Here is a 72,089-nt window from a genome sequence, read left to right on the forward strand (position 1 = left end):
AGAACGACCATCAGCCAGATACTGGGTCCAAGGGGAAGGTGATCACTGCTTTCCACACTCTTTCTAATCATCTCTCACAAGCCACAGAGAGAGACAGGAGGCACAGAGTGACTATTTTTACGTAAGGGACAAGCTGTGGAAAGGATTAGCTAGACAGTCATAAAAGTCCTGATCTCAAATACACAGCAGCCAACAGCAGGAATCCCATTAGAGCCAGTGGCTTTGGCCCAGACCTATTTCTTCCTCTCCATCCTACATTGCCAGCTCCTGTCTGAAGTCACAGGAGAAGCAGAAGTCTTGTGCATCCATAAGTTTCCCAAAAGACTTTGAGAGGCTTGTGGACCCTTCACAGGTCATTTGTGCTGGCATGAACTTCCCCTAACAGGACAAGTTTGCTTTTCAGAGGTGCTCAGCAGGCATGGGGAGTAATGTCAAGGGGTGTGATTTTCAGAAGACAGGCTGCCAAAACAGCTTTCTTCCATGCACTTTCATAGCGTTATACTTTTTCAGCAGCTGTGAAGAGAGGATAAGTTAAAGCAGGCTTCAATATTCAAAGTTTAACAGTGTGGGGCAGATAATATTCTCTGTTTGATCATTTTTCAGTTGGCTTTCAGACATTCTTCAGTTTTGGCCTTTGTGTTCACTTCATCTATGTTGTTTCCTTTGCAGGTGTATCAGACAGACATTATGCATATTTGATTCAAACAGGCTGAGGAAGAGAACCTTGTAAGCTTTTGCTTCTGTACTTATGCATAGTGTAATAAATACCCAGAGCTCCTATGCTTTTAAACATTTTTTTTTTAAAAGGCTACCCATTGCTTACAACTCTAAACTTTTATCAGCAAACTTGAAAGCTGCAAACTTCCTTCCATAGCCAAACCCAAGATCCCTGGAGTTTGCTAAAGATAGAAGTGCTATAACTTTAACATAAGCATCAACTGTTCATAATTAAAAAAAAAAAAAAAGAAAAATCAAGGTTTTCCTCTACACACGGTGTAAATGGCTCTGTTTCTCAACCCATCAGAGCATTAACCTCTTTTTATGGGACAGAGGACAGAGTGCTGCTGATCATTGTGCAGCTATGCCTTGGAACAAGACAGTGTTCTGTGTTGTTACCTATACAACAAAATTAAACTCTCTTACAAATGGGCACGCAAGGATTGATAGCCACTTTTTGAAAGAAATAGAAGACTGCACAGGTGATTTCGCAAAATACCTTGAAATACCCAATTCTTTTCCTTCTTGGATGGCCAAAAACTGGATTATACTAGTTTTTAAATTAGGCTACCATATGCTGAGGCTTCATATTCTGACATTTGCGTAGGGAAAGCTTTCTTCTGCTTGAACTTTCATTCAAGATTTTGGGCTTTAATAGGCAGAACAGAAGAAAGGCTGTTCAGCCCACATTCTCTGAACATTACATCTCTTCCAGCCATGCTCAGAGAAAACTGGAAAGCATATGACTATAGAAACAAAAAGGTTTGCAGTCAGCAGATGCAGAGCTGAGCCTTAGAGCCACAGCACCAGCAGTTCATTCTACTCTTTCCTTCACAGACATATCCATATCTGCTTGAGCGCAGCTCAATCATGATTCAGATGTTTTTATCTTTCCATCATTCACTTACATGCAGCCATCCTGCTCTGCATGCCTCTCTCCTCCTGTGCTCCTCTGGTCACCCCCTCTGTAAGCTGTGGCATCCTCTTTCTTTTTGATTATCGAGTATATGGTAACTCTGGTAGAAATCACATTTATGATACCTTTCCTTAAAAGAAAAAAAAAAAAAAAAGAAAAAAATGGAAGAGAAAGAAAAAAATGAAGATAAAGAAAGTAAGTCTTTTTGTCAGGGTTGTATGTGATTTTTCCATTTATGCTCTACTGAAACTTCAAAAAAATGTTTTATGAGAAATTTCCCACAAAATCAATGCACAAAGTTTTTCATAAGCTTGTTCATTAATCTCTTTACTGAGATTAAGGAGAACTCTTTGGTTTTCTTTTGTTTATTTACATCAGAATAATTATGTAACTGCTCCTTCCATAGATAAAATGCCCCCCCAAATTTATTTCATCTCTGTCATGCAGGGAAGGATTCCAATGGTGTGGATTTTTCCCCAGCCCCACAATTATTTCTCATTCCCCTTGCACCTCAGTGTTATTAATGGCAAAAATAGACTGTATGGATTAGTTTTCTGAGGCTAGAGCTGTTTTCACATTGCAAAGCAAGTTCAGAAAGATTTGAAAGCATCACTGGTTCCCTCAACACAGTCACAGAAAAAAGAAAATTAAGAAACTCTTCTTGTTCCTCTATTTTCACTCTGTAATTCCATTGCTTTAAATATAGTTAAGATAGGTGGAAACAAACCTACTGATTTCTAAATAGATTTTACAACAAAATGTATAGTAATTCAGGAAATGTAAAATGCAGGACAATAATTTTCTATTTTCTTCAGAATACACTAGAGACACAACTGAATAAATAGGTCAAAACTATATATTTCTTGTAAATAAAATTTTATTCTCACATAGCTGTTTATATATATATATACGTTCTATGAGTGATAAGCTGTGAGAGCTGCCTCCTACAAAGATCCTGCTTACATGCATGTAGTATTATGGTGTTAAAAAAAAAAAAAAAAAAAAGTCAGGGGAAGGGAAATAAGCAATATGTGCAAGAAAAGCTTCAGGACTGAAATTGCAAAATTCTTGATGCAGCAGGTTATTTTGAATCAAACTGATTGGCCTCCAGCTGTGGATTCAAACAGCCTGCCTGCATGAGGCAGAGTGTGAAAAAGGGGTTTTGAAATAGAAGCACAGAATCACAGAATGATAGGGATTGGAAGTGACCTCTGAATACCACCTAGTCCAACCTCACTGCTTAAGCAGAATCACCTAAAGCAGGTGGCATAAGATAACACCCAGGTTTTGAATATCTCCAGTAAAAGCAACTCTAAAATACCTCTGGGCAGCCTGTTCTAGTGCTTTGTAGCCCTAAAAGTAAATAAGTTTTTACTGTGTGTTCAGATACAAAGTACTACCTACTCTGGAAAATCAAAGAATTACGGAAAGACTAGGGTTGGAAGGGACCTTAAAGATCATCTAGTTCCAACCCTCCTGCTACAAGCAGGGACACCTCCCACCAGACCAGGTTGCTCAAAGCCCCATCCAACCTGGCCTTGAACACTTCCAGGGAAGAGCCATCCGCAACTTCCCTGGACAATCTGTTCCAGTGTATTATCACTCTTATGGTAAAGACTTTCCTCCTTACAGCTAATCTAAACCTCCCATTCTTCAAGTTTTAAACCACTGTCCCTTGTCCTCTTGCTACACATCCAAATAGGCCTACTCAGCTTTCTTGTAGGCTTTCTTCAAATATTGGAAAGCTGCTATATGGTCACCTTGGAGCTTCCTCTTCTCCAGGATGAACAGCCCCAACTTCATAGGGGAGGTGCTCCAGACCTCTGATCATTTATGTGGCTCTCCGCTGGACATAGTCAAGAAGCTCCATGGCCTTCTTATGCTGGAGACTCCAGAATTGGACACAGGAGCCAGGTGGAACCTCACAAGACCAGAGCAGAGGGGGAGAATCACCTCTCTGTTGCATTAAACAGAAATAAAGAAATCTGGCAGAAAATAACCCCACTTGCAATCCAGATGACTATCAGACATAAGAGGAGCTGGGAGCAGCTGGACTTACATTCTGAGTAACAACCAATTCACCTTGGCAAGAAAAAAAGGGTCCAGATGCACTACTAACACCACACAAGTTATCAGACACATGGCAGAATTCAGTTGTGTTAAATGCGGTTTCTTACCACCAGATTAATGAATGGTGTGAATTATAAAAGCAACAATATACAACAGTATTCTTTTGGATTGCTGGTGATAAGTTTACTGCCTGCAAAGGAATCACGTGCAAAATACCCTCTACAGAGATTTCCCAGGGGGGCCAATGTGGACAAAAACTGTGGGTGTAGAGATTTATACTATTAAAAGAGACTGTATGGAATTAAAGGGAAGAGAAAAGGAAGGGAGCACTAGAGTGTTAGAATCTTACCCAAAGGCATCCAAACAGGGGGGAAGAGAGGCATAGTTCATCAACTGGTTTAGGGGTCAGGGCTGTCCCTACAATGGCATCTTCCCTGACTTTTTTTCCCCCCATTGGCTGTTTTTATACTGCTTTACCTGGAGCTTGAGTGACTCTAGTAAAGTATATATTTATTGTGATTGGTGCAAAGTTCTCTCATTTCGTGTTCAAAGGTACTATAGGAAATTCAGAGTGCAGGCCTAGTGCGGGGTGGTCACACCTAGGAGGTGGGTAACTTTAGGGATGGAGGTGTGTTTTTTATATTACAATGAGCAAAGTTCACATCAAGGACAGCATTTGTGAAAGGGTGGCAGGTTGTTGGCCCAATATATCAAAAGTGCAGTTAGCTGGTATTTTTGCCATGGAGACTGGCCACAGTGTCCAGTACACTCCACACTACATGCAATTTCTCTTGGAGTTAGCACACTGAGTACCTCTGATAATGCCAACATCTAGTGTAGTCATGGTACACTAGCCACATTCCACACACTCCAAATGCTTAAAAAAAGCTAAATGTAGTCTGGATAATTTCTAGCATTTACTGAAATTATTTCACACTACCTTGAACTGCTGGCCATGCTTCTTTTGATGCATTCTTTCCAGCACACAGTTGGCTTTCTGGGCTTCAAGTGCACATCAATGGCTCTTGTTAAGCTTCTGGTCCACCACCACCCCCAAGACCTTCTCCTCAGGCTACCTTTCATCCTTTCTCCTCCCAACCTGTATTCATGCATGGGCTTGCCTTGACCCAGGTGCAGCACCTTGCACTTGGCCTTGTTGTTTGCATGAGAACACTTCTCGAGCTGTAAAGATCCCTCTGGATGGCACACCTTCTCTCAAACTTGCTGATGTTGCAGTCAATTCCATTGTCCACTTCATCAACAAAAATGTTAAATAACACTAGTCTATGTACTGAACCTTGAGGAACACCATTTGTCATGTGTCTCCATTTGGACATTGAGCCATTGATCAAAACTTTTTGGCTGCGATCATCAAGCCAGTTCCTTATCCAATGAGTGGTCCACCCATAGAATCTGTATCACTCCAGAATAGAGACCAGAATGTCATGAAGGACTGTGTTGAATTCTTTGCTCAATTCCAGGTAGAAGATGTTGATTCCTTTGCCTTTGTCCACTGAGGCTGTGACCCCATGATAAAAGGTACCAAATAATTCAGGCAGGACTTGTACTTTGTGAAGCCATGTTGTTTATCAACAGTCACATTTCTGTTATTCACATGCCTTAGCAGAGACTTCAGGAGGATCTTCTCCATGATCTTGCTAGGCACAGTGGCGTGATTGATTGTCCTCTTGTTCCCCAGGTCTTCCTTTTTTCCTTTTTTGAAAATGTAAATTTAAATTTTTCAGATACAATGGACAGTGGCTTTGCAACTTCATCTTCCCATTCTTTCATGAGCCATGGGTGAATCTTATCAGATCCCACAGACTTGTTCCCCTTCAGGTCTTTAGATGGCCCCAAACCTGCCTTTCATCTACAGTGGGTTGATCTTTCTTTTCCCAGTCCCTGCCTTTGGCTTCTGTGACAAGGGCACTGTGACCAGAGTCCTTGCTTGGTGAAGACTGAGGCAAAATAGTCATTGAGCACCTTGGCCATCTCTACATCTTGGATGACCAGTTCTCCTATTTCCTTCTGGAATGGGCCCACATTTTTCCTAGTCTTCCTCTTATCATTGGCATACCTATAGAAACTTTTCTTGTTGCTCTTAACCTCTCTCACAAGGCCCAATTCTCTCTGTGCTTTTGCTTTCCTAACCTGATTTGCTTCTCTGTACTTCTGATACTTTTCTGTACTTCTCCCAGGCTTTCATCCTGTGTAAATTTTATTCTTTCAAAATTTAAGTGTGTCAAGTTCCTTGCTCATGCATGCAGGCCTCCCGGCACTCCTTCCTGCCTTCCTCTTCACTGGGATACATTGGTCCTGGGCATGTAGAAGGTGATCCTTCAATATGGACCAGCTTTTCTGGGGTCCACTTTCATCCAGGGTTTTGTCCCATCCTGCCCTCCTAAGCAGATCCTTGAAGAGACTGAAGTCTGTCCTCTTAAAATCAAGTGTGATCACCTTACTTTGCTCTTTTCTTGCTGCCCTAAGGATCTTGAATTCTACAGTGTCGTGGTCACTGCGTCTGAGACTGCCATTGAGTTTTACATAACTCACCATCCCATCTGTATGTTTATGTGTATATGTATGTATAGCAACTGTACTATTTCAATCCAGTCAAACTTGATTGTAGCAGTAAACTCCTGTAGTTTTCTCATAATAGCAGTGTATTGCATCTTGTTCATTTGTACTAGCTCTGTATTTTTTTAACACAATTTTTTTTCTTATGCAGAATATTTAACATTTCCTATTTTAAAAACCAACTGCCATATAATCTTCCTTCCTTTTTTTCACTTGAGGTTTCAAATTTGCTACTCAGAGCCTCTCCAATCTATAATAGAATTTTATGTCATGGTTTCCTTTTATGTGAAAGAAATGTGCAAAAACCATTAACTTTTTTACACGGTACAAGAAAATTCATTCCATCTTTGCTGTAGAGATACATCATTCTGGTTTTATTCAAGACTTCAAAACACAAAAATGTAAGGGCAGAATTTATGAACTGTCAGTTACTCTTCAGTTTTCAAAGCATATAGTAGGCTTGATTTGAGAGCTATCTTTCTCTCATTAACCATCACTGAGACAGACTTGAGTTTTTCCAATATTATGTCCATTTTCTTTAATTCACACTGTGTATATTTAGTACTCTCAGGCACCAGCCAAAGGGCAGATATGGGACTTACTGTCCCATTATAACATATAGCTCAGTGTAATTTATCTAAGAATAAAACTAAACCCTCTGATTTCTATGTTCTCATACATCTATTGCCTCTAACTAAACCTAGTAGACAAATTTATGAAAATAAGCCCTTCTCAATTCTCTACTCATCATTTGCACTTAAAAAAAAAAAAAAAAAAAAAGGAAATCTTGATTATTTTTGTAAGGTTTTTAGTAAAGAAAAGGAGACAAGTAATCTTTAGTGTTGCATCATTCCAGATTGAGTGATCCTTCCCTTCAAAATTTTTTTAAAACTCCTCACAGCAATTACCTATAGGTAAAACAAAACAGACATGACATTTTGTGCTTAATAATATGAGCCAAAAACATCCTATAGCCAAGAACTGCACCCACATAGTGTAAGTATCATTCATATCTGTTTTTCATAAAGATGTTTTTTTTCAAGGAGGCTGTGGAAGCCCACTTGGAAAAGGGACTTTTGTGGTGGTTGGAACAATCCTCCCTTTGCTCTGCCATGTCTGTAGTCACTAAGGATACAGATATATATAAAAAAATAGAAAGGACAAAAAAAAGAAAGGTGCATTAAACTGCTCCCCCAGCACCCTGGGAAATATTAAGTAATATGAATACTGAAATACTGCATCAATTGTATTTCTTCTTATGTATCTACCATTCAACAAAACCGAAGATTAAAAAAGAAAGGAGACCTGCCCTAAGGATGAAGGTCCTATATAACCTGTGAGAATTATGTCTACCTCCCATGAGGACTGAATTTCAGTGTTTGAAACCCTGAGTTGAGAACATGCAAAAATTATCTGTCATTACTGACACCAAATGGCCTTATCTTTGAGTTCTTGTAATTCCTTTTCGTGCTATTGCAGAGGAAAAAAAGACTTTATCTTTCCTTCAGGCAATAGCTGTCATAAGGAAATCCTCAGAGGATGTATGGTTGCCTTACCCAGTCACACAAAGGACAGACAGGCCAATAGGATTTAGCTGTAAGTACCTGACATAAAGTCCTCCTTTCCCAATCACTACCACCATCTTATCATTCTCCCTCTGCCACTTGGAGCCAGCTGGGTGGGGAAGGAGAATCTAAAAGGTTCTATTTAAAGTGGCTAACGTTACATCTTTCTGAATTATTATTGCAGATAAAGTTTGGTCTGATTTGCACCACTGTATGAAATTTTACAGAATGATGTTGTTTCTAACCTGTTTTCTTGTCTACTGTTTTGCAGCTACAATAGTAAACTTTCCTCCACCTATTCTGTTTAGAAGATTCCATTCACCTCTTCTCCATCGTTTCTTGTCTCTGATGACTATCTAATCTGTCTGCTCACTTACTTCAAACACTTAGAAAATAATAAATTTCCATGTAATTTGCTGACCTGTAAAAGGTGAAAACCCGGCATTATTTAAGGAAAGCTATAAGCACTTTAACACTGTATAGCTTCATTGCATTTTGGCATCAAAACACCATTGAAAGACTGTTTTGATAGTGTTTTGAACACTTCTTGGAAACAATTTACCAAGGGCTTAAAATAAAAAATGGGTGAACTTGTTCTGGTAGAGCAAGAAAGCTCAACTAGAACTTAAACTTTCATAAAACTAGAAGCAAATAAATTTGTTATGGAATTCAATTTTCCCAGGTCTCTTTTGGCATATACAAAAATGAAATAATAAAGCAAGCTGTTGAGTAAAAAGAAAACCATTTGTACATAGACACAAAATTAGAAATAGTCGTGAAATCTATAGTAGAATTGGATGAGTTTGATACTGTTTTTTCAAGTTAATCATAGGGATTAAAGGAATAACTGGCAAAATGACAACTTCTTCTTGTATTGGAAGTGGAGCTTTTCTTTTCTTGAGGAGAATGGACCTATTTTGTGTTTTCCTGGAAGACAGAAACTTTTTAATCTGACAGAGAGAGCCTATGTATGGCCAGGAAACTGGATATTGTTGTAATAAGCACATGGCTTCATTTAGAGAGACTAGCAGACTACCTCAGTTAAGGTACTAGATAAAATTTAGGAGGATTTCCTTGTTAACTACTTTAAAAAAAATTATGTATATGGATGCATATCTCTATATACAAATACATGCTTACAGCTAAATATATCTCTTTATAGCTATTTATGGCTCATTTTTGCTAAAATTGTTGTTAAATGCATGAATTGTGACTCTATAAGATTTGTTTGGAACATATTTTTAGAGCATTTTGAAGCATGTTTACAAAACAACAGGTGCATTTGCACATTTAAATGAAACATTTAATTTTCTGAAATCTGTGCCCACAGTTTTTTCCAGATGCCAGAAAGGAACTAATATACAGTGGTAAGTCTCCCTATAATAATGGTGATGAATTGTGTTGCATCCTCTCAATTCAAAACCAGAGGTTACAGTAGTGTTCAGATCTGTCAACTTCTGTAAGGTCTGGCTTCTCTAGAAAATGATTCATAAAATGAAAAAAGTGTTCTTAATAGTCACTATTCTCAGGACCCCTTCTGAGTTGTATTTCATTGTGTCTGTAGTGTTTCAACTGGATGACTTCAGTCAACTCAACTTCTCAAGAGGTCCTTATTTTAAGCTCAGGCTTTATGACTGCTGTGATTATAAGATCTTGGCTTATATGTTGTGCAGGGTCAGTGTGGTGGTCCTGCTTGAAGCACAAAAGCCAGACCCAAGGCCAAGCCCATCAGCAACAGTGATAATGCTTCTGCACTTCAACATATTTAGGAAGGGGAAAAGGAAATTGGTAAAAGACCTGCAAGGGAAAGCAAGCAGAGATGAGAGCAATATCTGAGCAGAAGTACTGAGATAATGGAGAAGGCAAGGAGGAGGAATGCTGGGGAAGAGACTCCCTGCAATTGTGGTCAGACAGCAGCTGTATCCCCACAGCCCACAGTGGAACAGAAGTGGAGCTGCAGTTGTGGAGAACCCCACACCAGGGGAGGTTCACAAAGCAAGCCATGACTCCATGGAAAGCCTGAGCTGAAGCAGTATTCTCCCGAGGGACTGTACCTCGTGGGAGGTGCTCATGTCAAAGGGGTTCATAAAAGACTCTCTCCCATGGGAAGGACCCTTCCTTAGAGGGGGAGAACAATGTAAGGATTCCTCCCCCTAAAGAGGAAAGAGTAGCAGAAAAAAGATCTATGATGTACTTATCACAATCCCCACTCATCCTCACCCTGCCTTACTGAGGGTGAAGAGGTGAAATCATGAGAAAAAGTAATTCGGATTGGAAAGAAGTGAAGGAATAGAGAAAGATGCTTTGTGATCTGTTTTTTTTTTGTCCTGCTATGATTTGATAGGGGATAATTTAAATTGATTTTTTCCCCCAAGTCAATTCTATTTTGCCCATGACCATAACTGGTGAGCAAAGGGCTCTGTAATGTGTGGATGCCCATGAAAGCTAGGCAGCTTTCAAACACTACTTGCTCCAAGCTAAAGATTGGTGCATCCCAGTGAGGAAGAAACCAAGGAGGAGGTAGGAGACCTGCATGGGTGAGTAAGGGTCTTCAGAGACAAAAAATGACAGAGAGGACAGAAATTTACAGAATGTAGAAAACAGGTCTGGCCACTTGAGAGGAGTATGAGATTGTAGCCAGAGAAGAGAGCTCACCTGGAACTAAACCTGGTGAGGGGTATCAAGGAAAACAATAAGGGTTTCTTCTGGAACGTCGATAAAAAAAGGAAGAATATGGGAAATGTAAGCCTGATGATGAATGAGTTGGGTGTCTTAATGGACAAAGACACAGGACAGAAGGAGTTATTTCATGCCTTCTTTGCTTCAGTCTTCTCTGCAAAATCCTACCCTCTTGAATTCTGGATTCTGGAGGTAACAGGTGAGGTCTGGAGAGAGGAAGATTTTCACTTGGTAGAGGGGGACCAGGCTAGAGGCCACTTAGACAAACTGTATGTCCATAAATCCATGGGCCTAATAGGAGGCACCCATGAGTTCTAGGAGTTGGCAGATGTTATTGCTAGGCCACTCTCCATCATCTTTGAGAGGTCATGAGAACAGGAGAGGTGCCTGAGGACTGGAGGAGGGCTAATGTCACTCCAGTCTTCAAAAAGGGCAAGAAGGAGGAGCCAGGGAACTACAAGCCAGTTAGCCTCACCTCTGTCCCTGATAATGTTTTGGAACAAAATAATTCTGGATGTCAACACAAAACATTTGAAAGCAAAGAATATCATAGGGAGAAGTCAGCATAGATCCACCCAAGGGAAATCATGTAGGATCCTGTACCTGGGGAGGCAGAACCTCGAGCACCAGTATAGCTTAGGAGTGGACCTGCTGGAATGCATTGCTGAGGAGAAAGATCTGGAAGTCCTGATAAATATTATGTTTTCCATAAGCCATCAGTGTGCCCTTATAGGCAAGAAGGCAAATGGGATCCTGGGCTGCATAAAGAAGAGTGTGGCCAGTAGGTCAAAAGAGGTAATTCTCCCCCTCTACTCTGCCCAGGTGATGCCACAGAAGGAATACTGCATCTAGTTCTGGGCTTCCAAGTTCAAGAGAAACAGAGAACTACTGGAGAGACTCTAGTGGTTGGCAAAAAAAAAAAAAAATAAAAATTATTCTGGGATTGGAACATATGTCTTATGAGGAAAGGCTGAGAGACCAGTGACTCTAGCCTGAAGAAAAAAAGGCTGAGTGGAGACCTAATCAATGCCTATAAGTATCTAAAGGGTGGGTGCAAGGAAGATGGAGCCAGACTTTTCTCAGTAGTTCCCAGTGACAGGATGAGGAGCAGCTGGCAGAAGTTGGAACATAAGCAGTTCCATCTAAACATAATTAAAAAAAACCCAACTTTTTTACTATGAGGGTGACAAGGCACTGGAACAGGCTGCCCAAGGAGGTTGTGGAGTCCCCTTCTCTGGAGATATTAATAACCGACCTGGATGCAGTCTTATGTAATTTGCTCTATGAGATTCTGCTTTAGTGGGACAGTTGGACTAGATGATCTCTAGAGATCCCTTTCAACTCTGGTAATTCTCTTGTTCAGGGATATTAAGATAAGTGGACTAGTGATACCTGAAAATAATTTCTACCAAATTGGAGGATGCACCTACAAGATATTGTCTAAAATAGGCGAACACAAATTTTAGCCTCAGCTATCTCCATTTCTCTCACCTAGCACTGCATAGGAAGCCTATAATTAAGGATAAAAGCACACTCATTTATTTTGTATTAAAGTTTTGAGAGTGACCACTTTCAAACAATGTACAGGTTAATTGTCAATGGATGCAAATCAGCTGTTCATTCCTATCAGCTGAGGGTCATTGCAAATCTTCTTATGCTGATTTAAAAAAAAAAAAAGTAAGCTTCATCTTATGATGTTCCTCTATCATTGACACATATCTGGTGTTATATGTGTGAGGCCATTGTTTGTGAAATCTTAATGCAGTGACCTGTGCTGCTGGTGTTCTACAGACTTTCAGAATCCCAAGCCTCCCAGCCACAGCCATCAGATAGTACGTAATAAAAAACCCCTCTAAAATTAGGTGTCATCAGAAAGATAGGTCACATATGAAGCATCTGTTTCCATAAGTATATGTACTTTAAGCTCATTATATCCTGATACAGTGATAGAAAAGGTGCTTGATTGTTGTAATTTCTGGCCAGGTGATATCTTAAGCATATCAGTCCTGGGAAGAAACACTCAGACATTTTCTAAGGATTAAAAAAATTGAAAGACCCTGTAAAGGCCAAAGAAGTGCAGGAAAAATGCAATGAGAGATGATTCACTGAACACAATTTCAGGACTTGACAACAATCCAATTGTTGTGTTATTGATATGAAAAGAACAGTATGTATGCAGTCAGTTCAATGACCATTAATCATAAGAGGAAAGAATTTAAAGTTGGAATAGTCCTGTTAGATCAGTCAGCCTATCCTCTGCCCACACAAGCTCTCTCTGAAAAATATACTCCAATTAATTTCATAGCATATAGAATAGAGCTCTATTGACATGAACTCTATTGCTTCAGCTTTTACAGTACAAAATGGAATTACTTCTGTTGTTAGAAGCTCTATAGCTTTTCTGTAAAATCCATCCTCATCTATCTTCTGCCTGTATCTTTTGTGACCTCCTATTAATCCATTATATCTCAATGACATGATAAAAACAGATGTAGTAAACATTTTTAATTGGCTTTGAATAAATTTGTTTTCAATTATATGATCAATGAAAAAAAAACCCAAACCAAAACATACCAGAATTTCACTTGTTGTTTATTTTGTCAGTACTCTTTCAAAAATAGTGTTTTGTTGATTTCAGTGACACCTATATCTACTTTAATTTCTGCCCAAGGTTATTACTTATCAGTATGAATTGGAAAAATATATGTTAAGTATTGCGGGGAGACAAACGCTAACAACAAACTGTGATCTGTCACATTGTGATGTATTCTTTCACAGTTCATTTCCATCTCACAGATTTCAGGACAGGGTATGCTGTGAATCAAGTATTATTTCCTGAGATCATCAGTAAAAATAAAACAAGAGCTCACTGTCCTTTTAATAGAGTAGTCTAATTCATGAATTTTCTAACTCTCTACTTCATTGACTTATGAACTCACTGTCTCACAAATTTACTAACTCGTGTGATTATGAGCAAGATAGTTACCTAGCCAAGGGTGACAGTGCTCACCCCACCTTTCCTCCTCTATCATGGAGGGGCAGTTAGAAGATGGAGAAGATGGTCTCCCAGGGGAAGTGGTGGATTCCCCCACTTTGGAAAGTTTTAAATCTCAGCTCAAGGGGTGCTGTGACAGATCATATAACCAATAATATTAGATGGGTTGGACCAAATCATCCCTGAAGTCCCTTCCAACCTGACATTCTATAGTTCTATGATAAATCTCCTTAAGATATTTTGGTAGACGGAACTTGTAGATATTCTGCCATTCTGCCAGCAAGATTACCTTTATCTGCATCTTTACTCATGCCTTCAAAGAGCCCCAAAATATCAAAGAGATGAATTTTTATTTTTTTTTTAACATTCTGTTGTCTTTTGCAATCTATCTTGCAAATGAATGTCTACCAATGACATTTATTATTTCATTATTTGATTAATTTGTGATATATATTTGAGAAGCTCACTGTGCAGTAACATTCTGCAATTCTCCTTAATCCTTTCTTTAGAACACCTATGATATTTCTCATGTTTCAGACCTGAGAACCAAGGCTGTTTTAAATATGAAATCTCATAGTACAATTAGTGGGAAGAGAAAGGGTAACTTCTGTCATGAACTCCCTAAACAACTGCTACATGATGCTGTCATAAATTGGTGGTGATATTCATCAGCCCAGTAGAAAAGTAGTTAAATCTTTCTATTACTGGCACAAAAACCAGCTTTTGTGATCATTTTTTTTCTCCTTTGTTGTGTTGCAGTTCATGTCACTTTCTTGGTCTGAATGCTCTTGATATAAAACTAATCATAAAATCTTAGAATGCCTAGGGTTGGAAGGGATCTTAAAGATCATCTCGTTCCAAACCCTCTGCATGGGCAGGGACACCTCCCACCAGACCAGGTTGCTCAAGGTCCCATCCAACCTGGCCTTGAACACTTCCAGGTAGGGGGCAGCCACAACTTCCCTGAGCAACCTGTTCCAGCATCACTCCATCCACACAGGAAAGAACTTTTCTCCTAATGCCTATCTTAATACTGTATCATTTTTCCTTTGGATATCTTTTATAATGTTACTTTGCTAAACTGATTAATTTCTAATGTCCATCAGCAGCATAATCTACTCTATTTTTCCTACATACTCCTCACCATCATCTTTAACTTATGTTAACTTGCTCTAACAAGTTCCCAATGTATCCCAATATCATCCCACAATATTAATCCATGACAGTCATGTTATTTTAAACGATAGACCTTTTGCAGTGCAGTATGACTAATTATAAAATCAAAGTCTGGTTCTGGTTTTTAAATGTCTTGCCATTTTCATTCAAGTCACATTATGACAAGGTTTGCCACCTCCTCATTGCTTTCTAAAGTATGTTACTATTCCTTCGTGCCTAAGACATCTGTAGATTTCATCATATTAGAGCAGATGACAAGAATTTGCTTTTGCACATCTAAACACTGCCCTCTGTAGACATCCTCTGTAGACATATTCTGAAAGCCCTTTTAATGAAGTTTGATGGCACTGAGAATGTGACAAGCCAGAAACGTCACCTTAGGAAGGCTACCACATTTTCTAGCATCTAAGGCAAAAATCTTCATCTTAGCCCTACATATTGCATATATTAAGCCAGTACTGAACATAGTATTTGAACAACACGTGCATGTGAAATAATATGGTTAAATTTCAAAATGTTCTTCTGCATTATTTTATGCATACATTTTCACAGTATGTAATGATGCTTGTACACACTAATTATTTTATTAACCAGGACAGAGAATCCAATTATAAATCTTACCTTCACTCTGAGTGTATAACTATTTTTTTAGGACATGGAATTAGATTTACACATTTGACCCCAGGTTGAATGTCCTAAACTAATTATTTTTTCTTACTAATTAGTCAATGTGAGCTGAATTTGACCTTCATTAATGGCTTAAAATCTTATATCAGCTAGTTTCTTTACTGACTGAGGGAAAATAGGGTTAATATATAGACTATGTTGTCTCTGCCTCTGTTGTCTCAGAATTATTTTGGTTGGACTTCTTCTTGAGAGTTGCCTCTACTCCAATAGCAACTGACAGGCAAAAACCTTTGGCTTAACTGCAGTGATTCTTTTCAAGAAGGTTAATTAAATCACGAGAGATACAAGCTCAAGTGCAAGCAAGGCTTTTGTTGCTCTTCTAATCCACCCACTTCCAAAAAGGATGAACAATAAAATACTTAAGTTACCAAGTGCTTTAACATCTTTGCATTATTGTCAGTCATGCCTTAAGGACAAAATTCACTTAATGTGAATCAGATTTCTCTTATGTGATGGAATGTGATGGTGTGGCTACTAATTCATTTAACCTGGAGCTGATTTATCTACATAGTAGATGTAGATAGTACTGGGTAACGGCAATAGATAAGTTTTGAAAGGTTTACAACCTAGTTTATTACTGCTTCTAAAGTTAACACTTCAGTAACATGACTTTCAGACTGTAGTATGTTAGGCCTGGTAGGCCATTAAGCCTTAAGGCAGTTGCTCGCTCATTACCCTCCATTGTAAATGAGGGAGATAATCTGAAGGGCAAAAAGTCGAGTCCAAATAAAGGAACCTTAAGAGATGAAGGCAAAACAAGAAAAACACAACTGATGCAAAAATCACTACCAGGAGACAGATGCCCCACCAGCAATGTCTACTTTGGAAAAATTCCCTCCCTATTTTTATCATCAAGTGTCATGTTTTACCATAGAGAATATACCTTTAGTCATTTTGAGTCAGCTGTCCAGCTAGGCCTCTCCTAGTCTCTTTACCACCCCCATGCTACTTGCTGGGGAGACAGTGTTGCAATACACCCTGTGGTTGATATAACATTATTAGGATCCTCTGACACAAAAGTCTAACCACAAAGGGTCAGGTGCAAACAGAGAGTTTTATTTGATAGACAACAAATAACACAAGCAAAATGAAATGAACCAGTAAAAATATGACAAGTATGTTGAGAGAGAGAGAGAGAAAGGTATCACCACCCACAGATCTTGCAAAGTCCCAAAGATCTTTCTTCCTGGGGTGTTGGTCCGATCCTAGGCAGCAACAAGCAATCTCATCAGTGTTTCTCACATAGTTCAAAGATTCCAGCCACTCTCGTGGCTGATTCAAACTTTGGGAATGTTGCTTATCTCACCCCCCATTGTAAGGGGGAGTCAGTCACTGTGCTTATCAGGAAACTATGCCTCGCATTGCATTTGCCAATTGTCATTTGAGGTAAAGATAATTGAATGGAACCTCACAGAGAGGAAGAAACAGATGGCCCTGATGCTGTGTGAACCCTGTTCAGTAATAGCCGAAAACTGGTGTGTTCTCAACAGTCTCTCAGTTGATAGAGAATAAAACCACAGCACAATATGAGATTCTATGAAGAAAAATAACTCCATCCCAGACAGATGCAATACACAGTACCAGATCAATTTCAAAAAATCTGTTTGGCATAATAGTGAAGTGTATAAATATGTAGAAAACAGGTCTCATTATCACTTTGGAGAAAAGTGCCTAGGCTATAGAATCAGAATCATAGAAATACTGACTTTTGGGGCTGCAAGAGCATATTGCTGGTTCACATTGAGATTATCATCAACCAACAGCCCTAAGTCTTTGTCCTTAGGGCTGCTCTCAGTGCTTCAAGTCCTCAAAAATCTCAGCAATAAACTCAAACATGCATCTCACTAGCAAAGTACTATACATATGTTTTACGTGGGATAGAAAGAAGTTAAACCTTTTGTTCTACTACTAGAATTAAGTTCTATGAAATGACATCTTTGCTGAGGATAGCGTTTTTAATATGTCTTACTACCTTTATGTACACAAAATAGACAAGTTATTGGAAATTCTGATAAATTTGGACTTTTTAATTCTGCATATGGTGAAAAAAAGCAACAACTATTTTTATCCAAAGCTGAAAACTACCTTTAGATTCAAGTAACTATCTATTTTGATATCAAATTACTACTTTTCAAATGTAATAGATTGGGAAGGTGACCACCGAAAGATACCATTTGCTGTATCCAAATTATAGAAATTTTTAAAAAATGTTCCAAAAAGTTACCATAAATATGCTTGATATTGCTAATGTTAATTCCTAATGGTATTAATATTCTAATTTATATTTATAACTTTAAAAAACGTACCATCTGTCTCACTGACTGTAGGCTACGAGATTACAGTAGCCATAATATGAGTGATTTATAATAAAAATCACTTCTAGTTATTATAATGTGAAGTGTCTGCTGCAAATGAAGCAATTATTTCACTGGTACTTACACTGCTGGCAAGCCTGACTGTTTCAGATGTTCTTATTTTTTTTGGTAACTGAGCTACACAGTCAAAAGTAGCTCTTCTCATTGAAACATAGAACACATTGAAAAAGAAACACATATTTCCTCACTGCTTCTCTAAAGGTAAGTTCCTTTCATGAGGACAGGCTAAGAAAACTGGGTTTGTTCAACGTTGAGAAAAGAGAGCTTAGAGGAGACCTTATTACCATGTTCCAGTTCTGAAAGGGCAGCTACAAAGAAGATGGAGACTCCCTATTTATAAGGATTCACATAGACGAGACAAGGAGCAATGGGCACAAGTTGGTCTTGGGGAGATTCCAATTGAACACAAGAGGGAACACAAGGGGAGTGGATTGCCCCACTTGGAAAGTTTTAAGTCTCAACTCGATGGGGTGCTGAGACAGCATATGAACAATAATATTAGAAGGATTGGACCTTCTGATACTCTAATGATCCTCGGGGTCCCTTCCTACCTGACATTCTATGATTGTATGATTCTATGTCAATTACCCAAAGATAGTTGAGATAATCTACTTCATTAAAGAAAAAATATTTACAGATAACTTCCAAATGTAGCTGTTCATTGTAGCCTCTCCTCCTTTACACTAATTCTCAATAATAGATTTTAACATAGTTGCCCTACCAACATGATAAATCCCTTGTTCTTATAATGCTATTTGTCCCTAGTTCCTCTTTGCCAGTGCTGTTTTTCCCACTTCTCAGATTTATGATGGATGAAAACTCAAGTTATGTACCTGGCCTGTGCTACAGTCACAAGTCTAAAATGTCTGCATTTAACTTCCTTGAAGGCACGACACAAGACATAACTTCAAACCAACTGACTTGAGTAGGTTCAGAAGATAACATTGTCCTTAATTCAATTTTAACCTGGCTCAGGGCAGCATAATATATAGAAATCTGGGACAAACAGATTAAAATGAAATATGAATTTAACTTTCCTGTTTTAAACTGATTCAATATAGCTAGTTATCACATCTCTAGTCTGTCTGCAAGATTCAGTTTAATAAAGGAAAAGAGAATAAAAAGATTTAAAAAAAAACAAAACAAAACAAGGAGGATATTTATTTGCCTCTTTATATGTTTTTGTAGTTGGAAAGAAAAGAGCCATGGAAGTGAAAACAGAATGAAAAATAAAGGAAGAGTGAAAGGAAATGGAGAGAAAATTGTTCCTGTGAAGGCCTTACTGGAAAAAATTGAAGATAAGGGCAGTTATGAAGACAACAAATGAGTATTTCATGTTGTGCATGAGACCACTAGTAACAAGGATCAGGAAAGTTAACCTGGCAGCCCAAGAGAGAACACAGATTATATTCTTTGTGCTCATTAATTTCAGGTCCAGTGCATGACCGTAGCAACTTTTTATTTGATTTTTTTTTTTTTTTTTGTAGCTAACATTTTATAGAAAAACAGCATAAATCCTCTTCTATATATAAGGAATATCCACAGCTCCTAAATTTATCTGTTTTAGCACCAATAAGAGATTTTGCCACACATGGGAACACAACATCACAAATCTGTCTGGGGTTTCTAGAGCTTCATTGCTAGTTAGTAGTGTTTAATACATCTGGTTAAAAGATAAAATTCTTTTTTTATTCTTATTTGCATGAAAACTTATTCATATCTGTCTTTCAGCTTACATATTGATTGATTATCTCTTGCTGTTAATTAACATTTTATTTTTGTTGCACTTCATGATTTTTCCTCACTTTTCTCATAGAGTACCAACCAAGGACCTGAATATGTTTTCCCATCCTAACTTCACAGCATTTTATTTTACTTCTTGTAAGATTCAGAGTATATCAGTGTGTCTTTATAATGCATGATTACATGAAAACATAATCTGCATTCAGCTTATGTAATTACTTTTTTTAAAGAGATTATAAATAACTGAGAAATAAATTTCATTTAAAAATTCATGTTAATGGTAGAGCATGACTCATTAATACTTGAGAAAATTAATTTATTAATAAAAGCAGCCATAAATAGACCCTTGCAATATCTGTGTAGTGGTGAGATGATGGGTAATATTTTCTAGCAGAAAGAGAGTAGATTTGGATCAGACATTAGCAAAAAAATCTTTAGTGTGAGGCTGGGGAGACACTGGAACAGTTTTTTCAGGGAGGTTGCAGGGGGTGACCCCTGCCTGGAAGTGTTCAGGGCATGTTTGGAAGGGGCTTTGAGCAACCCGGTCCAGTGGGAGGTGTCCCTGCCCATTCTGACAGGGTTGGAACTGAATTATCTTTAAGGTCCCTTCCAACTCTAACCATTCCATGATTCTATGATTCTATGATCTGTAGTTTCCTTATTTTTAATGCATCTCTTCATTTAGATATACTGTAATATTTGTCACTGTTTCTAGCTGCTTTTTTTCTTGTTGAAGAAAACCTGTTATTAAGTTCCATTCAGCAGATTGTCTTTGCTTCAGATGACAATTTGCAAGAGTAATGTTGGACAATTGACTCCTGATAAGCACAGTGACTGAACAGTCAGGTGAGGGGTCTCTCCCAGATTAAAGGCAGCGGTGAGGGGATGCCCCCGGCTACCTGGCCAAGGGCCGATAATGACCGCAGGGATGGGTAAGGGCCAGTCCAGACAATAGCTCCAGTGTGCAGTAGGGAGAGAAAACATTCCCAAAGTTTGAACCTGCACATGGATGTGGAGGGAAACTCTGTGGGTGTGTAAGGAATGCTGATGCATTCATTTGTGGCCTCCTAGAACTGGCCTGCTGGCCTGCTTAGGACCAGACTGCCACCCCAGGAAGAAAGATGGTTGGAACATCACAGGATCTGCAGGTGGTGATACCCTTCTCTTTCTCTCTCTCTCTCTCTTTCTCCCTCTCTCTTTCTCTCAACATACTTGCTGTATCTTCACAGAGTCACTTCATATTGCTTTTGCTATTTCCTGTCCTCCAAAAGAAGCTTTCTATTTGCACCTGACCCTTTATTTTCAGTCAGCTTCTTTTGAAGCTAAGAGCATTATGAAAGATTTCTTATTAATCCTATATTTAAAAACAATATTTTACTGTTTTTAATAGCTTGTCGTATGGATGAGCAATGCAGGAGACTAAATAAATAAATAAAAGCAAATAAATAAAAAAAAAGACAGTTCATTGTGGCTCAGCTTTTATGTGGGAGAACAACCTAACTTCTCCCTTAAGGCAGTTTTCACTGGTACATGACACCTTTTTTTCTAGGATATTATTTTCATACTATTGGCAAGCCCTAAATAGATCTAAATGAGAAAAATACATAATGCAGAAGTTTTTATACAATTTGTTATGTATGCTACATATACATACATTTATATGTATATATAAAACCAAATCACACAAGCATCATTGCAAATTATTTCCCAAAGTACCATGCAAGAAACTCAAGGGCTTTCTGTGAAATAACAGATGATAATGCAAAAGCCTCACACACTCTAACGTATCTGGATCTTGAATATTTTCAGAGCATTGTAGCATTATTCAGCTATGAAATGACTAGCAGCAGAAACCACCCATCTCCATCAAAAGCGGTTCTTGCCTGAGTGTTAAGAGAAGCAAAAGAATTTTTTTTTCAAATAAGTCTGTAGTCCTCTCCCCAAACAAGGAAATGACAGTTCTTTAATCACCCTCATTAAAAACCTGAAAGTGCAGGAAGCTCCTTCTTAAAATATCCAGATGAAAGGAAGTTGAAAAGATTTTGTTGTTTTACTTTCTTCAGTGATTGAACTAGTTCTCCCATTGTAATTAAGTCATGGCATTTCTGGACAAGATAGACTCTGTAGTACTTAATTTGTTCCCTACTGACAACCCAATTCAGGAAAATATTATTTCTGTGGAACCATATTCACTGAATACTATTGTGCTTTGCTGGATAAAAACTACTAAATCTTCTTGTTAAAATTTATTGCATCAATTTGTACTCTGAAAAGTCTTTCTTTCCAAAACATTCTACATCATATCAGGGTCTTTTTTTTTTAATTTTCCATTCACTAGGCTGGTGTTAATCTTTCTTCTTACATGTTCATCAGTTTCCTGACCTTCACTTCTTCATTTAACATCAGGCATTGTAGTGTTTAGTAGATGAAGTGAAAGCTAGACTTTTAAATGTTTATTTACAAGTGAGTTAAAGGAAGAACTTTGTGAGGACATAACTTATTTTCCTCTTATCATCTTGCTGTCCTTTGCTCATTTTTTAAAAAAGTTTTTTGTATTTGTGACTTGTTTTGGTTTTTTTTCCCTCCTGAAGGAGGGGTCTTATTAACCAGAATGCTTTGAAAGTTTTAAGAAATTCGTGTGATCACTGAATTAGTCATTAGTATGTCATCAGAGTATTATTGCTGTGGGACTACATTTCACATCAAAGCATTATTATTTCAATGATGTGTTTGTTTACCACAGTAAAACTACTGATCCTCATGTATTTTCTTATCTCTTTCCTGTTTTCATAGAATCAGAAAAGTCTCTAAATTCTGAGAAAGTCTAAAATTCTCATCTTCTGCACCTAAACATCTATAGTGGTAATAGTTACCGTCCAAACACAAATAATTGATCACAGCACTTAGCTCAGTTTGTCATGCCAAAGAAATCATCATCGTAAGGCAGACAATAACATTTTCATCCTAAAACTGCATGGTCATGCTCTCATAGACTCTTTACAGCAACTATGGATAGGAAGTTAAGCTCGTTTGTGGTTGTTGTTCAGAGACCTGGGACTTTGTGCAAGCAAACAGAAAAAAGATTATAGTCTAGGCTTGATGTATTTTCCAGTTGCATGGCTTCTGTTAGCAGACACTGCTAAAATGGGATGTGCATGCATACGTATATGTAAGAATAACTTAGTTGCTGACCTAAATTAGAGAGAAAAATGAAGTTATCCTCAATGAAACAGTGAACACAGAATTAATGACAACAGAAGGCAGCCCTGCAGCCCTAATGGCATAATTTCTTTCAAAAAATAACTAAAAAAAAACCCCAAAACAACCCAAGCTTTGAATTCATTTGTTCACCTTGGAAGTAATCTGGAAACCAGCAGGGATGTTAAAATTCTATTGCATTTACTCTTAGAAAGCCTGTAATCATAAAAAGCTAGCTTAGAGACAAAGAACTAAACTTAAAGAAATTATCCTGATGTCTTCTAACCAGGGGCACAAAAAAGCTAGAGATACTACTAGAAGTCCACAGAGACAAGTGAGAGAAAAATGAAAAATGTAAAAAGTAGATGTCTAAGTATTACTTGCAATTTTGTTAATATAATAATATAGGGTTAATATTCTAGAAATTTTTATTTTAATTTGAAACCTGTGAAACCTTCTGCCCTTTTAGTTACTGAAAAAAGGTATGGAAATACTTTAGATAGTTGAGGAATGAGGCAAATACATTTGGCAGAATAGGTAAGATATTCAACAAACGAAGAATTTCTAGATAGGATGGCTGAAAGAACTGTTTTTCTAATTTTCTCTGGTCAAGAAAATGTATGGGATTTTACAAGCTCAAAGGGTGTTAAGCAGACAAATGAATATGTCAGTGTCTTGTTTGGAAGAAGTTGGATTTAGATTTAGTGTAAGTGAACGTGTCGAATCATATAAAGTACTGGCAAAATCTTCAACAGCCATGTCAATTTTCCAAGAATTTGTTAATGTTACACAAAAGTAAAAGGCTACCCCTTATGTTGTCCTTGTGCCTGCAATGAAATATTTGATTGATGTATTTTCAGTTTAGTCTTGTTTTATTTTTTTTGATCTTTGTTCCACAAAAGATGGAACAAAATGTTGGCAAACACTTGCACTCTGAACATACATGACATTAGTTTAATAATTATCAGATTACAGAATGATCACTGAAATCTTTATTTTCATTTCAGATTTCTAAAATAGAAGTTGCTAACCTGTACAGCAGTAGAATTAAAAAAAATGCAGAATCTCCTATTAGCTAATCCTACACAAATTAGGACCATCATCTGTGCAGTGCAAGGCTTTCACCCTACAAATCCTTAAAGTCTTGGCTGTGCTACAGCTTGTAGATCATGTCAAATGAGTGTAACATGGATTTCACAGCTGTTAGACTAACTGCATCTTCAGCTGTTTCCTGGCAAACTATCAAGAAAATGATTCCATTTAATAATGGGTTTATCACCTTATAGATTTGGTGATTTTGTATGAGATTTCAAACCTCTTTAGATCCCCTGAGAAAAATACTCTGTTTTCAGTATTAAGTGATCATGATTATGACACCAGAAATTTTGCCAAACCCAGCCTTTGTTACTTCCATGTAAAGGTACAGTAATTTGGTCAAATTGAATGTATTTACTTTAGATTTACTCTTACAGAACATAAACTGCACTTCGAAAAATGAAAACATATTTCTTCTTTGGCCTGACAGGAAGAGTTGAGCCAGAAGAACAACACTTTGCCAAGTCCAAGAGACAATTCCACTCGCTAGTGTACATAATACAGCTGATGGGTAGCTGTAATGTTTCCCATGCATAAATTTAACCTTTGGAATTTTGGCTTCCATCAGTTTACTGAAACGAGTGAAACTGATTGCTATATACAATTCCGAACAATCCTTAGCAGACACTCTGTACAGTGAACCTTTACTGAATTCTGAGCTCTGTTTTAAACTAACCCAAAAAATAGCTATAAGTAACCTGATTTTGTGAAACTGCATTTGACTGATAACAACAGCAATAAAACTTTCCACTCATCCACAGATAAAAGATATTTTTCAACTATCCAGTTGGCATCCATAAACAAATTACTTGATTATGATACAGGTTCCACTTATAAGTATGGACTATTTAAACCAAAAGAGTAAAATTTGAAGAAGAAACAAAAAAAGCACATTGTTTTGATATCTTCTCAAATCTTAATCTTTTCTTCATCTAACATTTTAACACAATTTTCATCACTTGTTAACATGATTGCCCTCTCACAAAGGTCTTGCTGTGTTTTAAAAGTAGCAATGTTTTACCTCATTCTATCTTTAGTTGTGCTAGGAAGAGTGTAGCTCTTGTAGGACTACAATTAGCATCAATATAAAACCTCATTATCATGTCACATAAACTGAAGCAAGGCTCTAGACAGGCAACATTCAGAGGGTGGTAGTGAATTTTCAAACTGACAACCAGTCACAAGTCGAATCCTCCAGGTATCAATACGGAGCAAAACTTTGCTTAATATCTTCATATATTAGGTGGTTGTTCGGTGAAAGTTCAACCTGAAGACCTTTGCAAATGACATCAAACTGAATGAGGAATTAGACACTTGGTGGATTCCCCAGTAGTGGACATTTTCAAGAGTCAGCTTGACAGGGCTCTGGGCCTTGTCATCTAAACCATGTTGCTACTTAGAAAGGTTGGACCAGATAATCCTGGACATCCCTTCCAACCTGGCACTCTGTGTGTCTATTAAGGTTTCTACACAAAAGTGTGTAGGGATGATTTCATCGGTCAAAAAGCATATTTTAAATTGACATTAGCAGTGCTTATTAAAATTCAAGGTGCTGTGCATATCAAAAAATCAGAAGGATTTTAGTGTATTATTAACAGAATAATACTTATTTTTAAATGCCAGGAAATCCAGCTAATATATTTAAATACACAATTTTAAAGGTACACTTTGAACAGCACCATAAGGTGTGGTTAGCTTGCATGGTTTATTCCCGATATAAAAAAATATCTCTATTTCTTGCTTGTTGTATTCAGAGGCAGTTTTCCTTATAATAAATTGCATTTATTTATGCAATTGTGGAATATTGGTCTGACTTCGATAAAACTAGAAAAAGCGTTTATACTGATCTGGGTCAAATTTAGCCAAATCTCAGAAGTGTGATTACAGGCTCCTGCCCAGATTAATTTATACATAAATTACTGAGCTATTACTGAAATTTAGTATTATATTGGTAATTTGTTATTATTGTTGCCATTATTATAACATATTAAATATATCAAATATTATATTATTGTATATTATCATTATTATTTAAGAAACAGTTTTCACAAAGTCTTCACAAATGTATGTGTAATAGCTAGTAATTTTTTTGTCATTGTTATAGTGTAATTTGCAAACTGCTATTTCCCTTCTGCATTTTTTCTTTGATAGTATCACTAAATATTTTGATAGATACCCATTTAGCTATCAGCCTTGGCAATACTTGTAAGCACTGGAAAAAAATAATTAAAAAGACAGTCCATACAGTTGGCCAATACCGGTACTGATTTATTGGAAACTTGGTCAAGAAGGGAGTAAGATCATTTTAGCTCTCATCTTGCAGTCCTTTGCTGTGACACTGGCAACATACAGCATTCCTCTCCAATGTGCCAAATCTTAGTTGTGGTCAGAAGATCTAATGCCCTGAGTTCCTTGTGCCATGTCTAATTAGAAGAAAGAGGAAGAAAACGCAAGAAATATTCTGAGCTTTATAGTTCAGGTGAAATAGGGGCTAGAGCCACTTTAATCTCCCAATCTCATTTGAAGCATCCAAAAAACCCAATATAGAAATCGTCGTGAAGCCAAAAACAAATAAGATATCTCCTCTGATTTTCATTTAAGTTCATTCGTTCCTCTCTTCTTAGTTATGAAATGAATCAGGATCAAAATTTCAGTGATCAATACTACTTAAGATGCATGTATAACTATTCTGACATATTACCAACAATTCCATATATCTATATCTGATGTTATTTTATTTTTCAAAGATACATGATTAGTCTTATATTCTGTCCTTTATTCTTCTTTTACAGTAGGTTTTTAAATTCTCTGTTATATCAGTTGCTAATATAAAAGGCATTCCACACCTGTGATAGAGTTGGCATAACAATTTAATAATCTTTGTGAGATGCGGAAAGTTCATCCCATACTTCCTTGGAATTTTGACAGTAATCAGATTGCTCCCATATGACCAAAAACATCAATAAATGAAAATGACCTTTTCAGCTCAGCTAAGATGTAATGAAAGAAAAATATTCAGTCTACAAACAATCAGAAAAAAATCCTATGATCCACAGTATGCCTTATGCTTGTAATTTTCATGACAGAATTGATTTGTTATCAGACTTCTTATATCTGTAAAGAGGAAACTGTTTCTCAGAAGTCATCTATTCCTCTGTCTCTTTTTTGATAATATGCTAAGCTCCCAGTAAATCAGACAGTCTGATTTCATGGGTTAGTCAGGGTGGAAATGACAATTTTGACACTTTATTGTAAATAATGATGAGATATTTTATTATAAAAAACTGAATATGTTCTAAAAGCTCCTCAACATCTACTGGAAGTAAATTTATAAAGATTAGTAGTGAAATTATGCCTAAGAAAAATATTGACATTTCTGCTTTAAAAAGTAATTCAAGATAACCTTAAAAAAATCTTTTATAAGCAAGAAATACATGCATGAAGGTCTGCTTATGTAGTGGATGCAAGAGTATTACCATATTAAACCAGATAGTATTGCCTCAGGAAAAAGCACATTAGTAATATCTATGACTTTTAAAATTATGTGACAAGCTGTTTTACATGGTATACAGCTTTATAGTAATTCCAGTGTAGTTAGGACCTTATCCCAGTTCCATTAAAGGCAGCTTAATCTCTATGGGAAGCTTAGAGGGATCTGGACAAAATTAAAAGTAGTAGGATAAAGCCACAAGGTCAAAAAAATTTGTTTATTCAGATCAAATCTGAAACACATGCTTATCTCTCTGATTAAGTCTCAGCACATACTTGAATAGAGGGTGTATTCATTTGTAATAAGGAATTATTATGACATTTATATATGTCCTCAAAGGATTAAGTGGGGAAAAAATAAGAATAAAACAAACAAACAAACAAACAAACAAACAAACTACAAATAAAAACCAAACAACTCCCCCCCCAAAAAACCCCATAAAGCAATCCAAAAACAAAGAAAAAAGCCTCAAACCAAAATGTATGAAGGAAATCTGTAACAAGTAAAAATAAGATACTATAAAGAAATTAAGACAAAAGAAATTATGAGAAACTGAATTTCCTCAGTTTAGGAACTGAGTAGCCAATGACCAAGTTACCTGTTTTTTTAAATATTTTTCTTACCAGGTCTTGCATTACATAGCCCCATTCTGACTTCCTTCAGTGCATCATGACCCTCAACTATTCAAAGGTTACTCTGGAGGAAACACTAAAGAGCAATAATCTCTCCAACTCAGAAGTGCTAAATCTGACCTTCTTGTTCTTGCTATGATGAAAAGCATCCTAGCTACATCATTTTAGTTCCTCAAAATGGTTGAACTAGAAGTATAGAACTTCAAATTGGTAATTAACAATGGCCTGTCAAATATGAAAATACAATACTTTAAGAAAATATTAATTATTCCAGGGTAGAAAAGCATGTTCTTTCTACGAAGAAGTAGAAGAAATAAACATGGAAAAAAACTTTTTTAATGTTATAGTACACAACTTATATTTTCCTATTTGTATGTTATCTAGCAGATATCTAAAATACAGTATTTTTCATATACATTTTGTGTCGCAGTGCGAGACGGGGACCCAGTTTGATGCAAACAAATGTCCAACTTTATTGAATCAGAAGGCGATATTTATACACTAATCTAAGAGCTAATGCCACGTATACATATTGCTGATTGGTGATTTCTACATCTCGTTACACACGTTTTAACTTGATTGGCTACAAAACCTTTAGCAACAATTAAATAACAAAGCTTATCTTTCACACATTCGAGCTTCTTCGTGGATGTTGCTATCGTGCCGAGTCCCTTAATCTAATCGTCTTGCTTACTCCTTAACCTTCGAGTGTTCTAACGTACTGTTCCTTGTGGTTACAAAACATGCTTTAAGCAGCACTGTCCTTGCACATAGCCCAAAGCTTATGTTGAAATTATCAGCAATTGTTCGGTGCTGACAGTCTGAGGCTGTACTGCCTCAATTTTGCATCTTTAAAAACCGAGAAATTTTCTATGACTAGCTTCATTTTCTTACCCATAAGTATTCTTTAGTTTGTTTTCTTTTTTTCTGTTTTTTAAATTAACTGTCTCTGTCAAGATTGTCAGGGAGAATAGTGAGACATTGTCAGAAGGCTCAGTGCAAATATTTTTTTTTCAGAAAATTTTCTTTTACATTCAGTGTATCTTAAATTGAGATTTGTTTGTTTGTTTGTTTCCTCTTTTCTCCCCATGAACCATTTCAAGTAAGCAATGGAAAACTCAGGTGACGCATCTGGAATTTGTTGGACAGGCAAACTTAAAAAAAGTTTAAAGACTACTACATGAAATTACAATTAGAGAATTGTTTAGGTTGGGAAAAGAACTTGAGACCACCAACTCCAAATGGAGACCTAGTACTGCCAAATCCACCACTGAACTATGTCCCTAAGCACCACATCTGCATATTCTTTAATACCTTCATGGTATGGTCCCGAGTGGTGACTCAACTACTTCTCTGGCCATCATCTTCCAATGTTTATCAATCCTATGATAAAGAAATTTTTCTTAAAATCCAATCTAAACCTCCCCTTCCACAAGCTGATTCTATTTCCTCCTTCCTTTCTATCACTTGCTACCTGGGAGAAGACATCAGCACTCACCTTACTACAGCTTCCTTTTAGGTAGCTGCAGAGAGCAATAAGGTCTCCCCGTAGTAGCCTCCTTTTCTCCAGACTGAACAACTCCAGTTGTCAGCCACTCCTCATATCACTTGTGCTCCAGGCCCTTCATCAGCTTTGATGACCTTCTTTAGGTATGCTCCAGCACTTTAATGTCCTTCCTGTAGTGAGAGGCCAAGACTGAACACAAAATTCAAATTGTAGCATCACCAGTGCCCAAGGAGACAATTGCTTCCCTAGTATTGCTGGCCATACTGCTCTGGCTGCAAGTCTGAACTATGCAGGTTTGAGTTCTGCAGATTGAGATGAATCTTAAAACAGCAATACCGTGGGTTCTTTGGGAAAGGAAAAGGCTGAACTTTTACTGGGCATTTTTATTTAGTCCTCCAGCCTCATGGAGAGAGGTATACTTTGAGGTTAATATTTTCAGAAAGATAGTGGTTATCCTTTCCTGGTTTACATATAAATAGTGTTACCTAAAATAAGAAATGTGATGTGCCATGGTCTGCCTTTAGCAGAATACAAAATACTGGTAGTAACTAGTCAGCTTCTAGGGTTGCTCATGTAAATTCCTACTAAAGTAAGGGTTAGTTTCAGAAGAGATAGATTCTCTAAGATCCAGCCAGGCAATCATGACTTCAGAGCAGATATCAGAGTACCCGAGACTGTGTACCTGTGCATGTCCCTGAGTCAGTACCCCTTTATTGTCTCCTCAGGGTCCCTCTTTACATTCATTACAAGCGAAGGCCAGATTTCCATCACACCTGACTCTTTTTCTTGGAAAAAAAATGTTGACCCTCAGATTTCATCTTATCCTTGAGGTGACATTGTTACTAGTCCAGGAGGCTAGTCTGGATATAGGTGATTTCTCAAAGAGAAACTAATTATCTGTCTTTTGAAGGTGACAGAATAGGACTTCAACCCTTCTGAAGGAGAATGAAAACCTCTTACTTCCCTCCCTGTTCTTGGTGGTGAAGGTTACAGAAGTATCACCACACTCTAAACTTTTGCTTTTTCAGTTCTCCACTGAGGTAAAAATTTTGCAAAAGAAAATTAAAAAAGATTTTTGTTAACTCTATTGTTTCTGAAAATGTTATAGCACTACATGTCATAATGTTGTAAAGATAAAAAAAAAATTGTGAAAGCTAGCTTAGACTCTGAACCAGGTGGTTTAAAAATATTGTTGAAGGGAATAGTAAAGGGTAAGATTTAAAATGTTAAATTGGTCATCATAGTCAGCAGATACAGCTCTAGATCTATTAGCATCAGATTCTGAATGAATTTCAAAGCAAATGGAAATCCTCCCCGTGGCAATGATGAGAATTGTAAGATGATGTGTTTTGTCTGCCTGAAGGTTTGAAATTCACTTCAACACTTAAAAGCCCTCCCACATCACTTATGCTTTTGAAGCCTATTTATGTTCTGAAACAGTAACTAACACACAAAAATATTCAATAAAAGCATTCAAGGAAGGAGTCAAGGGACCACCATATTGTTTCACTAAAGAGTACACAGAATGAACAATTCTGAAAAACAGAATGGGCAAAATGATTGTACTGGGTTTTCTAACACTGAATCTTCAATCACAACTGTTTGCTGTACTCCTTCTTTACATAGGCAAAACTCAACTTTACATAGGTAAAAAGAATTAACCCTTTCCATATGTGGGTAATTAATTCATATATTTTATTGTTCTCTAAAGCCTGGAAGTATTTATTTTTTTTCCCCATGTCCTGGTTTGGGCCAGGATAAAGGTGGTTTTTCTGTTTCTGTACTTTTGCTTTTAGCTAAGTCCCTTGTAAGTAGTTGCATTTGCTGTTAATTAACAGCAAGTTTCTCATGCAGTGTGTGTGCTTTTAGGACTGATAACACTTGATGTTTATAGTTACTGCTAGAGACTGGTATGCAGAGCCAAGGACTCTTATCAGCTCTAAGGAAAACATTTTACCCTCCAGAAGGAGTAAAGAGGTCCCACCTGAACCCTCCTTCTGGGAGGAACGGACAAGATAGATGCCAACTCCAACTTAATTACATTTTCTATGTAATATCAATGAATTTAATAACCCTTGGTGGATCTCTCTAACATAAAGTTGTCCAGGATTCCTTAGAACTCAGCATAAACTAAAATTTTAACATTCACAAGCATCAACAGATTTCAGCATCAAGTATCACCAGACTACTATTTATTACTGGAAAAAAACACATTCCTTTTATTTGCTTTATATCTATCCTACAAGCTTTTTGATGTCCTCCAATATTTAAATACAAAAAAATTGTACCAAAAGCCTATATGCTGTCCATACCACTCATGGTACAGACTGGTATCGTAACTCCCTCAAGCAGTTTTTTTTTACTTCTTTCAGTATAGCAGGTGTCCTCAGGAGAGGAGTTATTACACACACACACACAAAATTAAAATTATTAACTTGATAATCCTTACTCTCTGCACTCAAACTTTTTACAGTTTTACTATACATTTGTGACAGAAGGGGATGAGAAGTAAGAGGGCAAAAATCTAGAATTGTAGACTGTAATCAATATATGGGTAGGAAATAGATATCAGCAGTAGCAGAGAGTCTGCTTCAATTTATATTATTTTCTCTATGATTTCTAATATTTTTTTTCCATGATTGCTCAGTGGTATCAGACTTTCCTATAAAATTGTCACTCTAAGGTCTCAATGGAAATAATCTCAGTACCTACCATTTTCTATGCAAGTTGAGATTCTTTTTTTTCTCATATGAATTCACTTATTATGAATTTCATTGGCCATTTTATTGTCCTGTCACTCTGACTCAGAGAAGTTCTGCTGGTTTTTACAAATGACCTTACCTCTACTGCTAAAAATAGATTTGCTTTAGACACGTTTTTGTAAATTCATGTGAAAACTTTACCTGTTAGACTTGCTGCTCACTTTTGTTACATGCTTCTGTGACCAGCTTTACTGAAAATCTTTAAGAAGTTCAATTAATAAGATTGTTCTTTTACTTGTTCTTTCATTTCCTCAGAAAACTGAAAGTTTTGTGAAGTTGGTTTTTTGCCTTTTTAAAAAAGAGGTCAGTCATTCATGCTTCCCTGAGTGCCATTAATTCTTCTATTTACTTTAATTTTACTTATTTGCCTAGTATAGATGTACGGTGTTTCCCATGTTTTTCCTAAATATTTTCTAAAAAAGTGACATCATATTTGCCACTATTGACTTGTGTTAAGGAATTTTTGAAAAGATGACACATAACTCCTGTGATTCAGCTTGGAAGATTTGAATAAATACCATCTGATCCATATGTCTGCAAGTATTAGTTCTGTTTGAACCGCAGTCTCTTCCATGATTTCTATTTCAGACATATTCCTGACAAGTGGCTCATCAAGAAAAACTCATATATGGAAATCTCACTTTCTTTTTGAATGTTAATACTTAGGGTTTGTTTCATTTTTATATAATAGTTTTCTCTCTTCTAAGTGTGCTTAATCATAAATAAGTTCTACAGACCGCTGGGAGACTTCCTGCTACTGACTCATTTAAAGAAAATTTATTAACATTTTTGTTTTCTTTTCTTTTGTTTTGTTTTTCTTTTATTTAGCTGTTCCTCAAACTCTTTTTGTCCTCCTTTGATGAATTCTTTGTACACTTAATATTTTCTTTCATTTTTCATTTTCTCATTTGGACTTGAGCTCAGATTTCTGAAGGAACCTTTCCTGTATGCAGTAGGTCTCTTTTCCTTCCATTTGCTTCTCTCCCCTCTAAAAACTTTCTGTAACAGTGATGTTATTTGCCCTGTTTCCACTATGGCATTATGCAGTACCATTCATGAAGCCAGGAAGAGTCATAGAATCATAGGATCACAGAATGGTAGGGATTGGAAGGGACCTCTGGAGATCATGCCAAAGCAGCATCACCCAGGGCAGGTCACTTAGAAAGGCATCCAGATGGGTCTCGAAAGTTTCCAGAAAAGCAGACTCCACAACCTTTCTGGGCAGCCTGTTCCAGTGTTTCATCAAAACTCTAATGCTCTTATTTGCTTCTTAAAAAGCTCTCTTGTTTTTATATAGTCAACTAAATACTCAGGCAGTATCAGCATCCTCAGAGTATAATCAGTAATACAGATACAATACAACTTGTTTTAGGTCTGTCATTTGATTTCACACATTACAAGATACCCATTTAGCTAGATAAGTATTTAATTTTTATTACATGATTTTAAGATCTCTTGACACTTAATAAATTTTCTTCTATCATCACTATGGCCAATATTGTTATCCTGATGTTCCAGCGTCACACCAGCTGACAGTCTTCAATCAAGTTTCCAATTTTTAAGTATTTTCAAAACTATTAAAAATATCTCTCTGTGTGCACATGCGTGTATCAGTATTTTGACAGCTTTCCAGAATTATTATTTTCATAAATCACAGCAAAGATATTTTGGTAGCTGCAGACTGAAATAAGAAAATTAATTTTGCAGTACCTCTGCCTAACTCTATCACAAGAACTTAAGACCTGAAAAGTACTGTGAATACTAGTATTTTTGCCTCCTTCTGTTCTACTTATGAGCAGTCAAGCCAACTCTACAAAAAATTTAAGAGGAATTATCTTCTCTAGATTTTTGGAAAAAAAAAGAATTAATAGTGTTGAAATACTTTAAATGGAAAGAGGTCCAGTTTACTTTCCTGAAATTTGCCAGTATCATGCATGACTTGTCCTAATTAAATAAAAACAATGAAGGAAAAAGCTATGAAACCCCTTTCAAAACCATATTTGTTGCTCATTGTTAAATGGCAAGTGAGTGGCTTGACTATCAATCTTGAATCGTTATAATTTATGATATACTGATACAGATCACACTTGAATGCCGTTAATCACGTCTCTTATTTTCTAATTTACATTTGTAATAAAAATAATCTGTTAGAATCCAGAGATACTAAAGTAATTTAAAAAAATACTTATGCATTTCTAGTGGAAATTTCATAGAGGGTGCCAAATAATATATTCCATGATGTTGTTTTTTAATAAAATTTCTGTCATTATTGAGAGTGCATTAAAATGAATGAGCGTAAAAGATGATGTTCACTGAACAATTAGGCTGATTTAAGTGTGTCTGACAAGGTCTTAAAAAAAAAAAGTCAGCAGCTTGATATGTATTATGTACACATATCATGACAGATTGAAGTACACACTAAAATGCATTTATAAAAAAGCTACACATACTGGAAGAAACAATAGCAGTTCATATTAGTCCATGTTCTTTAACTAATGTCCATAAGAAGTGAACAAAACTAGGTTAGCATATGTTAAGTGAAACTGTTACTGTTAAATATGTTTCTATGACAAATGATTTTTTAATTGAAGTTGCTATCTCTGTAATGACAATTGTTCTGCTGCATAATAGGGCAAAATTAACTTGTACAATATTATTAGTAACTGTAAATTATACTACTGCCAGTACTATACCTTTAATTACGTCCAGATCATATCTTTATCTGCGTAATGAGGGTGTTTCTAGTATGCTTAAAAGCTAAAATAATTGTTATGAAAATCAAGATGTAAAATTATGAAGTGAATAGTTATTCTACGTTTGAATAATATCCCAGAATTGCTTTGGCTTTTGGAACATGTCCAATACCACAAAGGTAGATTCTCCTTCTATTGGGTCACTAACTACATCACTGATCTGGGACATATCAAGAAAGAGAGATAATGAAAAATAATTGCAACAGAATGACTTCGCTACTATTCCAATATTGACTTTAAACCTTTACATATGGAACACATACAATGCAATAAATATCTTCAAATTTTGAACACAGATACAATCATGTCATTAATACATTATTTTGTCTTGCTCAATCTCTATTTGAAATGGTCACTAAATATTTTGCATTTGCTTGTAAAGAAAGATAGATTTCCAGATTTTGGATTCTCTGCTGCCTGTAGCTAAGAATATTGAAGTAAGTGGTGAATTTACTTCTCTTTTATACTCCTGCATAGTATCTGAGACATTATTTATTGGAGAAATACATAAACGCATTACTTATTTTTAAATACATTATTGGTACTAAGTGAACTTTTGGATGACATACTGAAGGGAGAATATTACGCATTTGTTTATGACACAATAGATAAATAGGCTTGTGGCTAATTACAATATCTGTAATTACTTTTATTCCCTTTGCTGGCATAGGACTAAACCATTCAAACAAGTGGTGATATGGTCAGATATACCCAACTGATTGTTTCCATATCTCCAGCTCTGCAGATTTTTGCCTATTCCTTTCGCAAATCTCTGGTAAGAAAATAAAAGTATAAAATTATATAGCATAATTAATATTCACCAAAATTATTCTACAAGTACAGAATTTTTCCATCCACCATAGGCCAATGTAACATGAAATCTTTTTACAGACTTAAAAATCATATCTATTTACCAAGAATCCTTGAATGAAGGGAAGAGTAACTGTGGATTTAAATTCTTCTCCTTGTGTGCAGACCTTCTGTAATATCCTTTAGAGGATTATAAAAAGTTGCCCAATTGCAGCACAGAGATGCTGCTCTACCAACTGCTTGGATTAAAAACTTCAGTCTGTTCTAAGTGCAGCTGATAGAATCTTAATCCAACTCTACCTGTACATTTTCTTTGGCTAGGAAAAGTTGTTACTGCAGTTTTTCTCTGCTCAGCTCAGGCAAGTCTACATATTATTCAGTTTATTAAGCAACTGCTAGTGAATCTGCCTCTGGTGTTTATAAATAACTTTCCATCCTCTCACACTCTTGTTCTACAACTAACTCCATCTATGAAACATTATCTGCAGTTGTATGGAAAGCCTTTTGATATCTTTTGCATTTCTGTATGTTTCACTTCCAGTTTTTTTAAATATAAGTGAGATAAAGTACTGGGCTCAAAAGTAAAACTGGTGTAATAATTTTACCCAAGAATTTCAAATATCTATTGAAAAGTAATACCATATGAGAAAATGCTGAAATATCCCCATTTAAGCATCATTGTCCATAATTCAATACTTCATGTGTAACTGTGAGAGTCCAATGAACTCACTGATTGGAATTTGCCTCAAAAGGACAATTTTAAAGTGAATAGCCCTGGCTAGGGTGGAGGACCTTCTTCCAGTCCCTTAAAAAGGTCAATTGCAAATCCACTCTCTGACTGCTGTTTTGATCAGATTTGGATTTTTTTCTCAAACTGTTAGCACCACTCCTGCACAGAGTATGTCATGTGCAGGCCCCTCATTTTATGGCTTTAAAGTTCTTGTAATTTATAGCTTCGGCCCAATTCTTTAGTGTTGTCTCTTTTTACCTCTCCTGTACCTATATGAAGAGTTTGTAACCCTTTATCTATTGAATCTAGGTCCTTACATTCTCTTTTGCTATTCATTCTGCCTTTAGCCAGTCTGCTAAGATTTCATATTTTCCTTTTAAAGGGAAATTGGTTTTTCAGAGGCAGTGCAAAAATCTTCTTTCAGAGGAATGGTGGCCATAACTACTAATGAAGTATTACAAAGGATGACCTGCCTGCAGTGAGGTGTCTAATGGACAAAGGGACAGCAGTGGATGTTGTTTTACTTCAATTTAGTGAGACTTTTGACACTGTCTCCCATAACCTCCTGATAGAAAAAGGTAATGGAATAAGGTCTAGATGAATAGAAAGCGAAATGGACTGAGAACTGACTGAACCGCTGGGCTCAGAGGGTTGTAATCAGTGGCAAAAGGTCCTGCTGAAGGGTAGTCTCTAGTGGAGTACCCCTGAGGCCTTCATTGTTTAACATCTTCATTAATGACCTGGACGATAAGACAGAGCACATCTGCAGCTGGAATGTCAATGACAAAAACCTGGGAAGAGTGGATAATAGACCAGATGGATGTGCTGCTATTCAGAGTTTTCTTGACAGGATGACGAAACAGGCTGACCGGAATCTCATGTCATTCAAAACCAGGGAATGTCAAGTCCTGCACCTGGGGAGGAATAACCTAGGCACTAACCAAGCTGACCATGTGTCTTTGTTTCAAAGAAGGCAAATGGCTGCACGAGGCAGATGTGGCACGTTGAGCTTGGCTAGGCTAGGTGCCCACCAATCTAGTTTTTCACTCCCCTTTTTCAGCAGGACAAGGAGAGGAAACACTGGGTGAAATTAAAAAGATCATGGGTAGAGATAAGACTAGGGACATCACTCACTGACTTCATAAGTAAACCAGATTTTACTTAGGGAAATAAATTTAATTTATTGCAAATTAGTTGTAGCAAAGTAGGATAGTATGAAATGAAACAAAACCAAAACACCCCCACCATCCCATCCTTTCTTCCCAGGCTCAGCTTCATTTTTAACTCTTCTACCTCTTTTCTCTGCGAGGTGCAAGGTGGTGGAGAACCAGGGCTGTTATCAGTTCCTAAAGCTTCATCTCTTCTTCTGCTTCCTTCTCATGCCTTTGTCCTGCTCCAGAATGAGTCCCTCCTATTGGATACAATCCTAGACTAACTTTTCTGGTGTAGAGCTTTCCCACGGGCTGCAGTTCTTCATTAATGGTTCCAGCATGAGAGTCCTTTCCATGGGATCACAGTCCTTCAGGAATGGATTGTTGTGGATCCCCCATTTGTGGGTGCCCCACAGGCCACAAGTCTTTCCATAAAATTGCTCCTACATGGGCTCCTCTCCATGGGTTTCAGCTTTCTTCAGGATATATTTACCTGCCCCAGCATGAGAATCCTACATAGGCAGCAGTGTGGCTAACTGCTCCACTGTGGTCCTCCACAGTCTCCAAGGCCACCATCATCAACTTCATCATGGAGACCTACATCAACACGTTCTTCATGGAAATATGCCCTGATGCCTTGTGAACATCCTCCCACTGCTTTTTAATTGCCCTTGGCTGGGGGTTACCTTTTTTGACTCCTCTCTCAGAGATTTCCTGCCGCATATTTTACCTTTTTCTTATATATGATATTACAATGGTGCTATCGATGTCACTATTTGACTCGGTTTTGTCCAGCAACAAATCTGGTTTGCATCTGGCAGAAACTGCCTGTATCAAATATGGGGGCAACTTCTGGTGTCTTCTCACAGAAGCCACACCTGCAGCATCCTCTTCCCCAGAATATCTTGTCATAAAAACTGAATCCAGCTGAACATCACCTGTAGGTCAGGGAACGTGTTGTATTTTAACACACAAAACCCAGAATTGTTTTGTTATTTATATAATAAATATTTCAATATTTTGTAAAAGTTTACTAAGTCAATAGTTTGGAAATAAAGACTTTTTTACAAATATATATTTGAAAGATGTACATGGAGTCTGAAATATTTTGATATCGTATCAATAAATGCAGAAAGGAAGAATGACAACCTTAAAAGCACATAGACAATCTCTTGAGAACTGCTTTACCAGGCATTAATATTTTTCTTTAATCACATAGTGGAAGTAACAATAGATTCATTTGCTATACAAAGGCAGGACTTTATAAAAACAAACAAAACTACACCATGTAGGACAGAGGCAAATACAGCGGCCTCATTTTTACAAGCCATGAACATTTCCTTCTTGTTCTGAAATGACCCAGTGCCAACATTCAGAGGAGTCATATGTGTTGTTGCCTAATTTTAGGCATGTATGTGAGAACATTCACTTTCGTATTTTCCAGGTGACTGAAGGCTGAGTTTCTAACCTCTTTTTCTCTGGAAGCTACAATGAGCACACAAATGATAGTGTGATACTTGAGCACAGAAAGTAAGGGGTTAGAAGGGACATTGAAAGATCATCAAGTCCAACTCCCCTGACGGGTGCTCCCCTGAGCAGGGTCACCTACAGCAGGTCACATAGGAACATGTCCAGGGGGGGTTTGAATATCTTCAGGGAAGGAGACTCCACAATGGCTTACTGAAATCAAGATAAACTATGTCTACTTCTCTGTCATCATCCATCCACCTGGTTACATCCTCATAGAAGGCTATCAGGTTGGTCAGACCTGACTTCCCCTTAGTAAAGCCATGTTGACTGCTCCTGATAAATCTCTTGTCCTTGATGTGCCTGGAGACAGAAAGAGTTGTTCCACCACCTTTCCAGGGATGGAGATGAGGCTGACCCGTCTGTTCAGAAACCCTTCTGAATCTTTTGGTCTTCAGTATTTTTTTAATTTGTAATTTTTTTTGACTGGTACTTCTTACAAAACGTGTTGATGATAATCAGGAATTTATTATATGTGATATGCTTCTGTGCTCTGGTAGGTTAGAATCAGACTCATGACATTTTGGAACTGTGATGTTTACAGTTATAAGTGCAGTATAAATATACTGGGAGTTTTACTTAAAACATTCATTAAACTAAGCTTCACAAGATTATATGTAGAAAATGTTATGCAGAAATCCATCAGCTGAAACTTTTAATCAGATTTGCTAACCTGTTCACATGGAGAATGAAATGTGGGACGATATTCTGCTGGTTATTTTTAGCTTTCCTAATTAACTGGTAGTGATTTATAGACATTGTAGCATGGCTTTTTATGCTAAATGAATAGTTCAAAAGAACTGCCATCACACAGAGACCACTTACAAAACTAATAATTAAAAAGTTTTTATTCAGTTGGGTTCGTATGAGCCTCTTTTCAAAAGTATTTATAAAATAAAAACTTGATGATATCAGAAAGATATGATGGATATTAAAAACCCTCATGTTAAAGCTACTTGTATTGTTTATCCTTACACAGGGTATAAAAACACCTCTTATCAATGTCAGCTCACAATAAAACAGTGTCTGTAGAAAAAGAAGTGCTTCTCTATCCTGCAACAGATGTAGTTTCACCTAAACCTACTGAGTACCAAGAGAATAAAGAGTGCTCAGATAATGCTAATTTTGTAGGACACCAAGATTCTTCAGCTTGCTTCATAGGGGCAAAGCCATGCTGTGACTTTTTTTTTAATTTTTTTTAAGTCTGTTTTAGAGGAGAGAAACCAGCTTTCCACTCCATTTATATGTATTGTCCCTAGGGAAAAGGTAACTGGTTTTTATAACTGTTCTAATAAACCTATGAGATGTTAAAAATCCTACCAAGTACCTAAGTCTTCTTAGTAGGAATATTTTAAAAAAATATACTACTGCACAGAGTAATCCAATACCTACGTATAAATTATTACTCAATTTAATGAAAAAATTTAGAATATTTAAGATAATATTTCAATAAATTTATTATTAAACTGAAATATACAAAATATAAGCCATTAATATGGATTACTTCTGGGGCTAAAATGTGACAGCATGTATTACCCTTGGAAATAATGGACATAATAAACTGTCATGTTTATAACCTGTCACTGCATGAGTTGTTGGGTTTTGTGCCCATCAAACAAAAGTAGGAGTTTTTGAGAAACATTAAAGTAGTGGTGGGTGTTAGTTTCTTTTTATGTGCTAATACTAGCTTTATGACCCTCCTTAATGACTAGATGGTAAAATATTTATTTATGCTAAATAGTGGCTGAGGTGAGTTCTGTGGAACTTAATAATGAAATAAAAGAACTGACCTTTTTCAGAAGCAAAGACGTTATGCCCATAGGAAGAGGGTTGTACATACGTATGCACATCACAGAAAGATTCCCTTATTTTCAAATATTTTTAATACAAAGAATTTTTCCTTACACCCATCATAGATTTAGATCCCACTATCTACATTAAAATAGTGTATTACAATGTATTTTGCAAATAGCCTGATGAGGCTTCTCAACATCCCCAGAAAACTCCAAGACTGACTCGGTAAATTGAAATAGGTAAAATCAGATATGATTTAATTGTACAAGACCAAATTCTAAGCATACATTTTTCTTTTCTTTGTTAACAGTGTTAACATTTCTCAAGCCTTATGTCATTGCATTGTTGGATAAAATGTACTTTTTTAAGACTAGTTATCCTAAAAAACAAGATAGCACTAAGACCACTCAGTAAAAAAAAAAAAAAGTTTTGATATGCATTTCTATTTTTTTACTCTTTTTTTTTTCCTCAGTACATACCAACTTTATATGAGTTATTACTAGTTCTTCTAGGCTCATGTGTAAAAAAAATGTTGGACATAGCTTGACATTTATGCATTTCCTTCTGACATTATCAGGGTTAATTAAATGATAACCTCCCCAGTCATGGAACATATGAGAGGCAATAGTGTCACCTGGGTGCATATCTGCAGAAGTCGCACAAGTTATTATTTACAGCTATGTGAAATGCTCCAGCACCTATTACACAAACAATTTAGAAGAAAACCCAGAAAATCAGTCTTAAATCATGTCACAGTAGTCTATGAAAGGAAAAGGATAATAAATACATCTGTATAGCTGTCTTCAAAAGCAACATAACTTCAGACAGTTCAATTCTGTAGCTAGAGTCCAAGTTTAACCATCCGCAAAAGAGAGGCATATCTGATGTGAGTAATCCCTTTATAATGGACAAGAAGATATCACTGCTTTCATTCTTAGAATGCTCTATATTCAAGAATGAAAATGTATCAAGGTTCATAATAATTAAGCACTAAGGTAAGGTAGGAAAGTTAAGAACTGATTCAATCATTTAGGCAGCTGGATATTGAGGAATGATTCTTAATTGAAACAGCTGCATTGCACAGTAACACATGATGTGTTGACAGAACCAAAAAAACCCAGGAATTTGCATCCCCAAGTTTCTGCTTTGAGTCTTGGTTTTAATAAAACAAACAAAACAAAACAAGGCATGTGTCACAGTTTAGACCCAGCCAGTACCAACCAGGCCTCCACTCGCTCACACCCAAACCCCACTGTGGGACAGAAGGAGAAAATGCACCTCAACATTTTTTAATCAAGACAAGGATAGGCTGATGTGCATTATGGTAAAAGGCAAAAAACAGACAGGTTCAGCTTAGGAAGGAAAAAACCAGTTTAATCTACAAGGAGAAAAAAGGAAACATGAACAGATCTTAACACCTTCCCCTCCCACCCCTCCCCTTCTTCCAGGCTCAGGTTTAGGGTCAGTCCACCACATGGTGTTTTTGCTGCACTTTCCTCCTCAGAGGGAGGACTCAGCTAGTCACAGAATTATTTAGGCTGGAAAAGACCTCTGAGATCATCAAGTCCAGCTTGTGACCCACCACCACCATAGTGGCTAGACCATGGCACTAAGTGCCACATCCAGCCTTTCCTTAAACACCCCCAGGAAATGTCAAAGTTTAATGAAAATGAGCAAGGAAAAGGTTGCAAAGCAAGATCATTTGGTGAGGGGAAAATTATAACTGGAAAGAAAAAAGAGAAAAGGAAAAATAAAGTAATTCTATCACAACTGTAGCTGGAGTTTTCCAAAGGAATGGGGAAGCAGTTTACCATCTGCAGCTGAAGGAGTAGCTGAAGGCACTCAGACTATGCACACAGAATTTGAAAATGTGGCTGGCTGAAATGGGACTAACATTTTTAACACAGAAAATATTACAAAAATGTCAAGTATTTCCCAAAACACCTGGTTAGTTAGGAACTTAAACCCTTTTACCTTGAGTCCCTCTTGTAATACATAGTACTGTGAACTTTCTATGAAGAAATATTTAAAAAGCCTACAGATCAGTAAAGCTTTCTGTAGTCAGGGAAATAGCACACAGGAGAGAACATGATTCCTTAGGGTACTCTAGGGCATTGATGATTTTCACAGCAGTCTAGATATAAATTTAATCTGCTTAATTGTCAGGGTGGAAACAGGCTTCTCTAAGATAGTTCTGTCCATAATGAAACTGGAGAATAGTCTCACATGTGAACAAAACTGGACATGAAGATATAACTAAGGCCTATTCATAAGCATTTTGATACAATTGAAGTGAGTTAAGATATACCTGGATAATTTCTGCTTCATTCAATTATAATGAAAATAAAGAATGCAGATTTAAGCAAACCCTTCCTTCCTTCCTTCCTTCCTTCCTTCCTTCCTTCCTTCCTTCCTTCCTTCCTTCTTCTTCCTTCCTTCCTCTTCCTTCCTTCCCTTCCTTCCTTCCTCCCTTCCTTCCTTCCTCCCTTCCTTCCTTCCTCCCTTCCTCCTTCCTTCCTCCTCCCTCCTCCCTCTTCCTCCCTTCCTTCCTCCCTTCCTTCCTTCCTCTCTTCCTTCCTCCCTTCCTTCCTTCCTCCCTTCCTTCCTTCCTCCTTCCTTCCTTCCTTCCTTCCTTCCTTCCTTCCTTCCTTCCTTCCTTCCTTCCTTCCTTCCTTCCTTCCTTCCTTCTTCCTTCCTTCCTTCCTTCCTTCCTTCCTTCCTTCCTTCCTTCCTTCCTTCCTTCCTTCCTTCCTTCCTTCCTTCCTTCCTTCCTTCCTTCCTTCCTTCCTTCCTTCCTTCCTTCCTTCCTTCCTTCCTTCCTTCCTTCCTTCCTTCCTTCTTCCTTCCTTCCTTCCTTCCTTCCTTCCTTCCTTCCTTCCTTCCTTCCTTCCTTCCTTCCTTCCTTCCTTCCTCCTCCCTCCCTCCCTCCCTCCCTCCCCCCCTCCCTCCCTCCCTCCCTCCCCTCCCTCCCTCCCTCCCTCCCTCAAATATATTAGTATACTTCTTTTGGAGACCTTCAAGTAAATCAGAACTTTAGACTTTCTTGTTATTATGCAGAAAAAATGGTGGGCAACATCAACAGATTTTGATGCTTGATTTGCTTTTTATCCTAAAATCTGTTAGCTCTTCTAAACCTTGCTTGTACTGTGCTACATTACAGTAAAACATAAGTATAGGTAATCCTGAGTGCTACTTGAGAATATTCAGGTAATATCATGAGTGACTTGGGAATTGAATGTCCTTGTGCACAGTTTACTGAAGCTTTTCAATACATCTACGCCTCTTCTAGGTCCTGAGCTTTTTCTGAAGATTTAATAAGTGCATACTTGCTTACCATAACTTTCTGTGTATTCCCTGTATATAATGAGTAAATCATAAGGTGATGCACTTGAGATACTTAATTTTATGTTGCATTCAATAAAACATAAAACCAAACACATTTGTCATTATATAACTTTTTATTTTTCCAAACCAGTACACCTGAAGTATTTGCTTTCGAATTTTCTTACACTTCTCAACCAGTCTTATCATACGGAGCAATCCAGAAACTTCTTACTCTCACAGCAGTTTCCTTTTCCCTTCCTCCAACTCTTTCCCCTGAACGCTGCATGCAATTATTTTTTGGTAGCAAAAGATACAAATGCAAGAGACTATACAGCCCTGACAAAGTTGTTAAATAATGAAGTCCTGATTATTTTATCCATACTTTAAGAAAAAGTCCCTCAACTTCTCTCTGTTTGAAAAAATTACACAAGCTTTGTTGCTCTGGCTAGCCACCAGCCACCAGCCCATCTGTTGAAAAGAACCTGAAGATCAGGGCACAGATGATCAGAAAATAGAGTTTATTAGTTTCTGTTTCAGGCTTTTCAGAGTATTTTTTTATACAAGTTATTTGCAATTGTTACCCTTCTAGAGTACTCCATATTTTACCTTTTCCTTGAATGTTTCATGCTTGATCTACAAATTTATATACCAGCTGTGTAAATTATCTTCAAGATTTGAAATAATAGATGAGACTGGGAAGATGTCAGATGGAGTTGTAATAATGGTGGAGAAAGCATGTCGTGCATCCTGTGCTTCGTGGAGGGACAACAGTGGGATGTCCTCAAGCTCTGCTTTCAGCAAGAGTAGAGGAAACACAGGGAAACACAGTGTACTAGAACAGCCCTACTAAAAATCTCAACTATTCCATTCATGCCTGACCATACAGAGAGAACTGCACTGAACAGTATATCATTGAAGTTAAAATAGCAGCAATACTTTTTATCTATCTACCTGCAAAGGATAGGTCATGGACAGATAAATACTATGAGCAGAGTTGTGACCTGCCCCTCTAGCTGTAGATATATTTAACTGACACTGGGATAAAATGAAAGTGAGGAAGTTGCAAACTATAATTAGTCCTTTATTTTTTAAAATAAAGGAATTACAGAATGAAATTAAATAATAGGAATTTATAAAATTCCATTAGGTTACCATGTTCCAAGAATAAAAGACAAAAATCTATTCCTCTACAAGAGCTTCTGTAAAAATTCCTCTACGACTTTAGTACTAAGAAACTTGTTTCAGTCAAACAGCTAATGCACTAGTATTCAGAAAATATTCAGTTTTACTGAACAATTGACAGAACTCTTTTCTCTGATAAAATGCAGACTAACATAAGAAAGATCTTGTGCTGTTTCATATTTTGTAAGAAATAATGGAGGGAGAACTCCATTTAAAAATCATTCTCTCTCAAAAACAAACTAATTAATTGTAATTAGACCAAGTTCTTTAAAGCTTTACCAGTTTAATACTCAGGTTTTCTTTAAAACTAGCTACATCTAAGGACAATGCAGAGACATACATTAAACTTTTTTCTCAATAGACACCTCTTTCAGTCAGTAAAGGACTCAAGTCAACAGTTCCTTAATTATCAGCTCTTTCAAGGGATTTACAAAGCTTTTGCCTGAGTTTTTAAAATTTTATTTCTTTTTTACAACAAATTGTAGCTGTGTTTTCAGACTTTCTGTTTTGTTTTTTCTTCAACATGGTGAAAATAAGAGTCACAAAGTTATCTAGAATCCCAGTCAAGAAGCAGCACCATAGAGAAGCAGCATAATTTGGAAAAGTGAATTTAAAGTCAAAATTAACTCTGCCTAGTTAATAATTACATCCACCAGTTACTCATCTCATGGTTTTGGCTGAGCTTTTTTTCACCCTGCTGCCTCATTTTTTTTTCTCTAAAATATGGAAAACATTCCCTCATTGCTGTTTCTGGGACAATGAGTGCTTATATCATGATGCCTACACAGTGTCTTGAATATGCAGTAAGCTGTGTAAATAACATGCATTTTTAGAGTTTCAAAGAACTTCTGTAGTTAGAACATTTTGAAAATAAATGAATTAAAAGAGCTTCCTAGTGATGGGCTTGTCAGCTGATTTTGTCATTTATGAAAATGTAACACTGTAATTTAGGAAATTCAGGAAACTATTGAGGATCTTAAAGTAATAATAAAGTGTTAATAATGTGTTGGGAATTTCTCTACTGGATTCAGATAGGAAAAGAGAAAAAGTGTAACTGAACTGCTTCAGATTGAAAGGCACTGTTTCAAATACTGACTTTTTATCAAGATAAGGTACTTACATAGTACTTACTTAGGCATGTTGACTAAAAATATACAATTTCACAATAATGAAATGTTGATTAATTTCTATTTCAATACATTTAGCACATATTTAAAGACAAATGGAAAAACAAAGCCCTTCTAGGACATTAGCATTTGGCTAAAGAGACAATGATTTACATTAAAAACAATAAGTTGGTTATCAGGTTCAAATCAAGCCTCTCTGATTATTAAAAGCTGCATTTGACAATGAATTATTATTTGGTTCAGCCAAACTGAATGCATCATACAAGTGAATAAAGCCCTTAGACAGGATAGATGAAAACTAGAATTGATCCTTAGATTTGCTATGGGCCCATTAGAGAATCTTCATTTCACTGCTTGATGGTATTTTTTCCCTCCTCAGTATAGTGGGACTACTGTTAATTGTATCCACTAAAACAAGGAAACTGATACAAAAGACTTAAAAAGTAAGATGTACAGCACATTTATAAACTATAACAATGCCTTCTGCCATGCTTTTAGAAAAGGAAACACATACTTGCAGACTATATTTCTGTTTATTGTGTGTGGCCTTCTCCAGAGTAAAAGAAAAAATGCGTATATATAAGCAGGCTTCATTGTCATAAGCAATTAATACCATACTTTCTTTTGTTACCAAACTTTTCATCACAAGGAGGAAAAAGACAGGAAGGGAAAAGGAGACCCTATTGAATAAATTCTAGATATCAGTGGTAAACTGCAACTACAATAAGAGACCAAGAGGACTTTTAAAAGACCTGGTGTGCAGCACAATTATTTTTTAAGTGAAAAACTGAGAAGGTAACACAAACTTTTAAATAATTTTACAGAAGGAAAAGTGGAATTTCAAAGTGTTTACCAAAGAAATAATTTCTCTTTTGGATTCTAATGCAAGAAACTTCACAAATATCAACTAAGTCTACCCTGAAGTACAGAAGGTTATGTCATCAATGGGTAAATTTCCATATTCAACTCTTTAAAAGTCAATCCCGTGTTACAACAGAAATCTAAGTGGAAAACAAATCTCTAAAGAAATCTTAGTACTTTTTTAAGTGGGAAATGTATTCATGTCTTCCAGTGTTTAGCTACTCTGAATTAAAAGTTGTGCTTTTAATGAAATGAAAATTACGTGCTTCCAGGTGATTTGCTAACGCTTCTCACATTAAAGTCAGCTTCTTCATCAACTATGATATTGATCTATTTCTCTTCTTTACCCATTGTCTCAAATGAATAGGAAATAAAACAAGTAATTATACATTGGTATTCTTGCCACATCTAAATTCTGTAAAGGTCAGATATCCCATGAAAAGGGATTATAAACAGTAAAGGAAGTAATGTTCCAAAATAGCTCTTAAGATAATAAGTAGAGCAAATAAATGACCAAACAAAGAACAACAACAAGAACCACACAAAACAAAAAAAAACCAAACCAAAAAAACACACAAACACAGTGGGCAAAAGCATGAAAACAAGAGTAATCTTCCCTTGAAGATCTCCAAACCTTTGCAGTAGAAAAATTCAGGTAACTCCAAATTTATTATAAGATTTGGAAAGAATTTTTTTTGCTCACTCTTTCCTATATTCAGAATTGACTTTACAGTATAGAGGAAAAATATGACCTTTAGGACTGTATATATGTAATCAGTATTTTTTAGGTTTTTAAGTGTCTCAGTGCTTTAGAAGTCTGTTGGGATTGTTACATCTTCATTTCAAGATGCAGAGAAATAATTATATTTAACTTTTTGATACAGCCTGCCTTGGTCTTCACCTTGCAGATCGCTGTAGTAGGCTTCAAAACTGATTGTGGCTGACCAACATCTCTGCCAAAGAGTGCTCAGGAATAATTGTCAAGATTGTTATAATTTGTCAAGACTGAACATGAAGTCATATTCATGGATGGAGTCTACTGGTCTCCATAAAGGGATACTGATTAAATTGTCTTAGTCAGAAATATCAAGATCACATGAAGTATGAGTTTTAGTTGTTTCCCCATGTTTGGTGAATGAGCACACTAAATATACAAAATGCATTCAGCCCTTAAAAGAAGGTTTTACGAAAACATAAAATGAAATATCTAGAAAATAGTAACATTCTATTTAGAGATTTTCTTCATGAGGACTTAAAAAAAAAAAAAAATTAACCCTACTTGTTGAATGTATTCTGACCAAACAGGTCCTACCCACCAGTATTCCTTCATAGTGAGGCCACTTTTGCAGATAACTCTTAAATTAAACTCTCCACAATCTCCCCTGAATACTGATGAAAACCCTCCTCTCAGCACCGTTGAGATTTCATCCCAGAAACATGCTGCTTGCATTTCCAGCTAGCATTATAAAACTTTGGCTCCCTAACTCCAACAGCCATGTACCTTTTTACATCAGGATTAACTTGCAGCAGTTTGTTACAAGATCCCCAAGGCAGAAATTTAACTTGTTCTCCTGGAAACATCCTCATATGCTATAACTAGTTTATATGACATGCATATCAAGAGCCTAGCAAATAAAGTTCAGTCATAAAATGAACACAGTAAAACCAGAGAACATGAAGTAAAACAATAAAAATATAGCACTGCATCATGCATGAGGAAATTAAAATATCTCCAAAGTAAGAATATCTTTTCCTTCCCAGATAATTGCAGCAAGGATGTGAAAGCACAGCTTCTTCAGAATTGCAAAATTATTAGTCTTCTCACTTCAACAGTGTCCTCAGGAACAAACAAAAAGCAAGCCTGACTGGAGAAAAATTGCTTGAGCAAACTGTTATAGTTTTGTACTATCTATAAGTTGTGCTAGTTTTAAGTAGTGGCATACATTCTGATACCCACAAGCAATTGGTAAATCATATTTAAATTAATATATGCAGAAACAACAAAAAACTTTCCATGGTTTGGAAATTCAATTTTAAATTGAATATTGACAGTGATCATTAATTTCCTAGTATACGCTTCAGAGTGTTTATGTTTATGCTAAAGCTATTTAGAACTTGAAATTTTACAAACTTAAAGAAAAATCACTTCTAAGCCAATGTATGTTAACCTGACTGAAACTAGTATGACTGCAGAGAGTATATAATTGTTCTGATTTTCAGTGTTCTGGAACTGTTTTTACTCTATGCACAAAACCTGCCAAAAATGTATTGTGTTCAGACCTGTTATAAAGTGCCATCAAGAATATTTCTTACTTCAGACTTTTCAAGGAAAATACTTCATGGAAAAAGTTTGTTTCAAAAGATATCTCAGTTTCACACCATGTATATCATCAAAATATTTTTTTATTACAGTAATACAAACAGTATTATTATATATAAAATGCTATAGGATACTTTATGATAGATTGGTATTGTCATGCTACAGAACTGCATAAGCAGACTTTACAAGTATATTTAAAAGTTGTGTTTCTGTAAAAGTATCTCTATTAATCAAAATATATATTTTATTACATAGTACTGACAGTCTTCTATATCAAGTCATCATAACAGAAGTATGAAAGACATTTTAAATACAGTTACACGGCTGAAGTAAAAACCCAACTATTTCATGGAAAATTCAGATAGAATACCCAGCTAGTCCTGCTCTGTAGTTTCGCTCTCTCCAATGTGTAGAAGGAACAGCTACATCTATCTTTAAAAAGACAGTGTTAGAGGACAGGTGTTATTGATAGACAAAAGAAGGCAACTTGATAATCCAGAAGAAATACAACTACCATTTTTCTGCAAATGATCCAAAGCAAGAAAGAAAGATGAAATGTTGGTAGTAGCCAGCAATGAAAGGAGGGGTACAGAATAATTATGAACTTGAAATTGTTACTTCAGGTGTCTCCACTACTACCCCGTCTCCAGGATCCTCTTCTCCCACTCAAAACTATTATATGTTTAACAAAGAAATACTAGAAGATTTTTTTTTTTTTTTACAAAGGGGACAAATTAAAGCTTGTTAATAATGTGAACTTTGCCATAAAATACATCGGACCTGTATCATATTGCTTTATTCTGCAGTTTCATGGTATGATGGGTCAAGATACCTCTTTCCCCTGAGACTGCATTATTTGTCTGCTGCATATGTTGTTTGTCCCTTGGAAATATTTACAGAATGAAAATATTTACCTTGCCGTTTTTTTGTCACCATATAAAAGTTGATAAAATGCTTTTGGAGACAGGAGGATATTTTAAAATTGCTTTTGCCTGTAACTCTTACTGACATATATGCAAAACATGCAGCTACACAGCTGTTGTTTGCCTCTTGCAGAAGTCTTTTCAACAAGAGATCTATATAAGAAATTAATTATTGGAATGAAGAATTATCTTTTACATCTTTTAATTACAGTCATAAAATGATCTTGATAAGAAGTGTTTGATGCTGACAACTTGCAGCATTACTTTTACATATTTTTGTCCCAGAGGCTGCAACTCTCCTGTTGACTTGTTGCATGCCCAAAATGGATTAAAATGGACAGAAATACCTAGCTGCTGCCTCAAATCTGGGCAAAGGCTAAACATGCAGTTGTAGGGACAGCATTAGCAAGAACAGAACAGTTCCTGTCTTGGAAACTTGATTTAATAACTATTAGAGTCAATATAGATGAAAAATATTTGTTAGTGACTGTACAGTTGTAATAATTTGGAAATATCAGTAATATGAACTCTCTTTTCAGGATTCCCTTTACCAACATTTTGAACTGAATTGGGTTCACCTGTATATTTTTGTCCTTTGTAAATCTTTTGCATGTGGCCTTATTCTCCAAAATTGTGACTAGCCATCTCAATATTCAACTAAAGAAACATTTCTCTGCTTGATGACAAGTGTGAGCAGATAAGAAAAAGAACAGCCCACCTCTGCATTTTCATGATAGCCAGAAATGGAAAATCAAGTATAGTGCAAATATATTATATATATTTGTGCAAATATATATATATAGTTGCACTATATATATATATATATAGTGTAAATATATTATATATATTATATATATATTATAATATATTTCTAGCAGACCTGCTAGAAATGTGAAATTTTGCACATACAAGTACTGATGAAACTTGCACACACTGAAGGCAATGCTTATGCTCTCATTCAATTGTGCATAGTGGTTTTCTGCTTTGCTTAGTGTCCTTGAAGCAAAGGTTTCTTAGACTTCTGCAAGCATAATGGGGGATATGACTGCTTTCACCTCATAGGGAGAATGCATCACACCCCAATTGTATTGGTAAATCAGAATCAAATTGTCTTAATACATCCATGGATAGTAACAGGCTTCATCTGTTTAAAAAGCTCTGTCACTCTTATCTGTCCGAAAGCTGAATTTTACTTGACCTGGAATATCTTGTCAATAATTCAAATATAAGAGTCATATGATAAATGAATTTTACAGAGGATTTTAGTAATCTCATAAAAAAAAGGGATGCACATTTTCATGATCTTTTATGACCTCTTTGATGTGACAATTTCTGTTTCATGTTTTATCTGGCAAGTTCTGTTTCATGACCATCTCTTGTAAGAGATTACATTCTTTCTGAAAATAATGCCACATGACTTATCTTTATAGCTTGATCTTTTATTGGTAATGCTGCAATTGCTAGCTCATTTTCTTATTGGGTTTTTTTCTTATTTTTTAGAGGCATAGTGAAGTGTAGTGGGGAAAGTCAAAATAATCTTACCTTCTCCTTGACCTTCTAAGTATAAAAGTAATAGCTTTTACCAAATCTCTGACTTGAAGAATAAACAAAAGGATCTTATTTATTTATTTACCTGTGAAGCACTGTTCTGGGTTCATTGTGGATGCCATAAAGATCTCATTTGTAAAGTCACCCAGGTTCATAAATGCATGCTGTAAAAACACAATAATAAGGAACACAATGAGTACAGTATCGCTGTAGTTCAGATTAAACCCTCTGTTTGGGCTGAAGTTAGGATATAGGTGTATGTTACTGCCAGAAGTGAAGGCTAAAGAACTTCCCCTCAGAATGGTGAAAGAGATTCTGGAAGTTACTCAGATGTACACAAAAAAAATTAACAGCAACCTATTTCAAACTTAACATTTTAATTTGCTCTTAAGGTTAGTCATAAAGTGAGTGCTAGAAATAGTTTATAACTCTCATGAACAACTTAGTTCTAAGTATTATTCAACAGAGCTTCAGGAACTTGCTGTTCAGATTCTGACCCTACCACCCTGACAGAGAAAGTGGATTTCTCAGTAGCATCCAAATTCAAGCTCTAATTATAGAACAAATATGATCCATTAAAGTAAAACATATATTCAGTGAAATGTGTGTGCACTTCTAAGTCCATTTTTATTTGGGTGTCTGGTACTAAGCTTGTATCTACATGTCCCTGAAAAAAAATCTAAAGGCTTTTTTTCTGTCAGAAGAGTTAAGTTTTCATGCAGTTTTATTTAAAACATACTGAATTGTCATAAATACTAAAATAAAATGGAAATAACCTGTATTTTTACCACATTATATCCTACCTCAAGTAAACAATTTCACTACAATGAATTCAACACACTGTCATTTTTGTTTCATAGTTCCTCATGTACATTCTATCAGTTCATCTGACTGCACAAATAATAGAGATGCAAAATTTTAATATTGGCCTATGTTTCTTTCAGGCAGTGAATTTGTTATAGATTAATTTTTCCATGTCATATGATCAAAGTTAAACACCATAAATTTTCTATAATTTTGTAATATGACATTGTTGTCATCAAAGCTGTATGGGAAACATAACTTACTAAAGACAACAAACAAGCTATTTCCATGATGAGGACTGTTCTTGTCATTTTTAGCAGTGCTGCCAACAAGAAAACTAATAATAAGACAAATCATTGAAGTCATCTACTTGGAGAGGGATAGATAGCCTTTAATTATAATCTCTGGATGATACTGAGAAACTTTAATCAAGCTTCTCTGCAAGTTTAAAAAAAATTAAAAAATAATCATTTATCTCTTAAAGGTCTCTGAAGATTCACAACCTCTGGTTACGTAACTCAATAATATCTATGGCTTCTTTCAGAAAAAGTGTATAACTCAAAAATGAATACCTGAAAGAAAGCTCCCTTTAATGAAAGATACTGTATTACCTGATTTAATTACAGGTAATGTACAATGATCATATCTCAAGAATAGTAATCAAATGACAATTAAAAATCAAAGTTCCTTTGAACTACTGAGGGCAGGGAGAGAAGAAAAATAGCCTACCACACTTTAAAAAAAAACTTCCAACTAGAATAGACCTCAAAGTTTACTCCTCAAAGATGTGTACCTTTGACAAAATCATAGAATCATAGAATTGACTGGGTTGGAAGGGAGCTCAGAGATCATCAAGTCCAACCCTCGATCCACTACTGCTGCAGTTACTAGACCATGGCACTAAGTGCCACATCCAGTCTCTTTTTAAATATCTCCAGGGTTGGAGAATCCACTACTTAAAATGTGCTGTACAAAAATGCAAGTGACATCAGGAATCAAAATTTGTTGTGAGGAGGGAAGAGTTTGTCAAGAACGAACAAAATCTGATTATTTAATTCATGGAGATCTTATTTATCTCTGAATAAAAAGACAGCATGTCTTTCAAGTATGACATAGGTTAGCTTCTTAGTATTAATCTGATAAAGGTCTGCAATGTATTACATAGATACCTGTGTTGAAAAACAATGAAAAAGTATTTGTATGTAGTTTCTATTACAAAACCATCTCAAAATGCCTGTGTAACACAGAACAAGGGATCAGCTCTTTAAGCCTTTGTTTCTTTGTAAAAGTACAGATATAATGAAGGAGTTGTTTTAAAAAGGAGATATAACAAAGACCTGAAAGAATAATTCCTGGCAGCGCCCACAAAAACATCACTCACTGCAGTGCTGAGTGTATATGTTAGTCATTTAGGTGAAATTGTTGACTAATCTGGTGCCAATTTATAGTAGACACTTTACTTTCTGCAGACCAAGAATCTCCAGTCTAATGGAACTTCCCACCTTCTGAAGAATAAATGGGTTTAAGAAGTCACAGCAAAGTATCCAGCACCTTATTGCACTTGCTTTTTTTTGGGAACAATCTCACAGGGGCTGTTCTTTAATATTGCTTAGACACCAAATGATTTCCTGTCGCCTATTTTATACAGCCTACTTGCCATGCAAACACAGGAAAACAGAAACACTGCCTCTCACCTACACTGCAAGAACTAACCAAGTGGCTGCAAGTGTCAGTACATGTCAGGTATCCAAGCACTGGCTGTAACCTGCTTAAAGCAAAATCTCTGCTCTGATTTGTTGGTAGGAGAGGGCTTGCAGCTGTCCTTGCTTGAGGGTGTGTTAGCCAAATTTAATGAAAGAAAAAAAAAAGTTTCATGGTTTGTTTTCACTGAGGTTAAAAGGCATCTCTGATGTACATGAACAACAAAGTTTTTGAAACATCAGAATGTTTTTTCAATAGTGATACATTTCATATAAAATAATAAAAAATCAACACAGACCTCCCCTTTTTCTTTGCTGCCCAGTTGAAATTAAAGCATTTACAGAAAAAATTTCTGCCAGGAAAGTGGAAAAGATATTGTCACAGTTTAGGCTCAGTTGGTATCAACCAGGCCTCTGCTCTCTCACCCCCCCACTCCCACTGTGGGACAGGGAAGAGAAAATCCATCTTAAGAGTCATTACTCAAGACAAGGATAGGGAGGCTTTCATTCCCCAGTTACATTAACAGGTAAAAAAACAAACCTAAACAAAAAGGCATGTTTAACTTGGGAAGAAAAAGAACTAATATAGTCTATATAGAAAGAGAAAAGAAGGCCATATCTTACTACCTTCCTCCCACTCACTCCTGACTTCATGGGTGAAAGGGACAGGATGAAGGACCCAGCAGGAACCAAGTCACCTTTGCAAACAACTCCACCCCCTGCCATCCAAATCCTCATTAGCATTTTGAAAGGGATTGCTGGAGAGGAAGGTGACAGACAGGGTCTGCATATGGACTAGGATCTGGTAGAGGTAAGGATTGGACAGTGAAGCAGGCAAAGGTCTGCTCCAGGTATTCAATTTGATGTGACTCAACCACGCTTACTGAGTGAAATAGGCCTAAAATATGAGGGGCTGTATTGGTGGGCTTGGGGAATCTGATCAGCATCAACCCATCCCCTGTTGGCTGGACCATTGCTTGGATCCAGGACTGGTGGATCTCTTTCTCTCACCCCGTTCCCTGTTCTGTCTCTGAACTGAATGGGACACCTCCGGCCTACTGCTGATAAGGGGCAACTGACTGACTTATGGCAATGACAGCTCTCTTCAGTTCTCTTCCTGGGGAGGAAAGATGGAAAAGTGAGTTTTCCCTCTCCTTGGGCCAACAGTTCCCTGGAATAGCGGGAATTTGTGGGTATATAAGCAACACTGAGGTTCCCATTTTGTCATCAACCCAACATACTGCACCAGGCCTGGTCCAGGATCAGAATGCCGTCTTGAACAAAAAGCCTCGCCCAACCCCTCTGGACCCGTGGTGTTGACTTTTTCAAAGTCCCTCATTTTTTTTTCTTTCCTGCTTTCTTACTCTTTTCTCTCCTGTCTCTTTCTCCCTCTCTCTCTTTGCTTTGTATCTTTTCCTTTTCTCTCTCTCTTTTGCCTCACAACATATTTACCATGGTTTATATCATTTTGCTTGACTTAATTGTCAAAAAAAATTTATGCTAGCACCTGACCCTCTTGGGGTTCCAAAAATTATTATTTACTCTGAACTGTACCACCGGGCCAAAATTGCTTCACTTCATCCTCCCCCTCAGTGGCACAGTAGGACAAGCAGGGGGGGCTTAGGGCCATTTCACCACACATTGTTTGTGGCATGCTTTTTTCCTCAGGAGAAGGACTCCTCACATTCTTCCTCTGCCCAAGCATGGGATCCTTCGCATAGGAGAGTCCTCCATGAATTCCTCCAACATCAGTCCCTCCCATGAGGTACAATCCTCAGGAACAGACTGCTCCAGCATGGGGTACCCACAAAGTCACAGTCTGCTTCAGGAGCGGTCACCTCATCTGGCACAGGATTTTCCATAGCTGCAGATCCACATCTTCCCCTCTTCACAATCCTGCATATGCTGCTTCTTCACAGCTGCCCACCTTTGACACTTCAGGGTCTACAAATCCACATTTACCCCACCATGGTCCTTCAAGGACTGCTCCACCATTTTCTTCAGGGTCTGGTCCACCGCGCTCCCCCCTAGGCTGCAGGGGCACAGCTGCCATCTCACCATGGGCTGTGGGGAAATCTCTGCTCAGGTACCTCGTGCTCTCCTTCTTCACTGACCTTAGTGTCTTTTCTCTGGCATTGCTCTCTCACCTCCTTCTCTCCTCTGCTCCTAGCTTTATTTTTTTCATATTTTTGTAGGTTTATCTTACCTTTATTGAATATGTTACTATGAGAGGCACATGCAGCTTCCCTTATCTGTTTAGTCTTGGGCAGGGGTGGGCCAGAATTTGACCCGGGGAAGCTTCCAGCAGCTTGTGACAGGAGCCACCCCTGTACCTCCCCAAACCCCTCTTTTTCCTTGCACCCCTCAGTTTCAAAAACACCACTGCATTAACCTAGGACAGATATGATATTGAATCTGGTTTTCTGTATTTATTTTTGCTGGGTAATCCACACTTTACAGTCTACGAAATATTGCTGAATAAGAAAAGTAAACCACATGAAATGCCATATTTTTCTGCTGTTTTGTTTTACTTTGGTATATGTATAATAAATCTAGATGTAGAGATTGAAGTGCAATCAAGAACAATGCATTTTTTAAAAAATAAATTTCAAGTGTGTTGCACAGCCTGAGGGAAATACAAAAGCATTAAGATGTATTTATATTGAAAAAGAACTATTTTTGCAAGGTTGAGAAAGAAATCCATCATGGTCTATATAACATCTCAAAGGATTTTTATGACACTACTGGAGTAAATTCCCCCCATATTATATCCAGGATAGCTGACATTTGCCACAGTGCCATTCTTTGTCAGTCAAAGTGGTAGCAACATTTTCTTCTATGAAGATAAAAAGCCCCAGAAAGAAAATATAGCCTCACTTGATTCTTATAAAACAGAAAATGGGAAGTCTTACTACAGGAGACAGTAAAATAAGTTAGAGAGGCAACATGATAGATACCTTTCCCCTGTTAGTATGCACAGTCAGTCATATTTGCTACAAGGATTATACAAACAACAACTAAAAAGTATTTTTCCTTTATTTGCCATTTTACACAACATGAAGCTATATTTTTACTGGAGCTCTTACAAAAGATAAAGTCTTATGTTTTCGACCAGCTGGCCGATGCTGAGCTTCTTATAAACTGAGTATTCAATGGTATGTTACCTAGCTGACTAAAATGCCAATGTATAAGTAAATTTATGGTTTTGCTCGCACAGCAGTGTCAGAAAAGTTACTTGGTCTTAAAAATCTACTTCTATATCTATTAGACTGTCAGAATGAAATGCTGCTTTACCAGCATTTAAAATCTTCTTTTTCCAATAAAGGAAATATTTTTCATTTTCTTTATATGGGTCAAATTCAGGTAAGGTAAAGTGTTCTGGAGAGAAAGATTGTGTAAGTTATGCCATCTTCATTATAGAAAGAGCCAGATGAAGAAAAAACAAAACAAAACAAACAAAAAAACCAAAAAAAACAATCAAACAACAACAACAACAAAAAAGAGAAATAACAAAATGAGATACATCATTATATTTTGATATGTTACAAAGCTGTGGCTATTCTTACTACCACTTATTCTTGATTTGTCTATCTGACTTTTACAATGACTAAAACAGTGTAGTTTCTACATGAAATAAACTGAGCACATTTCATTTGTCTAGGAAAGTACAGAAATTATATTGACAGCTTTTAATAATCAGAGAAGTAGAATATTATACAGCAATATATAGTTTAAAATTCAAGGTCATCTCTTCACTTGTCCCATCTAGAATTCTGCTTGGAATGTCCCCTTGGACTTAAGATGATAAGATGAGCTATTTTTCAATTCTATTTCTGTTTGATTTATAATATTTTTATGAAAATACTGAAATCTGTATTTTAGCTAGCAGAGCTCGTTTCTGAGAATTGTGTATTCAGGATCTTTTGTAGAATTAAACAGTATTGAAAAACCACAGTTTAAACATTGCTTTAGTTTTGTGGGGAAAATTGCATGCCTCTAGTTGGTTGTTCCTGTAGTTCTGTACAAACATAGTATTTATTTTTGAGCTATTTGGGCAGCTTCCAATGCTGTATACGAGTGGACCAAAGCCAGTTTACATCAGCTGAAGAAGTGACCTTCACCAAAGGGAAAAAAACTGAGTAGTACACAGTTATGAAAATAAAAAGACTAAATAAAGAAGTATAGTTTCAAAATGATGAAATTGCGAGAAAGATAAAGTGGTATTGACAAAGCTTTTGACTGAGATTAAAAATGTAGGAAAGCAATTCAGAACATTAAGAGTAGTGCTAGCTGAAAGAAAAATCTTCCATCCCATAACTTACTGCAATATTTTATATATTTTAAATCATAAATCTGGAGAAAAAATGAAAACATCAACAAGGCTACAGATAAATTTTAACAGGTTAATAGATAAATGCAAGAGACTTTTGTATCAACCTTTTTCGTAAACAATTTTTTTGGTCATTCTTGAACTTAAATTGATGAATTTAGTTTGCTGACCCAAAAAAGTATGTTCTGTGAGGCACAATAATCTTTCTGCCTCATCTTCATGCCTGTCAGTGCAACACTCTTCAAGTGCCTGAAGAAGTTTATTTCAGCTTAGTAACAACTCCAGTAGAGGAGTTCCTTCAGAAGGGAATCCTGAGAGTTCTGGACTACAATTCCATAGTTTTTTAGCTTCTACGAATTCTAACAGAGAGCTAATCTTTTAGGAAAATACTTTGATTCAGGAGTTCTGAAATATCTTGCTTTATATAAAGATTTAGAGTAATACAGATGCAGAAAAGTCTAATGAAGAAAAATCTAATGACAGCCATGAGAACTCATTTTGGTTTGCAAAGAAAAAAGCCACCAAATCTACCTATGCATAAATAATAATAAATTTTTTGGAAAAAAAAAAGTTTTAAATGGGAAGACTGCAAACTGTCAAAAAACTATAATGTTATACATATATATATATATACACATCATACATTATACACACATATGTTAAATACTTATATATACATTATGCATATATGTACTGATAAATTACTAAAAAACTACACCTATTTGAATGGTGTTAGTAGAAGATGATCTGAAATGGCTTCTGTACCAAAATGGGGTGGTTCTCCTTCACTCTCTCCGTCTTGCTTCTCTCCACTCTGTCATGTCTAGAAAGTATGTGGCTTCATGACAGTAAGATGAGTTTCCTAATCAGAATGAGGACTAAAAATGTATTCTGTATAATTCTCAGTCTAATCAGTGACATAATGTTCCTCAGCCAGTGGCTGCATGACTGATAGAACTGACTCAAGTGAATTACTAGGAATGTAGCCAAGGATGGAGTGGGACCACTGATCGTGAGAGCAGCACAACTTCTAAGAGACAAAAATCAATAATGAAATAGCACCTTAGACATAAAAGACTCAAGCGAAAACTACACATAATATTGTATTTTTTAAAAAATTAAAGAGAATATGATAGTAACATAGGACTGCTGTTCTAATTTTGACAGTGAGCCATTTGAGATGAGTGGCACAGCCGGCTAGTACGCAGTACCGAGGTCGTGGGTTCAAGACTCCTCAGAGCCTCACCCTAAGGGCGATGAGCACTAGTGGCGCAATGAAGGTAGTGCAGTGCTGAGAGAAGCAACTGACCTCTCTGCAGACATGCTCAGGAATGAGCTGAGCCTGTGCTTCAGGACTCACCTTTTATTGGCCCCCTGGTCCTGCTCATGCGCAGTTGGGGCCCGCCCTAATCAGGCACAGGTGGGCTTGACACAAGCTCACGCCCACTACCTGGCAATTAGTGGCACCTGGTTGCCTCATTTCACTACAGTTTCCCTTCTCTGAACTCCCTCCAGCAACTCAATGTCTCTCTTGCAGTGAAGGACCCAGAACTGAACACAGTACTTCAGGTGTGAACTCAACAATGCCAGAGTTTAAGGGCATGATCATTTCCTTAGTCCCGCTGGCCACATTATCTGTGATACAGGCCAGGATTCTGTTGGCCTTCTTGGTCACCTGGGCACTCTGCTGGCTCATGTTCAGCTGGGTGTCAAGCAGTACCCCCAGGTCCTTTTCCTTCAGGCAGTTTTCTAGCCACACTTCCTTAAGCCTGTAGCATTGCATGGGGTTGTTGTGACTAAAATACAAGACCTGGCATTTGGCCTTATTGGCTTTGACTCATTGATTTAACCTCTCCAGATCCCTCTATAGAACCTTCCTACCCTCAAGCAGATTAACACCACCACCCAATTTGGTGTCACATGCAAACTTGCTGAGGAAGAACTTAATACCCTCATCTAGATCATTGATGAAGAGTTTGAGCAAAACCATCTCCAAAACTGACTGCCAGGGAATGACATTGGTAACAGCCATCAACTGCATTTAACTCCATTAACTACGACTCTCTGGGCCTGGCTGTCCAGTTTTTAACCCAACAAAGAGTACATCTGACTATGTCATTCTTTAGAAGGATGTTGTAGACGACAATGTCAAAGGCTTTACTAAAGTCTAGGTAGACAACATCCACAGACTTTCCTTCATCCTCTATGTGGGTCACCCGATCATAGAACAGGATCGGGTATTGTGTTAAGATCACAATATCTCTGAAAATCATTAGTTTATTTTTACATTTGTACAACAAGGATATCTATACCACATTTAAAGTGTGAGCTTGTATAGTATTTAGGCGTTCTCATTTTCATTGTAATATTGTTATCTCAGGGTCACTAAAGCTCAAATTTTTTTGCTACTTTTGTTACAAGACTTATGAGCTTACTCTGGATGCTTCAGTAAAACTACTTTAGAATCTCAGCAGGTTCTGCCAAGAATGAATTCCAGATGATCTTATCCGCATACTCTTAAGCCTCCTGTGGTCTCTCCTCCCCTTAATAGCTCGCAACATATCAGGTAATCTGAAGTAATGACACTGAGTCCATACACCGCGGGTACTTCATCTCAGTTGATATATGTTGACCTATTTTGCAGCACAATGGGAACAGGATTTTCAGCTCCTGCACTGCTCCTGTATGATTTTCAGTCCTGGAGAAAGCACTTTAGCCCAGGTAAAAAATATAAGGGTTTAGTTCTTGTCTCCTGGACTCCGAACTCAGAAGACACTGCAAAGAGATGGAAAGGGATCCATGGATATAGCAAAGTCATATACGACAGTTATGAGAGAGCAGAAAAATGGTTTCTAGTATAGGAATTGGTGAGGTGGGGGGCACAGAGATGAAACTGAAGTAGTTCATTTGATTGTCTGCATGGATCTATCAGAATGAAAGAGCCGAAAACTTTCTAAAGATCCATTTCTAAATCATACCTTAACATGAAGCCTTAACATAGGCTTCATTTTGCCACCAGAGAAACTCAGATTAGACAGGACAGGCATCAAGACAGCTAATATTGATTTGCATTATGCAGTAGCACACTCCAGGTATGAAATGTGATTCATGTGGCATATGTTGAAATTTGAATGTTATGTTAGAGCTGAGACTTCTGACTAAAAGCAGGTAACATTGTAATGCAGACTGACTGTACAAAACCCACTGTTGCCTGTTGTATGCTAACTAGAGTGGTCTTTCCAGTTTACCAGTAGCAGTAATAGCAAACAGATGGCTTTTAATGCAGGCACTCTAGGGACTGGGTATATCTCAGTTTGGATTCAATTTGGTGCATTTCTGTATCAGGCAAACCATTTGGTTGTAATCGATACTGGATGCTAATCCTGATTTGACTTTTTTTTTTTTTATGTTTTACTTCAGTTTAATTTTCAGAATAACAGTATTATATGGACACATCTAAAGAATGCCACATTGGTCAATGTCCCTGTACTCTTCCCAGGATACCTGTCCCCTCTTCCACTTGTCCCTGAGGGATGTATCCCATGGGGTCTTATTTACTAACTCCTTGAAGAGCTGGAAGTTTATTTTCTTAAAATTGAGTCCTGACTGTGCTTCTCATCTGTCTTACACCCCTAGAGACAGTGAACTGAACTAGTGCATGATCACTGTAGCCCAGGCTGCCTTCAGCTTTAATATCCCTGATAAGCTCACCTAAATTTGTGACCATCAAGTCTAATAACACATATCCTTGGGTGGGGATGTTGATTTCTTGTCTCAAGAAGTTGTCTTCTAGGCACTCCAGAAGTCTTCTGGATTGTCTACAGCTTGCTGCTCTACTTTTCCAAGAGATGTCAGGGTGGTTTGTTCCCCCAAGGCACTTCATTATTGGTGCTATCTTCCTGTCTTCTATTACCTCCATGACTTCTAGACCTGCAAACCCCATCATGCAACCCCAGGTTTAATTGCAGTAGGCTCAAATGCCCCATCCCTCTTTGAATCTAGCTTAAAGCTGTCAATGACCCCAGATAGCTCCTGCCCCATGATCCTTTTCCTTCTCTGGGAAAGGTTCATTCTATTTGCTGCCATTAGGCGTGGTGTCTTGTATATTAACGCATGACCAAAGAACCCAAAGCCCAACTGATTACAATAATTCCTGAGCCATGAACTAACCTATCAGCTCTTTCTGTTAATTTGCTCAACCATCACTGTCATTAGAGGGATGGAGGAGGACAAAACTTACGTACTTGATCCCTTAACCAGTTGCCCCAGGGCCCTGAAATCTCTCACAATAGCTTTTTTCGTTCTTGGTGCCATTTCATCACTACCCACCCTCCAGGCTCTCTCATGATATTCCTGTCTATTTTTGGGTCTCACTCATCTGCTTGGATTCTCCATCTCTAGGAAGCCCACTCCTGACTCAATGCATCTCACTAATTAAAAGAAACAAAGAAACAGCTCCTACAGCTTCTGGTACTGCTCCTGTCCATGCTGTCCAGGCAGAAGAAGACTACTTCTCCCTCTTTCTCTCTACATATATATTTACTATTTTCTATCTGAATCTTTTCTGTAACACTGTGGTCACATAAATATCCACTTCTGCTTTTTAACATTTTACTCTCTTTTGTTAGTATTACCTATTTATTTTTTCCTTGTATATACATATAGAATACAAAAGCTGTGAGGTGTAAATATATTTAAGTTATTTCAGTTGCATATCTTTTGTACCATTTTTCTGTTAAAATACAAACTCAAGGAATAAATTATTGCATCCCATCTTTTTTTTTTTTATGATGGGCAAAAATTTTAGATATTTCCAGTATACTTTCACTTTTTACAGTTCAGGAAAGACTTTTTTCTGTCTTCTTCACCATGGTTTTGTTTTGTTTTTACGTATAAAGCAACCACCTTAGTATTTCCTCCTGAACTTATCTCTTATGCCAGTATGGTATATGAGTTTTGGGGATGGGTTTAATTGAGCTCACATCCACTGCTGCCAGGAAATTAATTTTGTATGCTCCACTAAAGCACACAGTGCTCAGTTACAATAGGTTATGTTATCTATGTTATCACCCTTGGACTTGTCATCAATTGGTTTATACTCAACCTTTGTTTATATCAGTGAGTGTTTCTGTATCCTTATAAATTTAAAAAGATTCTTGGCCGAATATGACTTTGGATGTCTATCATATTTTTCTCTGGTGGAAAGTAGCAAGGAAGCAAAACACAAAGGGACCGCTGCATTGAAGGAACAGCAATAAACTTTACTGCAGCTGATGTGCATGAAATTTGCCTTCATAATTCAATTAATTCTACATGTCATTTCTCAGAACAGAAAAACTTGTTGATAGTTTCCATGACACACAAGCTAAGAAATTATATATCTTTCACTCACCCTAGAAACAAAAAGCAGTAAGTAAAGCTGGATATATAATTACACACACAAACGCACACACATATAAATCCATTCAGAAACATTAATGTATTTTGTGGAGACAAGGAGTGATAAAGAGGTGAACGAATCGCTGTGGTATATTGTCCAGGCTTAAGGTTGAGCTTTCTATTAAGTGGATGACAGATGCTTTCTATTAATCCTTTTGCTTTTGCAGATAGATAAATTAGATAAATGAAAACTCATTTTGTTCTTTCTTGAAGATGGGTGTCACATTTGTCAGTCTCCAGTCCAATGGGCCATTGCTGGTTAGCCAGGACTTCTGAAAGATGATGGAGCAAGGCTTGGCAACCACATCCTTAGAACTCTAGGATGTAAAACATCCAGCCCCATCAACTTGTGAGTATCTAGCTGATGAAGGAGGTCCATAGCCATTTTCTCAAGGATTACATAGGATCTAATCTGTTCCCCATCTCTGTCTTCTATCCTAAGGGACTGTGTGCCCAGGAAACAACCAGTCCCACTATTAAAGACTGAGGCAAAGAAAGTATTAAGTACCTCAGTCTTTTCTTGATCTTTCGTTACTGTGTTTCCCTCTGCATCTAGTAAAGGGTGGAGATTCTCCCTAGCCCTTCTCTTGTTCTTGATATATTTATAGATATATATATTGTTATTTTTCACCACAGTGGCCAAGTTTATCTCCAGTTGGGCTTTTATCTCTGCAGAGCTTCACTGTAGCATCTTATAATCCTCATAAGTTGCCTGTGCTCTCTTCCAAAGACCATAAACTTTCTTTTTGTTTCCAGCCAAAATTCTGTTCAGCCAGGCTGATCTCCTTCCTCATTGGCTCGTCTTCCGTGGCTTGGGGAGCTCCTACTCCTCTAAAATTACTTCCTTAAAGTATGCCCAGCCTTCCTGGGCTTCTGTGTCCTCCAGAACTGCCTTCCTGGCAGTTCTGACTTGCCCTTGGTGAAGCCATGATGAAGAAGAGCCTTCACGAGGCTCCACAATCTTGTTGGGAACAGATGTGAGACTGAGTGGCATTTAGTTCCCTGGGTCCTTTTTTCCTTTTGAAAATGGGGGTTATGTTTCCCCCTTTTCCAGTCAGTTGGAACTTCATCAGACTACCATAACTTCTGAGATATGATAGAAAGTGTTTTTGCAACTTTATTCAACAGTTCCCTCAGGAGCTCTGAAGTAATTTTTGTCATATATTTAATCAAGTAATTGTCATTCTTTGATATTCACTGTTTTGAATGCTGAAAGGCATATTAGATTATATAGTTTATATGTTTAACTACAGTGGTCAAAACTGACCTATTACTATAATTTCATACAGAATCACAGAATTGCCAGAGTTGGAAGGGACATCTACAGATCATCTAGGTCCAACTCTCCCACTAAAGCAGGATCACCTAGAGCAAATTTCACAGGACTCCATCCACATGGGTTCTGAGTATCTCCAGAGAAGGGAATTACACAACCTCCTTCCTTGGGCAACCTGTTTCTGTGCCTTGTCACCCTCATAGTAATTTTTTTTTTTTTTTTAATGTTTAAATAGAACTTTCTATGTTCCAACTTGTGCCCATTGCCCCTCATCATGTCAATGGGAACAATGGAGAAGAGTCTTGTCTCTATCTTCCTTGCACCCAATCTTCAGATGCCTATAGACATTAACTAGGTCTCCCCTCAGCCTCCTCTTCTCCAGGCTAAAGGGTTGAAGCTCTCTCAGTCTTTCCTCACAGGGAGAGATGCTCTAGTCCATTTCTCCTCAAAGAAGGGCTGCAGGTGGGACCTCTTTCTTCCTTCTGGAGGGCAAAAGTTTTCCTCAGAGCTGAGCAGTGTCCTTGGATCTGCATACCAGTCTCTAGCAGTAACTATAAAAATCAAGTGTTATCAGTCCTAGAAGCACACACTGTCTGAGAAACTTGCTGTTAATTTCAGCAAGTGCAACTACTTACAAGAGACTTAGCTAAAAACAAAAGTACAAGAGAGAAAATCACCTTTATCCTGGCCCAAACCAGGACAGGCAGTCTTTCTAAGGGTCTTATAAAGCATTTATGTAGATCATCCAACTTTCCAGGAAACTCACAATCCTCTCGTATATTCACAAAAAGTCAGCTAACATCCATCCCAATTATGTCCTGGTAAAAAGATACTTATGTTTCTATAACGAATCTTAAGGTCATGCATTTGTTCAAGGATCATGTAAGCTGCTTGATAGATAATAGAGTAGTTCCATTACTAAAGAGTGCAAAAGTATAAAACATTACTAATATTTTAATAAATATTTATATTACAACAATAAGCATTCATCTAAAATTTATGTGTGTAAGTATGTGTATAGATAGATAGATAAAATAATATATAAATCCTGAGTTGGTCATACACGTCCACTCTCTGTAGAGTTACATTTTTTCCATTAATTCACACTATTTTTTCATAGCATATCAAAAAAAGAAAAAAAAAAAGAAAAAAGGAATACAAATATATTCAGCTCAAGTTCACAGAAAACAAGTTGCTTAACAGAGCTTTCATTTAGTGTTTCTTTCACAAAATGTAATTATATAAAATCACAATGCTACAGACACTGTTACTTAGTATTCATACCATGAAAGCAATAAAAGTCTCACAATTTTGAGAACTATTTGAGTGATCAAGTTGGTGTAATTAATCTTTCCTGCCTGATTGCATTTTAGTTCAACATCTTCCATTTTCAGTCATCAAGAGGCAGTGCACAGAACTTTTACTTACCTCCCAAGTACAATCATAACATAGTAAAGTGAAACAATGATATAGACTTAAACCTATATTATACTGTCATAAACTGCTAAAAGTTATAAAATGTTTCTAATTCTCAGTCAATTCTTGGTACCCAAGAATGACTGTTTATTATTTAATTTTCTATTACAGCTGAAAAATGTAGACAATTGAAAGTCTGAAAAATCTTTGAAATTTATGGGAAAAAAGAAGGGAGTGACTAAACATTCGTTCTGACTCTGTAGAGAGGATTAACATACATCGCTTTTTATGTTTTAAGAAATCTCTGAATCAGCAACATATTTACAAAAACCAAGCCTGTCCAGTACAGAATTAGTGTTTAACAAATGCTTCATAGCTGAAATTATAAAATGTTTCACTAGAATAGTTAATGCTAAGGCACTGAAAAATGCTGCAGTCAAGCAATTCATTTTGAGTTACTGTGAGGTTCTAGTCAGGCTTTTGCCTCAAATGACAAACTTGCAAGTTGAATCTTGGTTAATTGACCCCTGCCAATCACACCGACTGAACAGTCAGGTTAGGGGCCTCACCCAGATAAAGCGGTGAGCTGTCTCCCCTGGCCAACTGGCCAACAATTAGCTAATGATGGTTGGACCACTCCAGAAAATAGCAACAAATCTGCTTACAACGGAGAGAGAAATATTGAATAAGCAACATTCTTCAAATTTGAGTCTACAAAGGGAGTGACAGGAAACTCCACCTCAAGAAGAAGGATCATCAGGATGTTGCAGGATACTCAGGTGGTGATACTCCTATCTCCCTCTCTCTCTCTCTCTCTTTCTCTGTCTCTTTTTCTGTCTCTCTTTTTCTCTCTCTCTCTCTCAACAGACTTGCCAAACCTTCACAGGCTCACTTCATATTGTTTGTGCTATTTGCTGTCCACAAAAAAACCACTTTCTATTTGCACCTGACCTTTTGTGGTTGGACTTTTTTCTTATGAGATCCGAACAATTATTTACATTGGGCACAGGGTGGATCATGTCTTTCTATAGAAGACAAAGTCCATAATTTTTGATTGTTGCACGTAAACACATGCATGCACATAGATGTATAACTATAAATTACAATAAACAAAATCTCCCTTTTCTAGAAAATTATCCTATATTCCTGCTTGAGCTTTAAAAGCTAAAGTTCCACAAACACTTAGTCATAGTTTATGCAAAAAATTATCTACACTTGCTCATTTTCTTCTATACATAAGACATTTTCTGTAATGTAAAGACTTTTGTGCTGATTTATGCTAAAAACAGAGAACCAGATCGATGTGCAGCCTTCCCTTTGTACTGTCTGTATTTGAATATTTTTTGAAATGCCTCCAGCATGCCTCAAATCTTAGAAGTCATTAGCAGATGTTTAGTATCTATTTAGGTCTAAATTATATGTACACAAAGTATCTCTGATAAAGTTTTGAAAAGTCACTATTTCCTTCTCTCTTTATTTTATTCTCATAATAGATGTTTTCTCTTTCTTCCTGGTTTAGCACAGCCATAACTCCTGGAGTCATATTTTCATATAAAAATCTTGAACTTCAGCTAGCAATGGAGTAGAAAAATGTATTTTCACTTTCTACTGATATGAAACGAAACTTGAAATTTGAGAAGCAAGTACTCAAAAATCTCCATATTTGAATGCTTGGAATTAATAGTTTTCCAGCTTTAAGTTATGTTTTTAGCTTTTATTTGTTAAGTGTTAAAAGTCAAAAATTAAGACAAGCGTATATAGGATGGCTTACAGGCACTTGGTAGCTGTTTAAGAAGTCCTAAATGGGTATTTTGTTCAGTGTAGATGAGGGACAGGGAAAAACAAATAGAATAATCCCAGATCTGTATTGCATTTCAGATCTATCTGTCTACTAGGACCTTCTTTCTTATGCTGTTAATAAGAGGAAAACAGCCTGAAGTATCACTAATGGAAAGGAAAAGGGAAACTGATTGAGTTACCTAGGGATTTAAAATATAGAAGATGTATTATTGTAAGTCTTCAAATAGAAATCTAATTCTTCTAATTCTTCTAAGTGGAGATTTTCTTCTCCACACAGAAATATTTTACTCCATATGATCTCTTCTGTGGCTTTTAAAAAGAAGGTTCCATAATGCAAAAACTAATATCCGTGACTTTAATTCTAATTTAATTCATTTTAACTGGAAGACTCTTAGTAGTACAATTGAATCCCAGATTAGAGACAGTACTAAAAAGGGTAATTGCAGAGCTGAAAGTGGACAGTGAGGAAAACAAAGGAAGAAAAGATAAGACAGAGGAGGAAGAATTTAACCAAGTAGTTATATATACTGAATTTGTTTATTAGAAAGGAAGACAGGAAAGCCAAAAAGAGAATCAAAACTATAATAGTCTTAATATAATGGTTAATGTTATAATAAAGTGGAGCCTGGGATTCATATGCCAGGACCCATGGGACAGTGTACTAGTAAGGTCCTACAGTCAGCTGTCTCAGGGGAGATGAGGAATAATAGGCTGGAAGCCATAGAAGCATCTGAGAGTTGTCTGGTGGGAATTAGTGCTTCTCCCTTCAAAAAGATGGCAGGGCCATTAACACTGCTGAAGTTCATTTATACCAATGTATGCAGTAGGGAAAAGAAATGGGATGAAATAGAGACCTCTGTGGGGTCATAGGCCATGATCTCATTGCAATTACTGAGATGTGGTGGGATAGATCAGATGATTTGAATGCTGTCACAGGTGGCTAAGTACTGTTTAGGAAAGACAGGTCACCAAAGCGGGGTGGCAGAGTGGCTCTTTCACACAAAGAGCATCTGGAATGTGTTGAGCTTTGCCTGGGAGAGAAGGAAGAATGTGTCAGGAGCTTGGGGGGAGAATTAAGGGTCAGGTCAGCATGGGTGACGCTGTGGTGGGTGTTTACTCCAGGCCACCTCATCAGGATAAGGAGGTTGATGAGGTTGTTAGTGGAAAATAGTGGATATTTACAGGCAGATAATAGTAGCCTCACAATCACAATTCTCTTGGTGTTTTCAATCACCCTGATATTTGCTGGAAAAGCAACACAATCAGACATGCACAGTCCAGGAGATTCCTGCAGAGCATTGATGACAACTTTCTGATGCCGGTGGTTGAGGAACCTACAAGGGGAGGTGCTGTTGGATTTGGTATTAACATAAAAAGAGGGTCTTTTGGAAAAAAAAATAAAGGGAAGAAGGAAATTTACAGAATACAGAAAACAGGACTGGCCACTTGGGAGGGGTATAGGAATGTAGCCAGAGAATGCAGGGATGCAAGAAGGAAAGCTAAGGCCCACCTGGAACTAAAGCTGGCAAGGGGTATCAAAGACAACAAGAAGAGTTTCTTCCAGTACATCAATAAAAAGAGGAAGAATATGGGAAATGTAGGCCTGATGATGAATAAGCTGGGTGTCCTAGTGGCTGAACACCTAGGACAGGTGGAATTATTGAATGCTTTCTTAGCTTCAATCTTCACTGCAAAAGTCTCTCTTGAATTCTGGACGTTGGAGATAAGAGATAAGGTCTGGAGAGTGAAAAACTTGTCCCTCAGTAGAGGAGGACCAGGTTAGAAGCCACTTAGACAAACTAGACATTTACAAATTCATGGGCCCTGATGAGATGCATCTGTGAGTTCTGAGAGCTGGCAAATGTTATTGCTAGGCCACTCTGCATCATCTTTGAGAGGTCATGAGAACAGGAGAGGTGCCTGAGGACTGCAGGGGGACTAATGTCATTCCAGTCTTCAAAAAGGGCAAGAAGGAGGAGCCAGTTAGTCTCACATCTGTCCCTGATAATGTGCTGGAAGAAATCTTTCTGGATGTCATCATAAAACAAAGAATATCATGTGGAGAGTTCAGCATAGATTCACCCAATGGAAATCATGCTTGACCGACCAGGTTGCCTTCTATGATGTTTTTACTGGCTGGCTAGATTTGGGGAGCAGTGAATGTTACCTACCTTGATTTCACCAAGGGCTTTGATTCTGTCTCCCATAACATCCTTGTAAGAAATTTGGAAGTATGGGCTAGATGAATAGACAGTGAGGTGGTTTGAGAGCTGGCTGTGTTACAGAATTCGGAGGGTGGTGATCAATGCAGCAGGGTTGAGGTGGAGGCCTGTAACCAGCAGTATCCCTCAGGGGTCAATACTCGGTCCTGTTTTGTTCAGCACATTCATCAGTGAGCTGGACAAGGAGACAGACTGTATCCTCATCAAGTTCAATGATGATACAAAGCTAGGAGAGTTGGCTGACACTCCAGACTGCCGTGCTTCCATCCAGCATGATCTGACAGGCTGGAGAGCTGCAAAGAGAGGAACCTAATGAGGTTCAAAAACAACAAGTGTAGGGTCCTGCAGCTGGGGAGGAAGAACCATGATAGAGGTTAGAGGTGGACCTTCTGGAAAGCAGTTTGGAAGAGAAGGATATGGGAGTCCTGATAGACAGTAAATTATCCATGAGCCAGCAGCTTGTCTTTATTGCCAGAAGGCCAATGGAATCTTGGGTTGCATAAGGAAGAGTGTGTCATTCTCCCTCTCTGCCTTGGTGAGGCAACAGCTGGAATATCGCATCGAGTTCTGGGCTGCCCAGTTCAAGAGCAATAGGGAACTACTGGACATAGCTTTGACTCTCTAGCCTGGAGAAGAGAAGGCTGAGGGTAGATCTTGTTAATGTCAAGAAGTATCTAAAAGGTTATTGCAAGGAAGATCGAGACAGACTCCTCTGTAGTTCCCAGTGATAGGACGAGGAGCAACAGGCACACGTTGGAACATAGAAAGTTCTATTTAAGAATAAGAAAAACCTTTTTTACTATGAGGGTGATGAGGCACTGGAACAGCCTGACGGGTTGTTGGAGTTCCCTTCTCTGGACATACTCAA

The sequence above is a fragment of the Calypte anna genome, chromosome 2, assembly GCF_003957555.1.
Source record: "Calypte anna isolate BGI_N300 chromosome 2, bCalAnn1_v1.p, whole genome shotgun sequence".
Classification (NCBI taxonomy): domain Eukaryota; kingdom Metazoa; phylum Chordata; class Aves; order Apodiformes; family Trochilidae; genus Calypte; species Calypte anna.